Here is a 72,089-nt window from a genome sequence, read left to right on the forward strand (position 1 = left end):
GATCAGTTAAAGTGTGGATTGAGCACAGCACTGCAGATGCTGACATGAACCATCCTCTCTAGCTCCAACACCTCGTGTAACAGTGGCAATTTCAGATTGGATTATATCAGAATTCACAATCAGTGTGATGACTGAGATTCTATCTGATATTCCCATTAACTTAATTCAAATATGGGGTCACATATTTGAGTATAACCTTAAAGTGTTTGGGTCAAGAATGGATTAGAGAATGTTCTGATCTATATTTTGCTCTGACATTAACTTACTGGGGTTTATTACTGTTAAAATCATTCTGATAAAGAACTGCTGTGACCTTATGACAGCAGCTTTTTAACTTATGACCTTTTTCCTCAGCCTAAAGTGAAAAAAACTTGAAAATGCCTTCTTTCTTAGTTTTGAGGGTTTTGTATCACCCTGGTAGCAGGTGGTCTTTAACTACTGAGAAGGAAAGGAAAGTGATGGAAATGTGATTGACTGATATTTTCCTAAATTTTTTTTCCTCCCTCACAAAAATGAGCAGCTCCAAAGTGCTTGTCAGTGGCTTTGGTCAGCCTCTTTCATTGTGACGAAATTGCATGTTGCTTTTTAAGGAAGCTTAAGTACATTCATGAATCACTTTCGTGTATGTCACAGCCATGGGGTATAGAAACTTCTGGTTTTTGGTTCTTCTGCTAAAAAAGTAAAGACATAGGCATATATAATATTTAACATCCAAACCAATTCCCACTGCCAGTAAAGCATCCATTGTTATCAGGGAGATTTTGTACTTTCCTTTAGAAGGGCAAGTTGCCAGCTTAGGCCTGCTTGTGCCAAGAGTTACCAGATTCATGACTCCTCAGTGTTTGTTGCCAGAGGCGGGTGATCATGCTGAAATGCTGCATGACTTTCTTCTTCCACTTTGTTGATGAAAGTTATGTAGAAGATTGATGATCTCTGGGTATCCTTGACACCTGATGGTCTATGAAGGAACTGGGTCATGGAACAGAACTTAGAAATTGATAGAGCCTCACAAGGACCCAGCTAGTCAAACCTTAGTTGGTGACATAAAAGGAAAGAGAATACAGAGAAAATGAGACTCACAAGAATTCTATTTTCTCCTTGCTTGCTGTTGGCTGGCACACAGCAGGTTTCTGGGAGCCTTACTGATTGGTGTGCCCTCCAAAAGCTTTTCCTCTTTGTAACTGGCAAATAAGTGAGAAAGGATAGGACTAAAGACTGATTTTTTTTTTTTTTCTATTTTGTGGTAGGTAAAACAGTCCACAGTCATATGAATTGTGACTGTCCTTCTTGCCTGCTCTGCTAGCTGATCTAGAGAAAAAAGATTATGGCACAGAAGCCAACACTGAGAAGCCTGGAAGTGCAACGAGACCGTAGGAGCCTGCTGCACCAAGAAAGCACAATCATATAACAGAATGGTGTCTCTGGTGATTTACTCACTGTCTATCTTACAAGACAGGGAAGACTGAAGAAAGATCAAATGATGGGGGGAAGGAAAACAAACCAAGAAAAGGTAATATTTATTAGTCATTAGAATAATGATATTAGTTTCCTGTGATTTTATTTGCATTCTCCTGTGTGGGTTGTTGCAGTCATAACCTCTGAAATTTCTCTGAGATCTCACAGATTTTTTTTTTTTTAATTTAATGACAATCAGAATCACTCATTTCCCTGATCATGTGGACTACAGTTCCTTTGTACGAGAATAGATTTGATTGGTTAACATTTAGGCCCTGCAGTCCTGTATTTACCTAACAGCCCTCCTTTGTTAAAAGCAATGTGGGTTTTAGACCATCTTTGCTCAAGCTGGCTGGGCTGGTCACATGAATTTTTCAACATATGTAAACCCTTTGCAGAAAGTGAAGGCACATAAAGCACACAAAGACACAGAACATTTTTGTGAGGTGGACTTCCCTTTCACTCTAAGTATGCTACTCTGGTCCTCCTGTATTAAGCAAGCATGCCACAATTAAAGTAGAAAAGAATCTGAGCACATCTTGTTCCCATCTGGATGACCTTGGGTAGGTCTTTATTTATTGTGCATTAACATGTAACGCTTTGTGTCTCAGTTTACCCTTTCAAATAATGAGTACAGTGTGCTTTTTGCAGTTCACTGCTGCTTGATCTTGAAGTTACTTAATAGGTTATATTACGATCTTGCATGCAAGCTACTACACAACTGGAAAACACTGGAAGCCACAGAAGCAAACAGTAATTAGTGATATATCTTGCAATGCTATAGAAGCACAGACAATATTACAGATTGCCTGCTGATGAGTTTCCAAGTGAACTAGAATTGTTCTCTCTGATTCCAGGTGGGGGGCTAAATAGTTAATTTTCTTCCCTTAGTTCAGCAATTCCCCATACTCCATATAGTTTGAGAGTCTCAAATTACATAACTGCTCTGAGGCTATTGAAAAGCAGTGAGATCTGACCCATCCTCTCCTGTAGCATGCTGTTAGAGGAAAAACAACTCTTTAAATTCATAGTAATAGAGTTTTGGAGACACATCTGAAGATACCTAAGGCCAAATATTATGTATGTATCTCTCTGTATACTCCTATTCAAGTCCAGGATCTAAGTTAGAGACCAAATTGCCTTTCCCAATAAATATGACTTGCATAAGCTTTTTATGTACACAGAATGAAGATTTACTATATTCTAACAAGTTGGGGACATTGGTGCCACCTCCTGTATTTCTCTTTCAGCTTAGTAAAATGTGAAGCTCACTCTCACTGATCTTTTCTTTATTCATCCTTTCATCTCTTGGGTTCTCTTTTCTTCTATATTGATTTGGTCCCACAAATGTTATGATTAATAAGGTGCTTCTGCATAGCTAGAAAACCTTTATAAAAAATCCAATTGACACCATTTCACAGTTCTGATCTGCCAGTGCCAATATACCTCTTGCATCCTTTTGCAATCTCCATGTAGTGATTCTCCTTCCATGCATGCCCTAAAATAGGTCATTGGTGTTTACATCAGCAGCAGTTTTAGCCATCACAGGGTTGTGCTGCCAGTTCTGCTGATCACAGGATCATTCCTTCTGAACTAACAGTTCATTGTCCACCCTGTCATTATCCTATAAAATAAGATCCTCATTAGGACTTATTTCACCATCAGTGTCTCTTATTTTCCCACTTCTTTCTACAGATCTTTATCTTTCACTACAAATCTTCCCTGATTTCCAAGCATCATTTATCTCAATTTGTCATTTTCATTGTGTCAGGCCCTAATCTTTCCTCCAGTATTCCTAGACAGGTTAGTCATAACCTCAGTGTTGTTTAGCCCCCTGCCCCTCTCAGTTTCCTTATGATTATCAGCAGAATTTGGACTTTTCCAGAGAAAGATGCTTGGCTCCAATTATGAGATGCTTTCCTGCCCATATACAGCTCATACAGCTGAGAGATTCAAGCCTTCAATTTCTTATTTGCTTTATTCTCTCTGCTGCTCACAAGCAGGTGCTGTTTGGGAAATCAATGAGAGCTCCACACATGAAGCAGCTGCAGGACTGAGCCTTTAATGAGTCTTTCCCATTTCTAATTTTTATAAGCCAGTTCTAGCAGCAATCTAAAATAAACTGTACATATTGATAATGAAACTGATGTAAGTGAACATTACTAGCAAATGGAAGGATTTAGAAAAGGGAGAAAAAGACAAAGACAAGTATACCTTTTACAAAATAATTGTCTACATTATCATGCCGTAATAAATAACTTCTTCTCTGTAACTGACCCTTGACCAACATACCACTGGCATTTAAAAGACTTCCCAATTACATTTGATATGTGATTTACAGCATGATCACATCTGAATTGTGCCCAGAGATTTCCCCTGGCAGGCTCAGAAAATGTCTGGGGTTGATGGTTGACTTGGCCACACTCTGTTCCCATTGTGTGTTGACAGAAGATTATTTTAAGCTGGAGGAGTATAATTTAAAAATGAAATTACCTGACAAAAATAGATTGTTTCAGGATTCAGTACCTTTTTGAAGTTTCATGCTAGAGTTGTGCTCACTTATAATGGTGTAAATCAGCAGTAACTTCACTGCAGTACCAGAATAAGAGCAGTACTAGCTGTTTCACTAGAAACAGCTAATACTGCTCTCTCCTTTCCCAATAAATTTCCTTTATATATGGAGAAGAGTTATTTTCAAACTGCTAATATGCATTCAGGTGTGACTGCATGCCTCACCTGAGGGTTTTCTTTACCTTTTGTGCGATTTTTCAAGTGGAGCTATTCTTGACTCTGCCAAATTCTCCAAGTAGCACATAGCATAATGTATTTATGTAGAGTCTGTCTCCTGGGCAAGCTGAAGCGGTGGAAATTGCCCGGAGAAAACTGAAACCCTGATAATTGATTTTGCTAGCTCTTAAAGTTTCAAAAGACTTGAATCTTTCCAAGAATAAATCAAAAACTGTTCAGTAGCAGACCATGGGGATTCCCTCCAGATTCTTAGAGTGGTTTCCTTGCTACACTGCAGAAATTATATTCTTACTGATGTAGATTAAGAATTAAATTATTTGCTTAAAATAGTTAAGTCTGTTGCCTGTTGGGGTTTTCTGTGTCAGTTAATTTGGCTGCGTTATTAAGTGCCATTGGTAGTCAGGATCTTTAAGCTCTGGAAGAAAAAAACATGGCAAACATTAGGTATATGCCAAACTCTTAGGCTATAAAATCTTATTAGAAGGCAAATCACAACCTTCCAACCTTTTTGAGATTGATGTGGAGCTAGGAAATCTGTAGAAAATTGATACAGTGTGGAATGCAAATATATTATTCCCCCTCCCCTCCTTTTTTCACATTAACAGAGGACTAAACAGGAGAGAAATGATTCCCAAGAGACCACTATAGAAAATGCCCTATTGGTCCTGGTGTTCACAACGTTTCTATGCAAGTAAATTAAACCCAGTGGAGATTGGTCTTGGCAAACTTTTTATTGGAAAATCATAGGACTCTCTCTATACTGGTTTTGTTGTAGGTGCCAATGGCAGAAAAGACTGCCAGACTGAGCAGCCTTCTGACTTCCAGACCATTCTTCACATGTCACTGTGCTTCTGTGTCTCAAGAGCCATTATGAGGGCTCTTTCTAAATTCAAATTATATGTTTTATGTTTACAGGCATTTCTAAATTTTTCATCAACACTATACTTTCATTATGTATTTTACATACCTGCTTGTTACTGTATATTATCATGTTATAAGTGTATTAAATTATTATGTTATGACAAAAGTATATCATGGTCATATTTAAACAGAACAGATCATTGTTATTTCATAGAATCACAGAATCATAGAATGGTTCAGGTTGGAAGGGACCATCTAGTTCCAACCTCCCTGGCACAGGCAGGGACCCCTTCCACTATACTAAGTTGCTGGAAACTCCATCCAGACTGGCCTTGAACACTTCCAGGAATGGGGCATTTACAGCTTCTCTGGGCAACCTGTTCCAATGCCTCACCAACCTCACAGTAAAGAATTTCTTCCTCATATCTTATCTAGATCTACGATCTCTCAGTTTGAAGTAATTGCCCCTTGTCCTATCATTATCTGTCCATGTAAAAAGTCACTCTTTCTCATTTATAAGCTCCCTATAAGTACTGGAAGGTTGCTATAAAGTTTCCCCAGATCTTCCCTTCTCCAAGCTGAACAACCCCAATTCTCTTAATATTTTTTCATATGAGAGGTCCTCCTACTTTTTGTGGCCCTGCTCTGGATTGCTCCAACAGGTCCACACCTTTTTTGTGCTGAGCTGGGGAGGTGAGGTCTAACAAGGGCAGAATAGAGAAGAATCACCTTCCTTGACCTGCTGTCCACGCTGCTTTTGATGCAGCCCAGGATGTGTTTGGCCTTCTAATGATGTTTATAAAATAACTGACTGAAACAGTGGTATTACAGCAAGTGGTTCTGTCCCTGCACATTATAATTTGAAAAACCTGTATCTGTCAAAAAATAAACCAAAAACTGTTCAGGGGGAAAGCCATGAAAAACTCATTCAAATTCTTAGAGAAGCTCCTGCACAAGAATAAAAAATTATACTCTCACTGATACAGAACTGGCACTGAAGTTGCAGACCATGGCAGTCCACTGACATCTGCATCCCTGTGTGTGACCGGACTGGAAATGCTAGTCTCCAAATCTCCTTCCGCTGTTGGCTAATAGGGTCATGGAGGAGAGCAGCTAGAAGTTGCAGAAGGGGTGCAGACAGCCCTTTCCTTGCCAGTGCAGAAGGCAGGAGAACCTCTGCAGCCTCTTTGCCTTCTGCCAAAAGACTGGCCTGCAGGACAAATCAGTCTCTATGGCTTCCAGGGGATATTGGGGCTTCTGCAGAAACTAAGTGTTCGTTTAGGTGGTAGAACAACTAAGGCTTGCCATTGCTTGTGGTGAAAAATAAACCCTCAAAACTTTTTCAAGTAGTTTTATCCAACACAGTACTGCCTTCATTGTCGGCATTTTTTAAAGCCTTTGAGTATTTGAGAGAGAGACTCTAAACATGAACCATCAGTCTTTTCACCTAAACTATCCCATGGAACACAAAGCAATATTAACGCTGGATGGAGTGAGGAGAGGAGGGAGCTGGTGAGAGCTGAATGTTGAAGCTGTGGAAAATGGCCTAGGCAAAGAAGGGAATAGGTATGTCAGGAAGATAGGAAGGAAACTCAAAAGCTTCAATAACATTGACCTAATGATGAACTTGTCCTTCCATTTGGTGAGGCTGAACACGTTCTCTACTATATAGAGCAAATGACCAATACAGGTAGAAGTTTTTTTCCTCCCCTGGGAAATCTATCCTTCAATAGATTTATGCTGATGATGATTATGTTTAATCCAGAAATAGACAGTTCGTTTATGATTCCCTATGACCCTCGTGGAAATGCCAGTGTGCAACAAAGAGAGCCTAGGTTTATTGATATGCAATCCAGCTCATAGCTGAACACATCTGTAAAATAAACTCAATTTTGTTCCTGCAAATTCTCAAGGAGTCATCTAGCTTTAATGTGAGGAAGGTACATTTCTCCATTTTCTCATGTATTAGGGAATGATTTCTTTCTCTTCCCCAAAACAGGGACATGAAATGCCTAAAACATTGCAAAAGCTGAGACCTCAGACACTGTGCTTCACAGGTCCAAGCTAAAACCTCAGACACTGTGCAGGCTCCACAGAAAGCACTTTCGGTCCACTCTCTCCTGAGCTTGACAGATGTAACCATCCCAGCATGCAGAATCCAAGTGCCAGTCAGTTGGCTGTCCTCAGCATTTAAATTGCCTGCATGGCAGTTTCAACACACTCCTCTAATTTTTTTCTCTCTGAGTTTTCTTTTCCATTTCCAAGACAGTTATTTCAATTCACAACCCGGAATCCAGCAGATCCCTTTTAATCTTCTGAAGCTACACCCACATACTCCCCACAAACTTAGTAATACTGATTTTATCTGTGTTTTTCTATTTCCTGACTCTACCAGAGACTGCTTTATTTACTTGCATATTTAGGAACAACTCAGAATGTGTGGCTTCGTACTACTTGTAGCTGATTTTTATAATGATGACCCCAACTAATTTCCCGTTATCAGTGCATTCTGATGTCTCAGGGACACGATCAAGTTCCCAGGGCCCAGTGAATCCCATAATTTCATTTGAGCTGTTATAAGGGTTTCCATGCATGCAGTGAGACTCTTGCAAAAATATGTAATAGCTTTAACCCCAGTGGAAGAGAGCAAAGCTGAACCTGTCTTGCCTTGTGTTTGCCAAGGAGTGAGACTATGCCAGAGTGAGTTTCTACAGCTCAGCTGTTACTTAGCTCCTTGGTAGCTCAGTTGTGCATTTTGATCTCAGAGCTGATTTTATTTCAAAAGAAAAATGAATAGGGACTGGAACAGGAAAATTCTTCAGTCAAATCAGGAGGAGCACAAAGAGTCCATACAAACATTCTTATTTTCACTGGTATTCTGATCTCTCACACTGCCTGGTCACAAACATCCCCAGATTTTTATCTTCTCTCGAAATATATCCAGCCAGTTTCCAACCCTCTCCAAAATATTTTCTACAGAAGCCCCTGACCTTGCAAGCTCATGCCTTTTCTTTGCCCCTAAATCAGTGACTTCCTCAGGAATTCTACCAAGTCACCACCAGTGTCTGCAGAAAATTGGAAGAACTGATTTTCCCTGAAGCCACAATGCCCATGCATACCCAGATTGTAGGAGCTGCCTTTTCAAAGTAGAGAAATAAGACTAATGAGAAACCACCTCAAACATGAACTTTTTGCCCCACCATCTCCACAAACATAGCAAGACTTTAGTCCTCTCCAGTAAAAGTCTGAGATGCTGCTAACATACAGACTATTTCTGACCCGATAGTTCTTGATACTGAGCTGCCCAGTACTGCTTTCTCTGACATCCCCTGTAAATCAGGCACAAAGCATTTCTGGTTCTTCTGTTGCCATGGATCAGTCTGAAGCTTACTCCAAATCATTATAGTTTTGCCACCCTTTGTTCTGAGCCTCTTTGTTTTTAAGTGGAGACCAAGTCCCATATCTCTTCTCACAGTTCTGGCTGCCACTTCAGTACCAGCCTATCATTTCTCCATTGTTTGCATATCTGTGCATTAAACTGACCTACATCTCCTTGTAGGGAGTGGGTAGCAGATGGTGCTTAGGTGATATGGCATCTCAAGATGGTGCTTGAGTGGCTTGTGGGTCACAAAAGTGGGAAATGCTGGTTGCTGCATAAGCAGCATGCAGCTGAGTTCCCTGGTGAGCATTCTGCTTTGCTTGTATCAACAACTTTGGGCCAACGTGATCCAGCACAGTCACATGCAGAAAGTGGGTCAGGCAGGTTATCTTGGCTTCAATATTTATTTGGGAGCTGCTGGAACTGGGGGCAGCTACACCACTAACCTCTTTTAGCATCGCTGCCTTAATGGAAAAGTTGATCAATTCAACAGAGGAGCGCCATGGTGGCTGGCACTGGAGCACTTGTCCTGTCAGGAGAGGTTGGATGTTCAGCCTGGAAAAGGGACAGCTTTGGAGGAGATTATCAAGAAGATAGAGACAATCTTTGTAGGAGTGTATAGCAGGAAGACAAGAGGTAACAGGCACAACCCGGAACAAGGGAAGTTAAGGCTAGGTAGAAAGAGAAACTTTTTCAGTGCCATGACAGTCAAGCCAGATAACAGGCTTCCCAGGGAGGTCATGCAGTCTACATCCACGGAGGTTTTAAAGAGCAATTTAAAGCCCTGAGAGACCTCATCTGAGATCACAGCTGAACTTCCTTCAAGCAAGAGCTTAAACTAAAGACGTCCTGTGGTTTCTTCCAGCCAGTCAGTCCATGATTAAGAATCAGTCTGTTTTTAAAAAAAAAACTGCCCAAATCCCAGGCTGCAAAGGGCAGTCACAGCTGGGAGTTCACATTATGGAAATCCATCCCAGTCTTTGTGGTAGACACAGAAAAATTCAACCAAGTTCGATCAATCCATTGTCAATACAAATTTCACACAGCACAACGCCTCAAGTCATTGAGGGGTTAAGACTTAAATTTGAGGGGTAGCAGCTGTGTAAGTATCCTTCCTTTCTTTTTGGGCCCTCTTTCTGAGGGCCCAAGTCTCTAATCTCTCGTGCTATCTCTGTCAGAGCAGGGAATAGCCAACATAGCTGGCTCATGCTGCCAGCCAGCAGGCAGCTTCCCCTGCGCCTATCAGAGACAGTCCCTGCACAGTGCGCACTCAGTCCCTGCACTGTTTGCTCCTCCTGTGTCACTCTGTCCTTCCCGCCTCACTCCGGCTTCCTGTCTCTCTTTCCTCAGTGCCAGGAGTACAGAACCTGTTGCTGGAGTGCCCTTGTCTGAGTTTCTGCCTGGCTTTTTTCCTCTGCTCAGATCTTCTCTTTGCTGCGGTAAGTCTGATGAACAGCTCCCTTGCTGTCACTGCTTGGTGACATGGCACAAGGGCTTTAATATAAGTACTTCTCTTTGGGAGCGTCAACCTGCATTTTCTAGGAACAGCCCTAGGAAAGTCTGGGCACCATGTGACATCTGAGGAAAACAGGGAGGTATCCAAGGCTGCTAGTTAAAGAAGAAGTAAGAAATTCTTGTCTCAAGAGTGATCAGAGAAATTACTTTGAATTGATACTGGGGGGCCATGAGTGGTCTGCTACAACAGTGGTCAGGGTTCAGGTGCCACGTGAAAGGTGAGGCAGGAGGCTTCAGAAAGCCTCCAAATCTGGTTCTGAGCCTGTATGGAAAACTGCCACGATACCTCCAAACTTTTGTTCCGTTTTGTACTAGGAAATGGCACATAAACCATAAAGCTATTCAAATGCAGTGGGTAGCTGATAGAGCTGGTTTTATCTCTGCTTTCTAAAGTAACACATAGGGCACTGTCTGTCTGGACTGTGAAAAGGTACTTGTATTTTTCTGGAGGGTGATCAGAGCTACAGTAGCAGGGGCAATTCCAGAGTTTAATGTTTGCTGCTTTGAGGTGTCACTGCAGATCAATCTGGTGTTATATAAAGATAAAAAATCATAATTTATCAACATGTGTTGGCTGCTGCAAATATACGTAAAGCTTTGTTTTAGAGAAATGTGTGTGTATGTGAACTTTGAGCATAAAGTGCTAAATACCATCACCCATTTTAGAAGAGCTTAAAATAGCTCCTGGCTGCAGAGCAGGTGCCATGTGTCCTTCTGCTGAATATAGGGGGATGCAAAAGCTAAATATAGACCAGTCTGTAAACCCTCTAGAAGTTAAAGCTGCAAGAAGGAAATCAGGAAGCAAATCCCATAAGATGGAAGTGGAAGCACACTGTTTATAAAAGATAAACAAAACTCTGTGACAGTCTTCAAGGCAGCCTGTAAGACAAGCTAAGAAGAAGATATTTAATTTGTGTTTTGATCATGCCAGGAGGGTGCCTGGGCAGCAATGCCAGCTCCCAGCAGTAAGAGGTGGGCTGGCACACCCCAGCACAGGAGCAGTTTTCCCAGCAGTAGTGGGATGGCTATTGCAGCTCTGCTAAGTCAGTCCTTGGGCCTTGCCTACTGACCTTTTACTTTGGAAATACAAAGCACCATGAAGGCAAATTGTGCTGTAAATGTGAAATATTGAGGGATATAATTGCAGACAAACAAACTCAGCATGTAACCAGACTGATCTGAGGCATGCACCTCTTGCTGTTGCCTCTGGATGCAGCTGTGGCTAGGCTGTGTGGTCAGCTATGCTGAAAGCTCCATTTCTGTCCCGAGTCTTCCCAAGTTCTTAACAGATGAAGGAGAAGGGAGAAGAGTCTTCCTCACAGTGGGGAGGCAGCAGCACCCTCTGGCTCTTGGGGGTGTTCCCCACTGAAGGAGAGGAGAACCACAGTGACTATTTGTAGGCAGCGACCACAAGTGTCAAGTTTGCATCCAAAACACCAGAGCCAAGAAAGGTGCTGATCTCACAGCTGTGGAACAGGTCCAGGATTTGGGAATGCAGGAGACAAAGAGTAAACAAGATGCAATGCTCAGACTCAGTCAGAGTAGCCAGTCCTCCCCCTTTCCATAAAACAGGATAAGGCTGTGTTGGAAATCCAGTGCCTGGAGGCAACAGTAATGCTAGTAGGAGTTGAAAAACTAAAAAGTTGCCAGTCTAAAATTGGGCAAGTCTGAAAAACCAAGGAATTCCTCTTCTGGACTCTGTCACCTAATTTTTAGGCATTACGTGTTTAAGATAGAGTATAATGTAAACACTTTGGGTCTTGCTGAAATTGGCACCAAAAGTCTTTTATGGCCTGATAAGGGAGAATTCCTTGTGTACATCAAGGTTAAGAAGGCTGGGGTACAAGGGAGAACTGGGGCCAACTACAGTAAAAACTCCCAGCATCGAAGGCTGTAAGCAGGCAACTCCCTCAACATAAACTGCAGCACTGTGGAAGCTGTTGTGTAAAACAAGGTACAGAAGTCTTCACAGGCATTGCGTTTGTGCTGGAAAGCAGTTCTCAGCCCTCTGGTTTAGTCTGAGGAAGAACAAAATAAAACATTAGGATATTTATTGTGTGTGTAAATTCAACTGCTGGTACGACCCAGTGGGTGGGCACCTTTGGGTTAGAAGTTCATTGCTGTGTATTTCTGGGGTTCCTGCCTGCTCACCATTCTGGGCTGGTGGATGGAAACTCGGCAGTTGTGAATTGCCATGGTTTCAGACTGATTATAGCTAATCCCTTTCTAGCCAGGAATGTATGCTAGGGAAGATTTCCTGCAAAGCCAGCTTGTAAGCATCTTGTGTCCTTGATTCTAATAATCCAGTTTCTCTTTCATTCACCCATGTTTTTCTATTGTTACTGAGACACATCATGCACAGATCAATTGCCACAGTGTATTTAAAGCCTACCAGTCTTTGGAGACATGCTTTGTGATTCACATAAGAGGAAACCTTTAGCCAGAGAGTGCTACCACATGAGTGATGAAGTTGGGAGGCAGCCAAGGGGGAGAGTCAGAGTACAGAGAGAATATCGGCTTGAGCCTTCGTACAAAGAGGGGGAGATAGAAAAGAAATTAATATTTGGAAATGGAGCATTTTGCAGTCCTGCTCTCCCTCTGTGATGAACATATAACAAAAATAGCTGTTTTGAACTGGGATATATAAATATAACAAATATAATAAAAATTTCTGAGTTTTATTCTGCCTAAACAAGAGCTGGTAGTCCTGGGTTTTCTAGCTGATTGATTGCTAACTGCCAATTAGCTCAAATTAATGATTGCAACAGTAAACACTAGCCTGAACATGTCAGAGATAAACACGTATTTTGTGGAGTGTCTAGCTTAGCCTTTACAATACTCTTACTGACCTTGAATTAGTTGGTAGTCAATTAACTCTAGTTTAAAAAGATCACAAACAGGAGGCTAACATTTGTGCTATCTGGAATTATTTACTTAAATTGCGCATATAAGGTCTAGTTTTTCAATGCCAATTGAACTTGATATGACATCAAATCAGATCACTATAATTTTACAATCATTTTGCACTGATATAGCGACTATGGCACAAGGAGTGAGGAAAGAATGGGATATGACTGTGTGACAGATTTGTGAGACCAGGTCCAGATGCATTACTAAACCAATTCTGCTGGCAAGTTGTATCTGTGGGTGCACTGCAGGGGCACGGATTTATAGCTAACAGCTTTCAAGCACTTCCTGAGCCCACTCAAAGCTTTCAATTATTTGCTTGAGAGATGACAACTCATTTGACTATCTTATCTGCAAGCCTGGTCATATAGCTAGAAAATCAAATCTTCAAAAATGTTGCCTTAGTGATGGCCATCACTGCACTTCCAAACATCACTTTGACTGGGGAGAATTTAAGAACACTGAGTCATTTATTACAGTAAACGACATCTCTCTTACCATATAATGCCTCTGGTCATGTTATTTACAGTTTTGAAAGCTGTAGAAATTTAGACACTATAGAAAACATATGTTGCAGCCTGTTTGAGCAGGGAATAAAATGATTTCCAGTTAGCTCCATGTTTTCAAAATCTATTAAAAATAAGAAAGCAATGACTTCACATACTGGAAAGAACCAACCAAGTAAGCTTCTTCCCCTCTTCCCCACTGGCACCATTATAAATTTTATTATTAAGGAGAGGAACAAAAATCAGTCTGGAAAAGAGAGAGAAGGACTCATGGCTGGAAAGAGTCCAGAGTCTGCAGTCAAGAAGTAGTGGGGGCTAGTTGCACGTCAAGGTCCAGCTGTGCCCCACACCTCTGCATTACTTCATGAGAGCAACACAGAGGTGCCAGCAGCCTCTCCCTCTAAGGGGAAGGGGCCTTCACTACTCTGAGTTTTCCTTGTGCCCAGGATGCTCTCGCTGACAACCTCATTACCAGGTCCTGGGTAAGCCAGAGCAGGAGCACAGCTATGTTGGGGGCTCTGTATTTGCCTGGCTGAGTGCAGCTGCTCAAATACCTGAGAAAACAAAAGCTTCCCTTTGCAAACTGGGAACAAATTAGCTGAAATTCACTCCACAAAAGACCATGGACTATCCAGCTGTGTTATGTGTGGTTGGGTTTATTTCATTGTGATTTATTCTGCAGTTTGTACTTTGTCAAAGAAGCTGTCAGCAGCATGTAGCAAGTACAAGAGAAGGGTGGTTTATAGCTGTTAATCTTATTCTTTGCTGTTATTGTGACGGTACCAAACCATGTCTCTTGCAGATCAAGCACCATGCTGGGCTTTCCAAGGGCACAATGCAAATTTCAGTTGCACTGAAAATATAAATAGTAAAATATTAAAAATATTAAAACATTTTTGTGATTATTGACTCAAGATGTGTCAACAGGAGAGAAACAGGAAATGAAACTAATGCAGCTCTGAAGTGAAGCTGTCTATATCTGAACCCGTGTTGCAAGTAAACAGATCAAGAAAAGTAAACATGTGGCAAATATTTTATTCAAGGAGGAAAATGGTATAAGTGACTGGGGTGTCATTTCATGTGTCATTGCTGGCAGTGAGAATTTTTAAGTGTTAGATTTGGGTAGGCTTTTCTCTTGGAAAGTATATGATTTGCCTTTTTCCTTGCAGGCTAATTACCTTGGTTATTTATCTAAGTGTGACATATTTGTCACACCAGAGCCAATGGATGAGCTGCCATCCCAAATTTCACACAAAATCACTCACACGCTGCCCAAGCTTTGGGAACAGCTTGATGGCTAATTCTTTGTATGGCTGGTTCTATGCCTTTAAATTAACCCTCCATTTGTTTTTCTGTCAGGTGCTGCATTAAGCATGGAGAGTGACCAGTCTTCCACCTCACCTGGGCAGGACATGCAGGGGCAGAGTGGGGACAGAGCTGCCCCTGGCCTGCCATCCCCTGCTCCTGCCCCCATGGAGCAGCCAGGCAGCTGGCCCCAAGCAGCCGTGTGTGACATCTCGGAGGAGCTGAGCCGGCAGCTGGAGGACATCATCAAAACCTACGGGTCTGCCACCAGCCTGATGGAGAAGGAAAGCACTGCTGCAGGAACAGACAGGCCTGAGAAGGGAGAGCCAGGCAGCTTGGAGGATGCAGAGTATGAGGATGGAAATGAAGAGAGTGAGAAAGAGAAGCTGGCTCCTGGGGATGCCTCCAAAGCAAAGGAGCCCAGTGGCAACAAGGAGCAGAAGCTGGAGAAGAAAATCCTGAAGGGACTAGGTATTTATTTACATACTCCCATAGCCCTTCTGCAAACACCAGTGAGAAGTCCCTGGTCCTTGCTCTTTACCATGTTAAGTTTCTGGTATGGATGATAGAGACTTCCAGCTACCACTGAAAATAATAGCGACCATTACAACTTTTCCATAACTGATGATTCTTTTTGGCACTACCCAACATGTAGGCTATATCAGATATTAGTTCTTTAAAAAAAAAAGAGTTGTATCACACAGCACTGATGTACTTCTGAGCCACCCACATTGGTTAGCCAGAGCTGTCAGTCCAATGACACACTGCACAGAGTCACTTAGATGAAGGAAAACCTAGCCTCTCATCTGTACCTTGGTGCATGTTTTCTTCTCCTGTCTGCTTAGATATGGCTACTCACTGGTCGCAACAGTAATAATGGTGCTACTGTGTGGCATGGGGACCTGCAGAATAAATTTACTGTCATGCCCAGGTTGTTTTTCATTTAGTAAATGCCTTGACTAATCATATAATATAGATGAAATAAGCCAATACATTTGTTCTCTAACACCTCAGCCCTGGCAGAGCTGTCAGCTGAGCTAGAAAGAAGTCTTAGCAAGCTTTTGAATACATGTACTTTCAGCTGGGCAGCCACTAGAGAGCAATGTAGTTACATTCTAATCTAATATAGATGTAAATTATTTCCCTTCCTACATTTAATTCCAGCCAGTCTTCGAGCCTCTCCTTTGCATGAGAATCCAAACCCAAATGCACACTAAGCCTGTAAATTAATCACCATAGACATTCTCACAGACAAGGGACTAAGCATAGGACACAGCATGGATTTTTTCCCCTCAAAAATTCTTTGAACGTCCAGAAGAAAATTCCTCAGTTTCTACTGCCTTGGCTTTGGTGCTGTTACCGTACTTCATCAAGCTCAGTGAAAACCCTACCAACACACAGTGCTCCGTCTGCCCTTGTGACAGTTTACACCAGGATTTGATTTTAGCTCCATTTATTTATGCTGATGCTGTGGAGAGAGTTTAGCGTGAAATAAAGGATTTTCTCTAGAGACAGTACTCCTGGTCTGCACTAGAACTGAAAATGTAGAAAATGTCCAGCCCAAAGCAGATTTTGTCTAACAGTCTCAGGAAGGAGGAGCATTTGGAAAAGCATGTCCAAGACCCTGGGACCACAGGCAGTCTTATCTCCAGGGATGTCAGAGACACTTTGTACTTCATGAACAGCAGTGTTCAAGTCCCAGCTCATACCTGGGGCTGAAATTAAAACTGAGAGGTATCAGAGGAGAAGCAATACCTGAATGGCTGTGCAGTGATTTGGCTTTGCACACCCAGGGAGTTTAATTAGACTCCCTCTGGAATACAAACTTTCTCCACCAAGTCAGGGAACTGATTTACACAAGTATCACATAGCCCAGACCTGGCTGGCAGCACCTACCACCCTCTGATTGTTTACTTCCACACTATAGTCTCTATATCTAACTTAATATTCTTCATGTCTTGTGTGGGTCTATCAGCAAAGGAGCTGAATACACCAGACTTGATCCACTTTCACTTACAAAGAGAGCTGTTCCTGAGCCTTTGGGGTCCAGGCACTTCTGTCCTATTTCAGTCAAATGTGCCATGTGTCTGACCTAATCATCTTGCAAAGACATTGAAAGGAAATCGGATCACACAGGACAAAAGCATCTCACAGACAATGTTTTTGTTAGAAAAAAGCCCATTACTGAGGTGTGAAATGGAGGAAATTCCTAGCATGTTTGTTCTCATGGGGCAAAGAAAGACTCAGAAACTTACAGTAAAAATTGTTCCTTTCCTTCCAAAATTCCTCATTTCAGCCTGTGTTCTTACAGGCCCAACCAATTTCAAACAGCCAATTTCATAACAGGACATCAACTACAAACTATGCAGCATCAAATCTCTGCTTCCTCTTTTCCTAAGGAAAAGAAGCCACCCTACTGATGCAAAGTTTGAATAAGATGAATACTCCAGAAGAGAAGCTGGACCTGTTGTTTAAGAAGTATGCTGAGCTGGTGAGTACAGTGTTGGCTCTTTTCTGTACAAACTGCCTACACAAGAAGGTATAACAAATACATGACATGCAGCATGGTCAAACCTCACATACCAGCAGTGTCTCTACTCGTGAGTTCCCAATGCAGCTGTCATAGTCAGATAATTATGGGTAAAAAAAGAGGAAAAAAGTAAAAAGTGAGGAAAACAAGATTTGGGACAGAAAGTTGATGAGGCAGAATATTTGTACTTAAAAGCAAATCTACCAAACTGACCCACATTGGAGACTGGTGTCTAGGCTCCTGCCTTCACCTCCTGCAAGGAGTTTTGCATGTTTCTGTCCCAGGTATTGCTTTAAATTATGCATTGGTGATTTCATCCAAATGAAAATAATACAGGATTTAGAATAAAGCTTCCTGTATTAGGAAGCAGATAATAGACAACTGAGACTAATTGTAAGAGAACCCACAGCACAATCAAATGAAGAGTGAAAGCTCCTGCCACCATAATATCACTCCTGTAACAATGCCACCTACCTGACTGTTCTTTCCACACTTAAGATGGGTTATTTTCAGATGAAGGGATATTTTCCTTTGTAGTCAAAGGACTGTATGACCATAAGCTGTGGAAATCTTACAAGTGACAAGGCTGCAGCATTTTACGCTTTGTGGAGTGCTGAAAAACGTGTGAAGCAGAACATTGACTTTTTAATTGGTTTTATGCACAGATGTGTCCATGTCTCATAATAATGTGAAGTGAAATTTAGCTTTCCATTTTTCATGTAAAATCCTCTGATTTCATAAATTGGGTTCAGGCTGTTCATAGCCTATCTCATGCTTAAAAGGACTTCATGCTCTCAGATTAACTGAAATAGGTCTTCTTCCTCTACAAAGTACTCTCCACTGCATTCAAATGGCATTGCAGCACTGCATAAAACAGGGACTGGATTGCCAGCAGCCCATGCAGGAGAAAGGTGCTAAAACAAAAGTACTGAACACTTGTTTCTGACGTACTGTGCAATGTCACTGAAATAAATCATTCCTTAAACACAACAAAAACCTCGTTGGAGACAGGCTCACCCTGCTCACTTGAAGCGGCTGAGGGGCATGCGGTGATTAATGGCTTGTCAGCAGCTGGCTGTAGCTGTGACCGCTCTCCCTGCTCCCTCTTGTCCATCCCCATCACACACTTGGGATCATGTCTTGCTTTTGCTGAGCTGTTTTCCAGCCAGATCAGCTCCCTGGTCTGGTGAGCCGTGTGGTGACAAGCACTTGTTGCAGCACAGCTCCCAGGAAGGTGTAGGCATGTGACAGATGGAGCTGGGTGCTTGGCAGTGCTTCCCTCGCTCCAAGTAGCATTGGGGCTGGCTGTAGCTGGAGAGGCCACGCAGCAATGTTATGTCCCTGCCAGCCCATGCCCTGGCACAGTCTGTACGACTGTGGGCACACTGCAGGCTGGAACATGGGCTGGAGAAGGTAGAAGCCATGCCAGAGGGGATGGGGAAGCAGGACAGGCATTTGGGCACAAGCTCTGCCTCTACTCACCAACAGAGGACATCTCATTCACTAAATCCAGTGTGTTGGGTCAGCAAAGCAGACTGGGGTTTACAACAACTTTAGCTTACAAACAGCTGTCACAGAATTGTTTATAACTGGACTATTTTCAGAGGTCCTGCGAGTCTCACAAGTGCTAGGTGCAAGAACAATATGCTAAAAAATAAATACAACCTCCAACATTGTCTGCAGTTGGGATCAAGATAAAACGTTTCTTTCCTAAATTGACTGTTTCTCTAGGACAGCTTTCAAAAGTCAAAGTTACTTCTATTTGCAGTTAATTTAACTTCTATTTCATTAATTATTCATAAAAACTTAACTTTGGGGACCATTTTGGCATTCCTATTTACCAGTGAATTGCCTTTTTCATTGGAAAAGTAACACCATGTCTTAGATATTCCTGAGAACATGGAGATATAAGCTTCTAGTGCAAGTAATATTAATGGGGAGGGGGGAAAAGGCAAAAAAAAAAATACATGGAAGACTTCTCATATCAAGATTAATACCAACTTTATTCTGAGGCCCCTACCTCAAGCACAGTTTGAGTGAATCATGAAATTTGGATAAATCACTATTTACTGAGCACAGACTGTGCATACAAAACGTGAAGTAAAAAGAACGCTTTTTATGTTTTTCAGCAGAAAGGGGATGTTGTCATCTTATTGCAAAAGTTCCATACCTTGTCAGTGAGCTCTCATGGGCAACTCCTCACAGCACTGACTCCTTCTTCTTCACAGCACAGCCCACAAACTCCAGCTCTCTTCTCAGCACAACCAACAAACCACAACTCCCTTCTCACCCAAATAACCCACTCTTTTGTAGCACTTCTCTTCTTATTGGACACAGCTGTGGGCTGTTAAGGGCAGGCCTGCTCCTAATCTTTGGTGATTAGTGCAGCTGCAACTCCTCAGGTGTGAGCCTACCTTCTGCACTATCTTTATTTTCTTACATTCTATCCCTCCACAAAGGGAAGGGGACAAAAACAAACTTATGAAAGAAAAAATCTCAGCCTTAATTACAGAAAATAACTTTCTTTTCCTACAATACTAGAAAAATTATTTCAGTTAGTGCAGCTTGACTAGATGCAAAAGCCTGTATTGTGATCTACAGGAGCAAAAATAGACAATACACATGTTAAAAGTTGGACATAAACTGTAAATGTACTCCAAGCTGGTGAGAGCATAGTTTTGTGGTACAATTAGCTGTGATTTGATCAATAATACATAGAGCTCTCTACTGTAAGCATAAATTACTGAACATCTACAGAAAACACATGAAAGTGTAAAATATGATAATGTTGACTGTCTTGTTTGAGCTGCACATCATTCCCCAGTGCTCACAGACTTTCCCAGTCATACTGGGGCTAATTAGTACAAGTGATACCATATTATTAGATAATGTAGTCCTAACAGCAACTGTTATTAAGGTTTGCATGTTTAAGTTCATGTGCTACTGGTTTTCAATCAGAAAATATCTGGATTTCAGAAATACCTTGCAATGTATGCACATCTGTGATACAGTGAGGAGGGTTATTGTGTATTGGAACAGGAGATGAAATAATTAAAAGCTTCAGAGGTGAAAGACTTCTTTGACCTCACTGTTAGGGTGTTAATTTAGGGTACAGGAATTTTTTTCAAAACATCCAGTGATGGACACGCATCAAAAGAAATAACCAGACTGTGCAGGGGTTACTATTAGGAATTAGGTTGCTGGTCCTCTTTGCCCCCTCCAAATCCACCCTGCTCCCTACCAGCCTTCCAGGGAAGACAGGAATCATGCACCCAAGAACAGCAGTCTCCTAAGGGAACAGCAGGGACTGTCCCTGTTTCCTCCAGGAATTATACGGAGACAAAGAGCCCAAAAGAGGTTTGATGCGCCATGACCCACCCCCAGTGATGGCAGGACCTTCAGAAACACAACTGGCAGACACTCTCACGTGGTCCTGTGAGCCAGAGGAGCCTGGCAAGAGGAGGTGCCACATGTCATTTTGGGAAACTCTTCTCTGAAGAGAATTCTCTTCCATCAGCAACAAAGCCCCCACATGAACAACATTCTTGTGTTGTTTTGTCCAGCTCCTCTTTTGTTGTTTTATCCAGCAGGTTCCTGCATATTTAGGAAACTGCTTCTTTTTCAGGAAACTGAAAAATAAAATAGAATTAGCAACCACTGTATCACCTCATGATCTGGAGAAATCTCACCACATAAAGCACTGCTGACTGCTCTAGTTCCAAATGTTGAAACAAAAAAAAAAAAAAAAAACACAGATGTCCTTCAAAGAAATTCAAACCACCAAAGAAGGAAGAGCTAAAATGGTGTGACAAGAATGTTAAAATTATGTTCACCTACCTACAGTACAGCATACTTGGGACAGTAGCAGCAAGCAGGCTTGGGAATCTCCAGGTTCCTCTGTTCTATCACATTAGTGCTGGTAAATACAAAAGATTTCCTAAGAGGTTAAAAAAGTTAGAAGACTTTCCCCAGACCAAAAGAGCTTATTTTCTTTTCTGTACCTCTTTGTTTTATTTTAATCAATGTTTCTCTGTTTTGGTCCCCATTTTGCCCAGCTTGAAGAACATCGTGCTGAGCAGAAGAAGCTGAAGTATCTACAGAAGAGGCAGGCCCAGATCACCAAGGAGAAGGACCAGCTGCAGAGTGAGCACAGCCGAGCCATCCTCGCCCGCAGCAAGCTCGAGAGCCTGTGCCGGGAGCTCCAGAGGCACAACAAGAACCTCAAGGTGAGCGGGAGCCTGAGCACAGTACCCAGCAGGGAGGGAAAGATGATGGGGACACCTTGCCATCTCCCTCTAGTACCAAGTCAAAGGCACTTGTGCATCTGCACATGCAATAATAATAATTATATATACACCCTGATCTTGAGGTCCGTTTACACCAAGACCCCTTTGTTTCTCATTTGGAGATATCCCAGCACTTTTGAACATTGGGTTTGCCCACACTGGCTCTGAGACTTCCTTGCATTATTAGGGAGCTCAGTGCAGAGAAGAGCAGTGGGACTAACAGACCGTGTCCCTCAGAGTGCAGATGCAAATGCACGTGCATGGACAAAACCACAGGCACGCCAGCTTTGCTCCAGTGGACTCACAGGAGGCTGGAGGGTGTTTTCATGTAATTCAAGCACTTGGACTTTCTCAAGTGATTTGTGAGGATCAGTCAATCAATACATTTGTCTAAAGACACAAAACATCAAGACAGGAAGAATGCCAACATTATTTGTGGAAGTTGTTTGGATTATGAGAATCAGTTAAAAGAGAAAATTTTTAGGAATGTCAAAATGCTGGGATCCATACACCATGTCTGCCAATTGCTTGGTGCATCATGCCATTTAAATGTGAAATTTATAATATGATTATGCTCCTTGAAAAAAAAAAGTATGTTCAAGAAGAATATTTCTGTTGTGATCATCCTTTTTTTTCTGAGTGCATGTTAGTGATAGTGTTGGTATTAGCATACAAAAGGCCTCTGCTTTGATCTATTCAAGCCCTTTCTTTATGGGGATACAGTTATGTATAGAATTACACATAGGAGTTGTCAGCAGCAAGAATTCCATCTGATACAACCTCTATTACTGGTAATGCATTTTCATTCACTTCCACCTGCTCAGGAGTTGGCCTTCAGGGTCTTGCTCTGACTTTCATTGTGTGCTGGTAAGAGTACAACTGGGAGAGGGAATAGTCACTCATACACTCCAACCAGTGTGTGCCCTAGTAGAAAGATATAAGCAGTTTAACACATAGGGAAGCTAGAAGCAAATCTCTCTGTGCTCAGTTATACTAGCGCAGAACTGCTAGTGAAAATTAAATTTATGCCTGTCATTTGTATTAGACCTGAGCTATTCCTCAATATTGATCCACAGTGATTTACCAGGCCACCTGTGGGTAAAATCTTTCGAAAGAAATACGAGCTAGTTTTAAAGTGAATTAAGGATACAGTGCTTTGCATAGCCTTAACTGATGTTCCTAAGCAAATCGTATCAATGGAACAAATCAGTGAAGACTGGGGCACTTAGAAAAACTAATTCTATTTGGAAAACATATTTGGAACAAATTTTGTTGAATTCCTCATACAGTTTCACAGCTACTTTATGCTTATTAATCTTCCTACTAGAAAGCATGATTTTTCCATTCTCTTTGTATACAAATACTTCTTTGCACATTTCATCTTTACAATTAGGAAAGTCTCTTTTCAACATTTTTTTACCTGTTGGACTGCTTTACTTTGTGACTAGGTTCTCTAAATAAACCTAACAATTTCAGGCTCAGTTCTTATTTATATTGTGTATCTTTGCCAGGTGAGCCAGGGAATATGCCTGAGGTGATCTGGTATTAGGAAGAAGTGTTTGTATTTTCATCACTTCTTTCCAAGAATTTTGAGACCTTTTAAGAAACCCAGAATACTATCTTTCCTCAGGTTCCCATGCTATCAGTGTAGAAAAAAACCCCAAAATTAAATAAGACAGTAAGACAAAATACACTTGCAGAATGCATGAGAAGTAAAGTAATAAACAAAAACATTCATTGTCTTTATCCAGTTTTGTCTCTCTAAGAATTTTAGCATAGATCTTGGAATATTTGCTTTAGCTCCTAGATATCTGTGAATGTCCGTGAACTCATGTTCTATTTATTTAAATTAGTGCAATTTTCTTTCACTCATGACTGTACTGAGAGGGCTCAAAACCAGAAGATCCATCAAATTGTATTTTTAAAATCTTATGCTCAAATATTTTTATTTTGGTTTTGGCAGGACAGAGATTCATAATTTTTTAGTGCTTGGGATTAGCAGTTTGATTATGTTTCAAAACGTGGAAAATAGAAGCTAGGAGATCGTGTCATTTCAATAGCAAAGGAGAAAGCTGGCCTGCCCAGATCAGAAAGCCCCTCTGACTTGCCATGTGGTACATTATATGCACATCATGTCATGTAAATGTCATCTTCACTCATCTGGTGTGTGGAATTCCCATTAACTGCGCATCCGTGCAGCCAAGTGGTGATGAATATGTATTCAATGCAGAGCTGCATTGAAAATCCACAGGGCAGATCAGAGAAGGAAAATTTCTGCTTAGTATTGGACACCAGCCTCAAATTTTCACTTACATATAGTCCAGCTACTCTGATTATTTCCTTGCAGTTACACAGATGTTTAACTCTCCCTCCAAGAAAAGAAGAATAAAGGTTTGTGAAATAGCAGAATGTGTTCTCACTGCAATGAAGAGCAGCTCTGCTGAGAGCAACAGCAACTCATTTCTCTGCATGGAGTTCATGTTCTGCCAATTATCTGACAGTTTGGTAGCTACTTAGCATCTTGTAGTGACATGAACATCTTAGGTCCCTCGTCCTCCCTGCCACCAGGCATTAAGCAATGACTTTCATACAAATGTCACAAAAGTCAACAGCTTTAGCTATGGGCTCAGCTCCAAGCTGGCTCAGACCGTGGTGCCTGGGAAAGAAGAGCACAGTTCATTGAAAAAAGGATTCCTCACTCATATCATCTTGGCTGATACGGCTTCAGCAGACCAATAGTGCCCCAGAGAGGCACGAGAACAACTCCAGTATCAATCACACTCTTCTGTTCACAAATGATCTCACATTCCTGTGCTAAATCCCAAACTGCAAAATATCCTGTCTTAATTTTAACAAGGTTTTACATTCTTACATTCTTGGCAGCAAAACATGAGAGCAAAAGCAGTATTGCACTAGGACAAGAACATATGTTTGAAAGGGTAAACAGGGAGTGCAAAGGTTCAGAAAGGGCAGAGAAAAGAGAACAAGAGTTTCTGGCTGGTCTCTGCTCAGTGCTGTAGCCACGCTGCTGTCCTTCTGCTCAACCAGTTCCCCTTAATCTGTGACTGGGATCTCAAGGATTTGACAAATGAGGGCCTCTGAGGAGCTCCCCAGGACACACACCAGCCCCCATCCCCAAGCAAATATCCTTCTCAAGTATATTTTTCTCCAAAGCAGAACAGATACAGAGAAATCCTGCATCCTGCAAATAAATGCTTGCTGGCTCAGTGTCTTTAACCATGAATCTTTGTATTGTTTCTGTGCTATGTATTGTATCATTTTTCTACCTCAGAAGAGCAGGAAATAAGATCTTCTGAGTAACACATATGCAGAGGGTCGGGTTTTTTACATTTGCATGATTGGTAGTCTCAGGATGTCTCGTTTCACCTCGTAACAGAACTGTTTGGTGTGACATATGCACAATCCATCTTTTTTGGTTTATATTCATATGGACTTATTACTCTGGAGAGCTTTAAATCACAGCAGTGACATGTTATAAGGCTACCTGCACTAGAACAATAAAATGTTTTTGAGGAAGGATGTTTTGAAGCCACAGAGAGACAACTTCAGACATGCAAGTTCAATTTCTCACTCTGACTTCTGGAAGTGAAGCACCTGCACTCTTCTGCCTGCTCAGGGCTGCACCTATGTAATGGAGAACTAAGGGGCATGAGGAGTTTTTTAAACAGTTTATTGGAGATAAAATGGAATTCTAACTTAATTAAAACTACCTTGGAATTCAAGTCAAAATTGGAAAAAGTTTCAAATAAAAATAAAAAGGTTGACATTGTTTGTAAACATGCCCTTTCAAAAGAAAATTAGATGTTTCCTTTTGGGAATGCTAAATCAATAGATCTGAAACATCTTTTGAGCGGCATTTTTAACTCTGCTTTGGAAGGTCATTCTTCTGCTAAAAGGATTTAAACAAAAAATACCCACAAACAGCTCTATTGCTGGTTAAGCAAAATGTTTCAAAATCATTCTCACCAACTGAGAAAAAAAAAAAAAATTGGAGAGCTTCTCTTTCATCTCGATGCAAATTTACTGTATGTTTCATTTCCAAGCCAGGTACTGAACCAGGATCCAACCCCCAGGTCATTTGCCCAGTTCCACATGAAATTTTTCCTTCCTATTAGTAGAGAGAGTCCTTCTGGGTTCACACTTTGTATTACTCTTTATGAATACACACACAGTTCTTGTGTGAACTGCAGAGCGCAGCAGGGCTCCGTGCACCAGGGTATTATTAATTTCTGTGCACCAGGGTATCATTAATGGCTCTATTGCTTTCCTCCCATCATCCAAGGTGTTGGCATCCCTATTGCTCCCTGGACAGCAAAAGGACAAACATGCTCGACCTTGAACAGCAGCTGTCCTAGATCAAGCTCGTGCTGTGCATGCTAAGCAGAAATTGGGTCATTTGGTATTCACCTTACTTTATGAGCAGGGCCCAAATCAATGCCTGCTATGTCACATTCATGAAACAAATTATACCTTATTAGAGTCAGCCAAGGCTTTATTCAAATATATTTATAGAAAATATCCATATGCAGTGTTACCAGAGATTTTCATGCAAATTACTATGATAGTTGAAACCTTATTAGAGTATGCCATTTGCATTCTGTGGAGTGAGTTTTAGCATGGTCCTGGCCTGATTTGTAACTACAGCAGATATGGTCTAGCAATTCTATATCAGGATTACCTTCCCCAGAAGGGCAGACTGCCCTGGAAGAAAATGAGGAAGGAATAAAAATAGTCGGTATTACTGGATCCAAAGCAATGAATCCAGATTCTTTCTGCATTGCCTTTTATATAAACAAATCTAAAACAGAAGTTCAATAATAGGGAAACAAACTAAATCTGAATGTCTGCTTTAATTCCGTAGGAAACAACTTAAAAGCTTTCCTTGAATTCTCTAGCTAGTAAATTAGTGCAAATATCTATGTCAGTTAAAAAATAAGGGAAGGAAAATTGGGAGGGGATTGGAAGGGATTCTTCAGCAAGTGATGGATTTCTCTTAAAAATTTAAATCCCAAAGGCCATGACTTTGATATGAAGATTCCTTGTTAAATCGAGGCATTGTAAAAGGTGATTTTTTAATTCAGTCAAAGAGAATTTCGATAAAAGAACTTTCGACTGTTTCCACTAAATATCTTTTTCCAAAGAAGAAGGTGGGATGCAGTATCATGAATCAAGACATGCATGTATGTCCTGTCCTTCAGGCTTGCTTTGACCTGAAGCTCTGCTCACATCCATCTTTATAAATGCAAATTCTTAGTTCCCTAATTTTTTTCAAGGCCGCTGTGTAATTGGCTCTGTAAATTTAGAATCTTGCCTAATGCTGGAGCAGATGAAAGCAAGAAAATCTCCAAAGAGGAATGCAAACACGTATAATCCTTCAAAGGGAAGCCTTACGCTACTCTGAAACAGTATTTTTCTGGAACTGCTTATTATGCCTCTCACTTACTGTGTTCTCTCCCATTTAACAACAGGAGGAAACAATCCAGCGGGCACGGGAGGAAGATGAGAAGAGGAAAGAAATAACTAATCACTTCCAGGGCACGCTGAGTGAAATCCAGGCTCAGATCGAGCAGCAGAGTGAGAGGAACATGAAGCTCTGCCAGGAGAACACGGAGCTGGCCGAGAAGCTGAAGAGCATCATAGACCAGTACGAGCTGCGGGAAGAGGTGAGCGGTGTCCCGGCTGCTGCCGGGGATGGCAGCACGCTGTCCGGCTGTCCCGGGGGACCAGGAAGCACTGCCGGCAGCCTGGTCGTCGTTCGGCTGTCTCACGGGGTGGCCCCCATGTGCTTTGCCCTCCGAGCAGCGCCGGGCCGGCAGCAAGGCCTCTGCGGGGTGGGGCTGCGTGGGACAGGGTCCGCCCGTGGAGCCGCGGCCGCCTTGCTGTGAGGGAGAGGGCTGAGGCACCCGAGCAGCTAGGGGTGCCAGCTGTCTGCTGAGCTGCCCAGCCCCGCCACGGCTCCCCCAGACCCTGGGGACCTCCCCCAGCATCCCTTTCCTCCTCCCCACTAAGCTCCCTCTGGGTACACCCCAGCTCCCTTTCCTTTAGGCAGCCTGTTCTGCAGTGACAACAAAGATATTTTGTTCCATCCAGAAGCAGGTTGCTGAGAAGGGCTCTGATGTAAACTATTTGACCCTTTCCCAAAAGCAGAAAATTAGGATGACAGATAAAGGAGACCCTTTGAATTTAAATAGATTTTTTTTTTTTTAATTTTGACACCAGAAAAAAATCCTCCAGTAAAATCCCAAACTACCTCTTTTTAAAATATTTTATGACAAACATCAACAAATATCACAATGGGTCTTTTTATAGTTTCTAAATACATTTACTGTGAGCCTCAGTGCAATCAGACAACATTATCATACTGAATAAAACATAAGTTATCTATCTTTACAATCTGGAATGACTGATACAATACCTGCTTTTCTAAATCTGTTGAATCATGTATGAATTTCTATACTGAATGAAGAAAATGTACACTCCTCTCTTGTGGTGTCTATGAGAAGAAAATGTAAACCAGAGGGACACACGCAGAATAATTGCTCCTATGAATTTTATCTGAGTGAATGAAGAGTGAAGAAGGCTATCAGCAACATTTATCTCCTGAAAGTCACCATGGAGGCAGACAATTTACAGGCTGGAGGAGGCCTCTGGTTTGTTTGGTCTTATCTCCAGATCCCCACTCATGTCCTGTCACCCAGGCCCTCCATTGTGCAGGTGTGTGCAGACCAAAGGGGATGTGCTGGGCTTGTATTTACTCAGAGGCTGTCATGGGCTGTGCACGTGCTCCCAGTACTGCAGGTGCAAGGTGTCTACACCATCATCCACACTGTGGCCATTTAACAGCTAAAAAATGTGTCCTCAGCACTTTTATTATTGGTGAGCAATTATTTGATCTTCAGTCATACTAGATTGGACTGATCACTGCATATGTAGATCATAGAACTGGCAAAGATGCTAAGGCTTTTTTTTTTTCATATAATAAATCAAAATTGATAATGTACACCAGCTTCCCTTCCCATGTTAATTCTGGCACAGTTTATTCTTATCACAGCTGTAACGTTTCAGTAATTGCAATAGGAGTGTCTTCTTGTTTTGCAATGATTTTGTCTTTTAAGTGTTCCAGTAAATAGCTGTACATGTACAAGCATGAAGGTCTGTGTAGATAATTAAACCTGCACATTCAGCAGATTATTTTTTTTTTTTCAGCACCTTGACAAAATATTTAAGCACAGAGAACTTCAACAGAAACTGGTGGATGCCAAGTTGGAACAGTCTCAGGAAATGATGAAGGAAGCCGAGGAGCGACACCAGAAAGAGAAGGAATATGTATGTGCCTATCCTTCTAATTTGTCTGTCTTTCATCTAGCTTTAGGCCAAAACAAGCCCTGCATGCTATTTCACGAATATATTCAGGTCCAATCTGGGGTACAGTAGCAAAGAAGTTTTTATAGCTACCATCAGTGCTCAATGCAAAGCAACAGCCTCTGAAAGGCTGCTTTCATTGTCATTTACAGTTTTAGAGCTAAACCATCAGAGAGGAGACCAAGAACGCGGGATTGAAGTGAAATGGCTGAAGGCTGCTATTCCCCCAGGTTCCAGACTCCCCAGGCATGCTGCCATGGATCCACTTGTGCCATGGAGGAATCCACAGGAGCCACTTGCTCTTACAAAGCCTCCCCTTCACTGCTTCCCTCCTTATACTGGTTTGCCTCTGTCAGGCAGGCAGGGTCTGGATCCATTTAGCAGCTTTGTCTGCTCTTTCTTCTTTTCTGGAGGCAAGGACATCTCTAGCAGGGGGACAGGGAAAAGTAGGAGACATGTCCTCTGCAGGCACAGCTGGGATGGCAGGAGGACATCCTCCATCTGTAGTCTGACACATTTTGTGACTCAATCTGACTAAAATTAATTTTCTCAGACTGCCTGGTATTTTCACAGCAATCCTCACATCCACAAAGGATCGGAGTTCAACGCAGGCACGTGGTCCCTCTTCTCAGTGGAGGCAGCAGCTCTCAGAGGGAGTGACAGGCTCTCATCAGCTGCAAGAAAGCTTTAGTTTTCACCAGTTCTCCACCTAACTCAGGAGCAGTGTGAGAGAGGACATTTATCCCTTCCCCATATCTGGAAACAGATATATTAGCACAAGCATGGCTTTAATGAGTATCTTAAAATACTCAAAATAGATGAAAATATGGGGCTCTAAGACTTGTTGTTAGAGCCCAAAGGAAACACAGCATACACCTCTTACCAAAAACAGCCCATAAGAGCATTTATCCTCTTTCTCTGCACTTATCTCTCAGCTGGAACACCCACTCCTGCTCAGCTTTACTCCCTGCTAAAGAGTGAGGGTGAAAACGAGTTGGGGCTTCTCTGTGCAAATCTGCATATCACTGCATGACAATCTGTAGTCCAGCTGACTTATTCTCCTTCACTCTGAAACCCACATAAAGCCAAACCCCACAATTTCATTCATGACCATTGATTCTTGGCAGATTTAAACTCCAAAAATCTCCAGATGTCCAAGAAATCATTTACAATGGCAAAGCAAATATGGGCTTACTTTAATGATGTCACTGGGAGTTCTGCTAATGAGTACCAGATTTCAAATACTGAGGAGGAAAAAATCCTCAGAACAGGAGATATAAAAGACCAAGCATTGGCTCTGTGGAAACCTGGCATATACAGACTTGTGTCAAAGACCTTTCATGCTGCACCTCTCATAACATGAATTTTGGGGCTACTTGTCATCTGTGACTGTCCCTGTTTTAGCCAAAACTTCTTTGCATGTATTATCCAGAACTGGTATGCACAGATTTGGTATTTTCATTTCTTTTAAAGCACTGAAAGTCATCACTGTCTACAATTGGGAGTGGAAGATTTTCTTTTGGGCTTTGCTGTTTGCAAAAATTAACAGGTTTGAAAACAAGCTCCAAAACTTTTACGCAGTGGGTGTATAATGGTATGCACAGTGTACAAAGAATATTTTTCCCATTGTCCAAATGAATTCTTAAAAATCCTGTCCCTGAGGTAGGCTGGTGGTGTGGGGCTAACATCACCTCCAAGCAAGGTAGATTTAGCTGCAGAAATGAAGGCCAAAAGCCATGCAATGAGTAAAGGCATAATTAAGCATGTCACGATGCATCATGGGCAGCCCTGCCCCCCATGTAGGCCCAGAGAGCTGGCCTACACTTGGCTCCCACCTCCATCCTATTGTTGTGCTCATAGTCCCTCCCACCCAGCCATTGTGCTAGTGTCTGTGGGAGTAATGTATATACATGTATGTGTGAAATCAAGGTGCTTTTGATGGAGTTCTCTTACTTAGCTGTAACTCTCTCCAGCTCAGTAATGTGCAAAGTTAGAACAGCTTTCAGAATCTTTCTCTCCATAGCATTTTCTCATCCCTGTGCATGACCTTTGCTGCAGGATTTTGCAAGAGTTCTTAAATGAAAATTATTGTATGCTTTTATCTATCTGATTACTCTTTGAAGGCTCACTTTGATGCCTTCCCATGCACTTCTTCCATATGGGAATCTTTGCCCCTATGCAAAACTTCTTTACCTCAGACAATGAGAGGTGTTGCCTCTTGCAGAGCGTGTGCACCTCAGAAGGTCATCTCATTGCTTGCACAGTTCACTCTGCACATTCACCAAAGAATGCAATTCCCTGTTGAAGCAGCAGTGATTCCTAATGTGTGGTTTCCACAAAGGGACAGCTTTACCTAAGGATGCTATTTTATCACCATCCCACAACTGGTCAGCACCACATAATTGGAATTTACAGAGTCTGACAGCAAAAAGAGAAGTTTAATTTTCACTAAGCCAGCCCCTGTGACTGTCTGGGCCTCCAGCAGCTACCATAGCTCTAATAATAGAGTGTAGCATCACCACCCTTCACTAAAGTGCTGCTCTGTAAACACCACATGCAATATTTATTCGTTTCTTCATACTTCAGCCTCCTTGTTACCACTTCATAGTCTATTAATAAATGTATCAGTTCTGATTCATTTTCTCCCAGCCTGGTGTTTGAAGATGACCTCAGGCTGCATAAGAACATGTGCTAATTTGAGCAAGCCTCTCTGTGGCTTGCTTCCATTACAGAAGAGTCTATTAACTCTTGGATTTTTGTTGACTGCAGAAGTTATGTGGGTCAATAAGAAAGAGGGATTTCATTAAGAGGCAAAAGAAGCAACTTTTCTTTGCCTTCTCTGTCCATCTGTTGTGCTGTGGCTGAAGACATGGTGCAGGAGGTGGGACCTTTTCATTATTCCAGTCACATTGGGTATGGAAGTAACACCAGCTGAGATTGAAGCAATTCAAATAAAATTCCAGTCCTTGAAAGTAATGACTGGCCTAGGGACTGGGTAGCTCTGAAGGTTTTGAAGCACATTTCATTAAATCATTCAAACCCTATAAATTCTAAAAGACACTCTAAAAAATTAGATATCAAAGAAAGGTGAAATTTAAAAATCCAAATTTCATCCAGACTTTTAAAAAATTTATTTAATTTTGTGTACATGAAAAGCATACTCTCTTCTGAGAAAATGAATGCACAAACTGTTGCTCATTTAACTCATGCCAACTCTTTTTACTGGCCATGGCATATCCTATTTGAAAGTTTAATCAACAAGACCTGAATTAAAGGACTTGATTTATCTCCATGGAATCAAATTAAATTCTCAAAATAAATATTGAGGCAGATATAAGTACAACACATAATTTCTTCATAATTGAGCTGTAAAACATTCTTGTCTAGGAAGCTTTAGATGTTAAAAATTCAGTGGGTTCAAATTAAAGGGCTGAATTGATGAAATATTTTTCTAGATCCAATATACAAATGTTTATGTATGCAGCAAATCTAATTCAGATAGTCTCTGTGCCACAAACAACTGGAGACCATCAGCATTTTAGGATTCATCCTCAGCTCTTTTACCAGGTGGTTTTTGCATAGTTTACATGTCTTATTTCCAATAAAATGGCTAGAATAAAAGTTTTTACTGGGGATCAAATACATTTTTGGCATGTGCTTCTACTTGCCTTCCACTTCCAATATAAGATCCCCTGACATACACAGTCCTTTTAATTATCAAAATATTTTTAGAGCCCAGCTGTGCTGTTTTAAATACAATTTACAGTACAATTTAACTTCAATTTATTCCAACAGAGCAAAATCTGTGGTAAAATAACTTCTTTATGTCTCATTTCTCAAGCTATCATTAGCATTCATTTTCTAAAATATATTTGGCCTGACTAATAAAACACTTTATAAATGTTTGGTAGACGACAGGGACATTTCTTTAACACCCTGGTAAATGTTTCCTGCTTTTAGATTAAACCAATTGCTGAAATATTACTGTGTACTTTGGAAGTGCTGACTCAGAACTGTAGCCAGGAAAGGTCTCTGCAAACCTCATTCTATGGTTCATTCAGCCTTGACCAATCCTCCCCCTGTTTTATCTGCAGCCTGCAGATCAGAATGTGATTTTGCCGAACGCCTTGGAGCAGGGAAGCACACCTTCCCAGGAGAAGCCAGGGAAGAAACTGCAGTCAAGCTCCTCCTGGGCTGCCTACTTAACCTGAGACATTTATCACCCTGAGCTGGAATTCTCCACTTGCCAGGGCAAACAGAGCCCAAAGATAACAGACAGCAGTAAATGTATGACATTTGCTATGCACTGGCTTTCTGAAAGCTCCCAGATTTTTTGATGCAGGTCTGACTGTGACCATCCCCACATGCTAACTCATGGTCATTAATGTGAAAGAAGTTTGCCATTCACTGGAGAGCAGGAATTTGGCTGGAGCTGTGCTGAAATGAATGTGCCAGAAAGTATCAGAACCATTCTCTAGAAGTCTGGTGAAGATGTGGTTAAGTACTGCACTTTTTATAGCCCACTGTACTGCACACTTAATTCCACATAGGTTTTGAACTCCTATTCAAATATGCCCATGGAATGCAAATAGCCTGTCCCATGTCTCAGGATAACACTAAATAGTCTGCCTTACCTAACTGCTCTAACTGTATTCACCTGAAAGTTAGGCCACTCCTTATCAGAGTAACATGAGGAGCTGGAGCATGAGGATTTCCAGCTGATAATCTAGGGACCTAACAATTTTTTCTCTGTTGCCCAAAACACAGCTCCTGAACCAAGCTGCAGAATGGAAGCTCCAGGCCAAAATGTTAAAGGAGCAAGAGACTGTCCTGCAGGCACAGGTGACGTAGGAGAGGTGATTGCATGGTGTGCCTTTGTTTGCCAGTTTTTAACCCATGAGGCACATCCCAGGTAAAGTATCCAAACGGCTTTCTGTGTATTCCTTCTAGCCTCATTCTACATCTCATAGACTATTGCAAAGGAAGCAGGTTATTTTTGAGCCAACTATAAGGTAATGCCCATACTGCAAATCATACTCTGACATGTGGGTGTGTAGTCTAAAGAAGAGAAGAAAAGAGGCTCTTTTTGCAAATTTTTGAGATAAAAGAGGTTTACAAAGATGAAGAGGGATTTTTTGCCAGGGAATGTGATAGGACAAAAGGTAACAGTTTTAAAGTGAAAGAGGAGAGACTTCTTTTACATATGAGGGATAAATGCTTTGCTGTGGGATAGTGAGACACTGGAAAAGGTTGCCCAGAGAAGCTGTGGATACCCTGTGCCTGGTAGTCTTCAAGACTGGCTGGATGGGGTTTGAAGTAACCTGGTCAGTGGGAAGTGTCCCTGCCTGAGGCAGAAGGAACCTTTAAAGGTTCCTTCTGACTCTAATCATTCTAAAGTGACGATTAATGAGTATTTACAATGCTCAACCACAGAACAATGTGTGTGCCTTGATTATTCACCATAACTACCCTTCAGGCCGGTCTCTTTTACAGCAAAGCACCGGAGTACATACATATCAGGAAAAAAGTTCACCAAACTGGAGCTGCTGTGCCCATATGCTTTTCTGAACTGGGGTGCAAAGGCAGCATTTTCATTAACTAACAGGAATTCTGTCTACTAAGGGCTTATAGAGAGGGGTCTCTAGGATTTCAGTGCTTAACTGTAATTTGAAACTTTCAGTAAAATAAAATTACTTGCCAAAATTATGCCAGGAGTCAAGCTGGAGTGAAAGGCAGTAAAACCAAGCCATAGGCAGAATATACTACACTTTGGGAGCAATGCAATAATCACCTTGAATATTCAAGTGAGACCTTGAATCAATGAGTGAGAGCACTAGATGACATCAGAAAGAGAGAGTATCAGTAAATTTTTCTAGATTTAAGAAACAATTATGTAGATTCTTTGACCTGTCTGTGAGAAAGATTCCCCCCAAGCAGAACCTTGAGGGGGGTGGTGTCAGTCTGTCAGCCCCTCTTGCAGCTGCCCATCTCCTCTTCCACCAGGAAGTGCCTCCCAGATCTTGCTCACAGTTAATCATAGAGGTAAGTTGTCCCAGCTTTTTCCTTGCAGATGGTCTAATTGCTGCCTCTTGAGCCATCAAGAAATTTCAGTGTTAAACTGATAACCTGGACACCTGCTAAGAGGGGTTTAGTTTTTAGTGGGTTTTTTCAGAGGCTGAGATAAGCCAGTGGCACACCGAAGAACATCGTGTAAACTGCTGCTGACAATAGTTTGACAGGTTCTGCAATGAAACCTCCAAGACCTCCAACTGAGTCTGTCCTGACTGCAAACCTGCTCCTAATTTTCTCAGAGTGGTTTTAACTAAACTTTTATGATCAACCAGAAGAATAAAATTGTGCAGGCAGACCTTGGTAGCCATCTCTAATGAAGCTGGAGTTATTGATAAAAAAATAGAATACTTGAAAGAGAAAAGGTGTTTTTAGAAAACACCAGTCAAGTCTGTAAAAGCATTGAGAATACATGTGCTCCTCTGCTCCTCCCAGGCTTGTGCAGACAAAAATTTGATTTGCTTCCTGAAATGAAATATGCAGTTAAGTGTGTTGCGCAAGTGTGAGAGCTCTGTCACTTACATACCAGCCTTCATTTGGAATTACCAGGAATAAAAACATTTTTAATATTATTTTTTTTTTTTAATTATTTCCAGTATGGTAGTGCCAAAGGACCTCCCTCATGGGCCAGATGCTGTAATGCAAGGTGTTGTGCAAGTGCAGAACAGAAAGAGCATGAAGAGCTCTTTGACACAAACAATACAAAGCAATAAGTAGATATTATGTCCCATCCCTGGAAGTATTCCAGGATAGGTTGGATGGACTTAGAGCAGCCAGGTCTAGTGTCCCTGCCAGTCTTTGGGGTCCCTTCTAACACAAGTCTTTCTATGATTCTGTGATTAACAAAGGAACACCTGCATGGAAATTTATTAGAAGATGTTGGGTCAGTGAGATAGGGAGAAGCTATAATATAACCTTCACAGTGAGATATCACTCTGCTTCAGAGGAGGTGATGAACACCCACTTCTTCCTTGAGCTGGAAGGAGCTGGGGACATCATATTCATGCCAGCCGGTCTCTGGGTGGCCAATGTGCCAGAGACAGCCAAATCCGGCACTCCAGATGGTGACAGGGGTCTGGCACGGGCTGAGGAGGCACACCCAAACTGTGGTGGTGCTTCCCAGGATGCTCCATGCTCTCCCCAGCAGATGCTTAGGCAGACTATTTTAGCTTCATGCATTGAAACCAAATAAAAAGATAGAAGCTGGCCAAGATCTTTAATGTTTGGTAGCCAGCACAGGGCAACCACTAAACCATGGCAACCAAGACGAACACAACAAGGCCAAAGGGGTGTCCCCACAGTAGCACCCTCTTGCCCTGGCAGTGCTGAGGAGCCTCCACTTCCCAAAGCCTTGCACTCACAGCAGTGCTGCCTCTGCCCTCCCTTCCCACACAGTCCTGCTGGATGCAGCAAGGCAATCCTCATCTCCCTGATCTTGGAGCACAAGTGCATGCTCCCAGTGAGTGACATCTCTCACAGCCTGTTCCCAGCCACTGTGAAAACATTCATTTATTATTCAGTTTAAATTGCAGATGCTATTCTTAGCGCTGTGGTGCTCCTCAGGGACTCAGCTGAGGTCAGAGCTTGCCCTGTTCAAATGTGAAGTGGTTTTGACCTAATTAAACAATATGCAAAAATTGGAAGGGAAAGCAGAGACAGAATTGAGGTGAGCTTTTTAAAAACAGATCAGGGCTAGGAGCCTCAGTTCTCTGTCTCCCACCTCTGCTCCATCACCTGGGTTTGGGAAGCTCAGGCATTTCTCCTTAGAGCTGTGACGTCTCTTCCAAATATCAACATTCCACTACTACACCAGGTAGCAGTGTCCCACCTAGGCTGTGGAACTTGGGCTGCTAAAACAAATCCCTCTGAGTTTTTGTTTGTGCCTAGGTCACAGCTCTGGCTACAGCCTTTTATGAACACAAACATGCACGCTTCATGTCAGCTAGCTGTGACACTGGCACCACGGAGTGCTCTGTATGGGTTAACATCCTGCATCTTCAGCCAGCTCCATGGGGAAGGGCTGCAGCCTGTGCCCTCCTCTCAGCCTCCCAGGCCATTCCAGCCCAGGTTATACCTGCCTGGAACCCTGCATTGGTGGCTGTGGCAAGGGGCACCATAACATAACAACCAGCTTGAACAAGCATGATACATAACATAACTGTACTTGACGTCAAAATCAGAATGAAACCCACCCCGCTATTAGCAATGTTTTCTAAATCTTCTTTCCCTCAGTGACTTCACAGTAGTATCAAGGGTGCGTTGGCTACATCCCCTCTACACTAAAGAAAATTTCCTAGGTAATCTTTTTTCCAGCTCCCTGCTGGTGTGGAGAAAGAAGGCAACCAGCTTCCACCCACACACTGGAATACTGCAGGCTGCTCTTGACCCTCCCAGAGCTCTGCAGCCACCCTGCCTCAGCCACCACATGTGACACCATGTGACACTTTTTCTAAGAGCTGCCAGGCTGGACAGATGAAATGTCTGACAACCTAAATATTTCTAGGGATGTTCTGGCACCAGAAGGAATGGAACAAGCTGGAGCTGGTCTTCTTTTCCAAAGGGAAAAAAAAACAGCAAACAAACAAATAAACAAACAAACAAACAAAAACCAACCAAAAAATTACAACAAAAACCAAACCGTGCAGGAAAAGCCGAAAACGAGAAAATCTTACAGAAACACTAACCTCAGATCTTTAGAACATTTGTTCCCCCAAAACCATCTGATTATTTTAGATACAAAAAATTGTAATAATGAAAAAATACAGCCACAGATAAACTTTCACATGGCTGCCAGGTATAAATTGACAGCAAAATATGGAGCCCTGGTAGTCTGAAATGCTGGCACACTGCAAGAGAATTTTATTCTGCTCTGCTTCTTAGAGTGAAGTGAAATTGGCAAAAGAGGCTGGCTGGGGATGGCTTGCTCTGTCTTTGCTGGCCTGGCCTACAGCTGCAGTCCAAAACAGAGCTGACACGGTTCCCTCTCAGCTTGCTCAAGCTGTGGTGCAGGGATGCATCCTGAAGGAATGCTGTGCAGATTCACAGCAGTGTGAAAGTGAAGGGTGGGCTTTGTTTACATGCCAGGTAACACAGAAAGTGAGCAGTGACACTCCTCTCTAACAGGGGAGTGCAGTGAAGCACATCAAGCACTGCCTGTGCAGCTCCTGGCCAAGCCTGAGCCACCAGGTGGAAAGATGGAAGAAGGGAAACCACAACTGCAGCGTGGTGCGGGGATGCCTTTCCCCCAGCTCACTTGGACATCAAAAGCATCCTAGCCAGGGTGGCACCCAGGTCCCTGCCTGGCTGGAAGAGTGCTCAGAGAAATCCCCAGGGCAGGTGAACAGCCAGGCAGCCACACAGTATTGACCTCCTCTGCCAGGGCTGAAACCCCCAGGTTAGAGCTGGGGTTTGGTGACATCTGCATGGTGAAGCAATGCTTGGAGCTCAGGCACAGCTCTGCTCGTGCTGGCCCTCACCTTGAGTTAATCACACTGAATGGTCCTGCACAGCATCAGTGCTTGGACCAGCTCAGGTTAGTCCTTGCCTGTGCTGGGCCAGGGATCAAAGCAAGGGGAATGTTTTCACAAGTCTTTTATCTACAGAATTACTTTTCTTCTGGGCACTCTGTATAGGGATACCACAGCTGCAACATTCAGGAGAGGAGGGCATCCATAACTCTCAGGTCTTTTTAAAATCACTTGCCTGACTCTTTCTATTCTTACTCATCTTTCTGCAATGGAGGAATCATAATAGTTTGCAACCATAAAAAGTTGCAAAGAGTTTCTGTGCTTTCATGGTCTCCAAACAGAAACGAAATTCCATGCCCAAACATAATATTTATTTTATTATCTTCTACCAAAGTAGAAGTTTGCCATCCTGGATGTACTGAAATTAGTGAGGTTTTTTTCTCTCTCTGTTAATACAGATCACTCTGTACTCTGAAAGATTTGAAGAATTTCAGAAAACCTTGGCCAAAAGCAATGAAGTGTTTGCCACATTCAAACAGGAGATGGAAAAAGTGAGTAGGAGCTCATGCCTGAACTCTGTAATTGATACGTTCCTTTTAGATTTTGATATTTCTCACTCTAATAATTCTACCTGAGATGGGACCACCTCTGCACATTTTGAAGAATAATTTCATCAACATTCAAATAAGATTTAGGACACACTCAGCCACAACTGACAGCAGGTTGGATTTCAGCTTTGCAAGCTGAACAGCAGAAAGGAGAGTAGAAAGTTCTCCATTTCAGCTAAAACTGAAAGTGCCTGGAAGAACAAATATTTTACTTAAAATATATTGTGGTGGTTAGGTACAGATCCCTGAAACATCCCAGAGGGGGAGTCTGGAGCCACATTTATCACCCATGTTCCCAGGAGTGCCCAGAACCTTCTGGGTGACTGACACTGGTACAGAGAGTTTGACATAGGCTACATACCTTTTACTAGAGTGTGTAGGCAGAGCTGAAGCCCACCAACCCCTTTACACCATATGGAAACCATCCAAGAGACTGTTTCCTTGCAGCTGGGGTTCTTATTTCCTGTAATGAATGGGAGTTAAAAACCAAACACATCTACATTTTGTACATACTTGTAATAAACAATGTTCTGCTCTGCCACCAAGGCTCAAAATCTTCATGCCCTGATCCAGGCAGCACCTAATAATTCTTCACAGAGAGTCCTGCCTATAGAAAATCATCAGGAAAAATGGGGCTATTTAGCTAGTGGTGTGTTCTGGAGGTAGTATAGAGGGGTGAGTCATCCAGGGGGAATTTCCCTGGCCTTGAGGGCTCAGAAGAGCCCCTCTTTAACTTCCCAGCAGTGTAACACTGTAGTCTGGTAAAGAGACAAACAGAATCCACCAAATTCTTTGCCTTTTGTTTTTGTGGTAGTTTGTATGCTGGAAATTGGCGATAATCAACTGGTCCTACTGTTGGGACTACAGACTAGAGGCTGAAAGTGATATAGCAGCTACTTCAAATGAAATCCATCCCTTAACATAAATTATTACTTAGCACAGACACTACAGCTGCTGGTAGCAGAGCTCTGAGCAGGACCAAAGACTTGAATAAAGGGGCTGCCCTAATTTCATCTTTAGCCTGGAATTTCTGTTGAGATGCAGCTTTTCTTCCTGATTCTGTAGATGACAAAGAAAATGAAGAAGTTAGAAAAGGATACTGCTACATGGAAATCCAGGTTTGAGAACTGTAACAGAGCATTACTGGACATGATTGAAGAGGTGAGCAGTCTTTCCCATCTCAACTTGCATCCTTTTCCCCACATAAAACTTTAACTAGGAGATGAGATAATCCCAGAAATCAGTGAAAAAATTCTTCTTGAATCTAAGGGTCTTTCTTTCAAACTACCTTGATAATTGGATGTCTTTAGAGAAGACATCCCAGAAGACAATCCCAGCTGGTAGTGCTTTTAGATTGTGCAGGCATCCACTACATCCATGAGAAACTGAATTATGTAACTCTGAATTTTAAGTGCTCTAAAAATGGGTGATTCTCAATGCTCTCCCATACAAGCAAATTGGCATTAATTCACTTCATGCTACTTTCTGCATAAGAGCATCCACCCGGGGAATTAATGTGTTCTAGCTAATGAACTTTAAAATCATGCCTTTCATTAACTTCCTGTGTAGTCAGACTCTAAGAGTCAAAAGCAAGTACTGTGTCTCTCCATACTTTTAAATGTGCTGTCCCAGGGGCATTGCAAAGGAAGTTCATAAGCACATTGGAACTCATTCAAAGAAGATAAGAGGCTGCCTGAAGTTTCACCCCAAACATAAGCTGAACCGGGACCAGATCTTTCTGGTTAGCTTTGTAGCTCTGTGCTATTGCTATTTCTATTTTTATGGATTTCTGTATCTCTTGTTTCCTCACTGGGTGTAGAAAATGTTCCAATTCAGGATGCTCTTACAGAGCCCAGAAGCAAGATAAACAAAGAAAAAAAAATGCAGCTCATTTGCTTCCAAATTCACACCCACACCAACCAAAAGTCTAAGCAGGCTTTGGGTTGCTTGTCTGCATGGACATCCACTATGCTTTTCCATTTCTCCAGAGCATCAGCAGGTACTCCTGCAAATATATTTGAGTGAAATTGATCAGAATATGTATCCAGAATGTTAATACATTGTAGTTACAGGGATGAATTTCCTCTTAAATCTTTGGTCCAAAACACCATAGTTATTGAAGAGCAGTTGGTGAAAGTCAGCCACCTGGCAGCATCCTCTGAAGGCTGCTCAAATCATTTCCTAATTGCCAGTTCCACTAATGAATTGTATGCACCCAAACTGAGCCTGTACCTTTGCCTGATGTCTTTGACTACAGAAAGCCATGAGGTCCAAGGAATATGAGTGCTTTGTGCTGAAAATCCAGAGACTAGAGAACCTCTGCCGTGCTCTGCAGGAAGAGAGAAATGAATTGTACAAAAAAATAAAGCAAGCACAGTTCCCAGAAGAGGTGAATGGAAACGGCATCTTAGAAGAAGAAGAAGAAGAAGATGATGAAGAAGGTGATACTAAAACAACGCCTTCCCCCTCTGAGCAGGAGAGCATTGAGCTGCATGAGAGTGACAAGAGGATGCTGAAGCAGCTGGCTGAAGCTTTCAGGGTGTCCCACAGGGCAGAGGAGTCCCTCCCAAGCAACAGCAGCAATCCAGAGCCCTGTGACACTCAAACATGTAATGCCATCCTGGTGCCAGAACCTCCTGCTCCTCTCACTCTACATTCAGAGGCTGGGAAAACCTGTGAGCAGCCCAGCATGAGCACAGCAGCACCCACTGAACACACAGCAGCACCCACTGAAAGTATGACAGTGCCCACTGAGAACGGGTCAAAGCCCACCAAAAGCACGCCCTCACTTCCAGACAGGGTGCCAACACCCACAGAAAGTGTGCCAGTGCCTCCTGAGAGTGTGCTTGTCCCCACTGGGAACATGCCAATGCCCACTGAAAGCATGCCAGCAACCCCTGAAAACGTGCCAACCCGCACACAAAGCACACCCATCTCCCTTGGGAATATACCAGTACCCATTCAGGGCCCACCAAAAGCTGCAGAATGTGTGGATGGCCCAGCAGATAGATCTGTCCAGGGGCAGTCTGGGAAGCAAACAGGGGACACAGACATGGAAGCAGTGGATTGAAGACACCATGTGCCCAGGCTTGTCTTCTGCAAACCAGAGCTCTGCTTTGTCCTCTAAATGGATACCTTTTTTTTTTTTTTTTAAGAAACAAAAATTGTTTCCTAAAACACACTCATGTATTTGTATGCAAATGTAACGCACTTCTCTTTGCTACCACTATCCAGTAATAATGGGTCTGCAAATTTTGCAGTCCTTCATCTGCTTGAAGTATAATACTTTCTTAATGACATGGAAATACAATGAAATCACAGGATCTCTTTTTCCCAGGCATGATGAGTCATCTCATTCAGGAAAATAATTTTAGTGTTGCACTTCCATGTTTCAAAAAACGATGCAATTCTCATGCATATATTTAAAGACTCATAATTAATTCTATCTATTTATTTTGATATTGCATAAAAGGTGGCCTACTTGGACACACTATGATTTTAATAAATGAGGTGAAAGGAATCTGTAATTACAAAGTAAAATACTGAAACTATAAATGTGGTCAGCCGTATCCAAGGAGTGGTGCAACAGCCAGAGGTAAATTTTTGGGCAAGGAAATCGCCACTCAGCACTGTAACCTAAACACCCACAAGCTTTCAGCCTTAACTTCCATTGATCTTTTCTGCTCAGTCTCCTAGAATAGGTTTTGTTTTCAACAGAACTACAGGGAAAGGGAAAAGATCTTTTCTAGATTCACATAAAATAATTGAAAACAGCAATTTCCAAACTGATGGCAATTTCCAAGGTAGGGGGTCACAATTCTCTTTCTACATCCGACAGAAAACTGCTACATTATCATACTACTTGGAATCACAAGGATCATGCCTGTTTCCAGCACACAGACGAGGTGAGAAGATGAGAAGCAGTTTGCAGATCCCAGTTTCTAGGCAAGGAGCAGAAAGCAGAGTGGAAGGTACCAGGATGTATTCCAGAAGAATACAGATGAATAATCCTGAGATCATGCTTCTGGATGGTGCTGTCACTCCCAGTTACAGCCACATGAACCACAGCTTCCTCCTGGCACTGCTGCATGGGCCAATGCTCCCAGGAGAAGGATGAGGACTCACCTGTCACCCCATTCTGGAAGCAGAGCACAAGTCAATAAGCCAGAAGCAAAGAGGAACCAGGAAAGCAGGAATCCCTCTCACAGACACCTCCAGGGGCTGGCTACATCCCCATCCCTTTCTTGTCTAACCGGCTCTTCCCACCTGCCTGCCAACAGCTGTTGCTTAACAATGCAGCCACCTTGTCTGAAACTGGTTTGTTCTGGTGCCAAGAACAGCCGTGAAGGAAGGAGCCAAGGGAGGATACCTACCCAGACAGCTCTACAGTCTCAAGCAAGGAGACTAAGTAGGCTTTTTAGAAGGTTGAAATGTCCCCCCAGGAATGTCCCCCGGGATTATTTTAACCATCTTTAAGCCTACTTAGGCTTAAAGAAGGTTAAAATAATCCTGGGGGATATTCCTTGCTTCTCATCTCTTTCCTCTGAATTCCACCCAGGTCCTTCAGAGTCTTAGCTGGACAGCTTAAGAATTTGAAAAGGGCAATTAAGCAAGATGTTTAGAGGTTGGAAAGGGAAATCTTACAACCAAAGAAACCCATGTTTATAGAAAAATCCCGAGAAGACCCCAAAGACAAAGCGACTTGTTCAAGCCAAAGTTGAAGTCCAGGTGAACCAAGAGGAAAGATGTCACTTTTGACACACTGTGGGAAACAGAGTCCTTCCAGCATGCCACCCTCCAAAAATGGGGTTTGAATCTCTGCTTACTGCCAACATGGCCCATACCCTGGTTAAATATGTCTGTGAACTGCTTGGTTACAGAGCTGACCCTGGGAGTTTACAGAGCATAAACTGCAAATGTGTCTTTGGATATGGCCTGTAGCTATCATGACTATGCCTTATGTTAGATAACAAGACCTACAGGATTTATCTCATGTCTTTAATCATGTGAAAGTAGATAATTTGAGTCTTAGTTATCTTAAGCTCCTTTTATAAACAGTGGAGAAGGAAAAGCATCTTTTGAGGACAAGTTATCCCATGATAAGACTGGCATCCAAGTCAGAAGGAATTACTTTCTCTCTGAAGATGATCTTTCTCTTCAGATGCTAGAGCCAGCCTAAGACAACTAATTTAAATTTAATACGTCTATTGTTAGGTATCTAAATTAGGCAACATGAATTCCATCAAATATTCAGATTCAAAGCCCTAAGCGAATGGCCATCTCTGAAAACCAAGCCAGTTATGTGCCTGTGAAAACATTAATGTATAACAAATCTGTATCCTAAGACAAACAGTTATACTCACCTGATACACTTATTTTTAGTTTCCATTGACTTAAGTTGGTAGAAATATAGTTTCTGTTACAAGTTTTGTTTGTTATCAGGGTGACTTTTACAATTAATGCAATTTAGATACTTGTTAATGTGTTGGGGGTTTTAATTCTTGATCTTGTTTGATTCTGTTGCCATTTTAGTAACCACCTGCATGAAACAAACTCCTTTTTCTTTAAAGATGCCCTTATTTTTCTTCAAATAGCCTTCAGTTGTTGATGTTTTCTTATACATTCAAATATTTATGCAATAATAATGGCCTTACAACTTTAGGTTGGTTCCATTTTACATAATCATTATGGTCACATCTTTAATTATGTAATTCATGTCTCATACCTTCCAGCTTCAGCAAGCAGGGAGACAAGGATCCTGCAGATAAAAACTTCCTACATAGTTATGATTTATTCTTACAGCATCATTCCTCATGAATAAATACACAGCCTTCTAGGAAAATTACTCCCACTCTCTTCCACCTTCCTCATTTTTGTCCTTGAAATTCTAACACTGCAAAATTCTAACATTCAAATACTTGCAGCTCCTATTACTATGAGTTTCTCTCACATACCTGTTGCTTCTCTTCTTTTCTCATGTACCAACTGTATTTTATCCCAGCAGTTTCCTCCTCATTTTCAGTATGTATGCACACATACAATACTGAAAGCACAGAAGAGTGACCTCCATAGCTTTTAGTTTCAGGATTTGGCTTCATGTATTTACAGGAGATGAGAATTGCAGGGGAAATTCTGCCTGATCCCAGGCTCCATAGAGTATTTAGTCAAACTATGGAGATGGTTTGTGTAATCTCATGGCCTGTAGAGCTATGGAAAGCTGGAGTACCCTCACTAGAAGTGGAAAATCTGTAAAATTTAACCAAGCACGTCTTTATCATCCACTGCATCAGACCAGAAGATTAAATCACCATCACAGATTTCTGTGTGCTAACCTGGATTCTCTCACTCTTCTTCAACATTAATTCCTGGCCTCCCTTGCTCTTTTCTTCCACTGGTACCCAATATAAAACTGACTATGCACAGCATCCTAGTGAAAAGCCTTTGGGATGGCAGTCTGCCCAACAGCTCTGCCGCTCTTCCTCAGGTGCCTCTGCACTCAAGGCACAGAAACCCACACTTCTGTGGGTTTCACACTCATTTGGAGGCAGCAAGTGGCAGTGTCCATTGTTATCATCATTATTCTAACCTGGCAGTGTCATCAGTCCTGGTGTGCTCTGTGGTTGCCTCCCTCAGTCTTGCTTTTATTTCACAGAGTTATTCCCTTATCTCCAGGCACAGATTTGGGGGTGAGGAGAGGTGGTGATGGCAGCTATTTCTTCCTTACTAAGAAGCAACAGCTTTTTTAAAATCAGCATCTGCTGACATTCATTTGGTTTCTGGAATTTCTGTTTTCTCAGGTTAGGTGGTCCAGGTGCCCTATGGCTGACGCTGGAAAGCTTCAGCCTGCACACTGCCAGCTAGTTCAGGTGCTGAAAAACAAAGTTGCAAGCTGAACACACCTCCAGTGTCACAGCCAAGTGTCAAGTGCTGCTAGTCATTATGCTATCTCTTCCTATGTGTTTCACACCAGTTTCCAGAGAAATAAAAATAAAATGCCATCTCTGGCAGAAATTTGAGTTACATCTTGTCCCCCATGCCCCCATTCAAGGCATCACTCCCACTCAGATGTTGCTCCCGCTGCCCTCACCAGCGTGCATGGCTGCATTCGAATTGGGTCACTCAAACAATTCAGGTTAAAAATACACCACCACAATCACCAAGAAGAGCTAATTTTAACTCAGATCATTGCAGTGATCCCACTGGGTTTTTGTTCTGATGGTATCTAGGGAAACATGACCTCAATTATGGTCACCATAATTGCTAATTGAACTCCACCCATCCTTTGCTCATAAAGGAATCCACACTTTTGGATGTTAACTCTGGAGGATCATGTTGTTCTCAGAGTTAATGGTAGCCTTTCCATCGACCATTTTAACAGACATCTCCAGGAGCAAATACAGAATTTGGAAAATTGCATTTTAAATCTCAGTCTGACCCCCACACAAAAGACAGGGAAGAACAATGTCCAACGCACATCGGTAACAACCAGCTGCAGTCTTTGGAACTGTGTGTTACATCTTCTGCACACAAAGAAAGCTCTCACACTCCCATACAGACACCCTGGGTTCTCAAACAGGAGAACAGGTCAAGTGCCAGCAGCAGGGTGATCACTCAAACTTCAAGGATCATGTCTCGGGTCCCAGTTGCTGTGGTAGAGGCTAATTGGCAAAATGACTCAGCAATACGCATGCACTGAGTTTCTCTTCTCTTCTCTTCTCTTCTCTTCTCTTCTCTTCTCTTCTCTTCTCTTCTCTTCTCTTCTCTTCTCTTCTCTTCTCTTCTCTTCTCTTCTCTTCTCTTCTCTTCTCTTCTCTTCTCTTCTCTTCTCTTCTCTTCCTTCCTTCTCTTCCTTCCTTCCTTCCCTTCCCTTCTTCCTTCCCTTCCCTTCCCTTCCCTTCCCTCCTTCCCTTCCCTTCCCTTCCCTTCCCTTCCCTTCCCTCTCCCTTCCCTTCCTTCCCTTCCCTTCCCTCCCTCCCCCTCCCCCTCCCCTCCCTCCCCCTCCCTCCCCTCCCCCTCCTCCCTCTCCTCTCCTCTCCTCTCCCTCTCCTCTCCTCTCCTCTCCTCTCCTCTCCTCTCCTCTCCCTCTCCTCTCCTCTCCTCTCCTCTCCTCTCCTCTCCTCTCCTCTCCTCTCCTCTCCTCTCCTCTCCTCTCTTCTTATTTTCTTACAAAATGTTATTAAATCAAAGTTTATAGACCACAGCATCCCAGACCACAAGACTCTGCTTCTGTTACACTGGAGGCTGAATGTAATGTCAAAAAAGAGGCATTTTTCACAGAAAGAAGAGAAACAGTGAAGAAGTCCATGTCATTTTTACTAGAAGCAGTCTCTATTTGTGGGTTGGTAATGCAGTGTTACCTCCTGAAATCCAAGGTCATATTTGAATTACATCAACTGAAGACAGTTTTGATTTTAAGTTTGTGCTTCTAGACCATGGCTAGACTGCCAGACCATTGCACAAACCCACGCCTTTAACTGGTGCTGTTCTGCACAGATAGAGAGTCTGTTCAGAAAAGTCTTGATGGCAGAAATTGCAGCTTGACACAGTCAGAAAGAGATGGACCTGCCACCATGAGAGATGTCTTAGCAGCAGGTCTCTCACCTGCCTTGGTCAACCCATTTATCTCCCCTGGCATTTCCTGCATCATTAAATACACCCATAACACTTTAGATGAAAATAACTGCAGTTTACCAGCATGGTTCACAACAGCATGGCATGTTCAGCTGGCTCCTCAGAAAGGTGTCATGGTTTAGCCCCAGCTGGCAATTAAACACCATGTAACACCCCCTTCACTACCCTCATCCCCACAGTGGGATGGAGAGGAAAATCAGAAAAGGTAAAACCCATGGGCTGAGATAAGAACAGTTTAACAACTGAGATAGATTAAAATACAACAACAATAATAACAATAAAAATAATAATTATAAAAGTGATGAAACAGGAGATAACAAAGAATGAGAGAGAGAGGAATAAAACGGAAGAAAGATGAGTGATGCCAAATTCAGTTGCTCACCATCCACTGACTGATGCCCAGCCTGTCCCTGAGCAGCAATCAGCAGCTCCTGGCCAGCTCCCCACAGTTCATATACTGCACATTTCACTCTGTGGTGTGAAATAACCCTTTGGTCAGTTCGTGTCAGCTGTCCTGGCCATGGTCCCTCCAGGCTTCTTGTGCACCTGCTTGCTGACAGAGCATGGAAAACTGAGAATTCCTTGACTTAGAATAAGAACTAGAGAGCAAAACTAAAGCTTCGTTGTATTATCAACATTATTTTCATACTGAATCCAAAACACAGCACTGTACCAGCTACTAGGGAGAAAATTAACCCTGTTCCAGACAAAGCTAGGACAAAAGAAGATTGAACTTCTGTAAAATATCACAGTGACCTTGTGCCTGCAGAATAGCAGCTGACAACCCACCCACCCCATCTTTAGTTTATTAAGTTTGCTGTTATCTATTTCTATGTCTCTGTTACACAGATAACAATAAAGAATCTTAATGAAGCCCAACTTAAGCCACAGTTACTGGTGAATTGACAGATACCATACCGACATCCTAATCATGTATTAATGTAACATATTGAATGGTGCAGGTGTTTTGTTACAGACCTGCAGAGCTGTAGTAAGACATTTCAGTGGTGTAAGCCTTGCAACACCACAGCTGCAGGGACACTGCTGCTCTGCTTGGTGCCCCTCTGCTCCAGAGAGGCCTTGGGTTTCTTGCTGCACCCTGCAGAACCCCACAGGTACCAGTGGATAGCAGGGGGTAGAATGCAGACACCAGGTGGTGGTGGTACACCTGGAACTCCTGCAAATTTTGCACTATGATCTCTGTTCTTGAGACCCTGTGTCTCACACAAATTAATGACTTTCCTGCCTCATGTTGCTGCTTGTAAAATGTGGGTAGTGAATGTAGTTGTGAATTATTTTGAGTGCAAGTAACATTTACTCCTCAGTAAGACTAATTGCTTTCATCTAATTTAAGATGCCACTAAAAATTATAATCATGTTGTATCTTATATTGGTAGGGAACTTTAGAGATCACCTCCCCTTCCTAAGAGAAGCAGGATCAATATTGAAACTCCATCAGGTTGCTCAGGTCCTGTCAGTTCTGAGTATTTCCAAGGAAAGAGACTGCATGTCTCTGCATACTTGTTCCCATGTTTGATTTTTCTTCACAGAGAATTTTTTTTCTTTCTATGTAATCTTCCTTGATGCAGCCCATGTCCTTGGCCTCTATCCTTGCCATTATGCATCACTGTCTTCTCTATAGCCTCCCATCATTAGTTTAAGATTCCCTCTGAGCCTTCTCCAGGCTGGACAAAACCAGCCCTTGAGATGATATGGGAAATTCTCATTTCATAGCAAGAGAACCCACGTGCATGTTTAACTGCAGCAGTGTGTTCCCTGCCTGTTCACACTGCTGCTATCCAAGTAAAGCAGCAACCACTTCCCATTCATCCACCAGTCTTCCCAGTACCTCACCACCACAGTGGAAACCCTCACCTATTTTTCCAGCATGGCAGCTCACATGATCATTTTCTAACCCAACCTGCTGAAAATGCCTCAGGCAGCTTTAGATTGTTATGGAAATGCTCGAGCAAACCAAATAATTTTGAGTTGGGTTTGCTCAGTGGATGACTTTGCAGGCAGCTGTGCCAGATGAGCAGAGAAAAAACTGTTGGCCAACAGGTGGGTTCATCCAGATCCATTGGGAATGCAAAATCCTCATCCCCCTGTGGCTGCAGCTCCCACAGGATGAGTGGCACAGCAACAGCTACTTGAGCACTAATTCCCACAGGCTCAGGCTCCTGTGCTTGATAGAGTTTTTCTCCTGAGGTTTTGTCAAAACTTTCCGAGTCCTCAGCAGAGCAGTAATTGTTAACAATAACATTTACACAGGTGTATGAACTTTCCACACGTACTGTTCCTGCTTGCCAAGCAAAATGTTACAAGGATCAAGAAGAAGAAAAATGCAGCAGCACAAGAACTTAGTTAAAGCACACCCACACGTGCTATGTTCAAAATGAGAAAGCAAAATAAGCAAAAGTCTCTCCTAATCCTTAAAGGTTAAGAAGCTTAAGTCAGTTTTGTAAAGACATTTTGTCTTGTCACACCAGCCTATTACTGAGAAGCCACTTTAGACTAGAGTAGCACGGAATAGAACAGTTCAGTTGGAAGGGACCTACAATGATCATCCAGCCTAACTGCCTGACCACTTCAGGGATGACCAAAAATTGAAGCACTTTGTTAACAGCACTGTCCAAATGCCTCTTAGATACTGACAGTCTTGTGCCACCAAGCACTCCTCTAGGAAGTTTGTTCCAGAGTTTGACCACCCTCTTGCTAAATAAAACCCAAACCTTTCTAATACCCAGTCCCTGCCGCATTTTTGAACCATTCCTATGCATCCTGTCACTGGATTTCAGTGAGGAGAGATCAGCACCTCCCTCTCCATGTCCCCTCCTCAGGCAGCTACAGAGAGCAACAAGGTCAAAATTCAGCCTTTTTCTCCAAACTAGACAAGCCCAAAGCCCTCCTCCACTCCTCCCAGGACATGCCTTCCAGCCCTTCCACCGGCTTTGTTGCCCTCTTCTGGATGCACTCAAGGACCTTCACATCCTCCTTAAATTGTGGGTCCCAGAACTGCTCACAGTGCTCAGGATGAGCCCGGTGATGCCGTGTCTGATGCACCCCAGGATACAGTTTGCCCTCCTGGCTATCTGGGCACACAGCGCTCACCCACACTGAGCTGCTGCCCGCCAACACCCCCAGATCCCTCGGCACAGCTGTTCTCCAGACTCTCCTCTCCCAATTTACACTTGTACCTGATGTTACTCTGTCCCAGGTGCAGAATCTGGCATTTGGATTTATTGAATTTCATCCCATGAATCATTGCCCAGTACTCCAATCTATCTAGATCCCTGTGCAAGGCCTCTCCTCCCTCAGAGTCATCAGCACCTCCCAGTTGAGTGCTATCAGCAAACCTGCCAACAGGACATCAACTGCTGCATCCAGATCATTTTAAGTGCATTAAACAGAAACATACCCTACAGGGCAACTCCCAGAAGTTCTCCAACCACCAAAGTCTGAACAATGTATGTGTGATAACCCTTTTGAAGCCTGTTGGATGTCTACTTTTGTTTTGAAAACTGCTGAAACAATTTAGCTAACAGTCATGGCTGGTGAACTGCGTAACTGCAAGGACTTGTGAGGCATCAGCTTGGTCCCAAAAGACAGGGGCAAGTTAAAGTCAATATGATGAAGCTCTCACATGGCCTGTGCCCTAGCACTACTGACTCCAGGACTGAAAGAAGCCTGTCTGAAATACCATCCCCTGTGCTGCTGCAGTGTGCGCCTGCAGCAGTCAGAGGGAGCAACAGTACTGCAGAGGAAAGTCAGGCTTATTTTGGGGACCTCACTGCCACACTACAGGTTCCCAAAGGTGTGATACTGACATTTCTGGGTCCTGTACATTTTCAAATTGACACAGTCAAGCCAGTGTAAGCTCCCACATGCCCATTCATCGTGCCTTGGCAGCCATCAAAATAATCAGAAGAAAATGAAAGTTCACAGTTACACAGTATTTTTTCTGAAGATTATACACATGTAGTTTAAAATTTGGCTTACTCTCTCTGGCTTACCTCATAAAATTACATTTCCACTAGTCAGCAGCTGAGCACAGAGGGAAGAGAGGATTCAGCAGTAATCTGAACAAGAAAGTCCAGCTGCTTTACGTGTAGGTGTGTGTTTGTGCCGAGGCGGCAGCTGAGTGGTCATGGGACAACAGGGCAGCTTTGCTCTCAACCCAGGAGCAGAGCAGGGCTGGGCCCTCCAGCACTCCTCTCCTGCCAGCACATTCTCATCAGAGGCCAGACATGAAGCACATCAAAATCTACGCAAATAACAGAACTCCAGTAAGGCAAACACTGCAGAGGCAAGAGCCAGTGTGCAGACACCATCCTCATGAGCAAAAGCTGACTGCAACCCACAAACCCCCATCCCACGGTGTCTTTGCATTAGGCTGTGACCACTGCTATGGGTGGTGACTGCCCCCAGCTCTAGTGACCTTAATGACAAGATAGACCCTTTGTATTTGAACGAGGTTTCTCACCAGCTAAACTTTATATTGCAAATAAACTAAATGAGTCATCAAACAGCTTGAGTGAAGCTCTCTTATTCCTCACCAAAGTGCGAATTCCACCTCTCCCGCAGTTTGTTGAGTCAGAATGTCTCTCCCTCCAGCCCTGCTCTGCTGTACACAATCCAGAGAGGAACTGCAGTGTTAATTCTCCCACCACCTCTTTCATGCCTTCAGCCAGATGTCCTCACCTTACCGTCAGATTTCTGATTCGTTTCTTCCTGTGAAAGGGATTGAGCAGATAAACCCTCATTAGTACTATAATTCTTATTAAGAATTCCTTGCTAATGAGAGATCTGCCAAACACATGACTAGGCTAATTTGTACAGTGCTTGTTCTCAGCAATACCTGCACTCTGAAGTTCTGGTGTCCATCAATTATCCAAAGCACTAGTACAAATCTGGCATAAACAGGCACAACCCCATTTTCACGGACTCCAGGAGACAGGAAAACTACATGCCAAAATCCTGTCTTGCTTCCTAGATCTGCTGCAAGCTACTAATTTCTCACTTTTTCCAGGCACAAACAGGCAGCTGCTGAAACCTTCTATTAGGATCTTCCCACAGAGCAGAAAGGTGGGTGGGCAATCCTGCTCCACCTGCTGCGGAGCTGGGCTGCCCCCTGTCCATGAGCACTAAGCAGTCACACACACCATGGTAGGGACAGCCATGTGCTCCCACCAATCTTCCAGTGCACAACTAACAAGCAAGGACCCTCTCCAGACCCTCTCCACCTACATGGTACAGGGAACTTGACCAGGCTCATGATGCTTTAGGTTCTCTGCATAACAGGTCTCACATCAGTGATGTGTAGCAACAGGAATGGCTAAGTGCTGCAGGAAAGTGCTGCTGCTTTTTGCCTTGCTTTTCCATGACAGACTCTTAGATAAAATAGTTGTCAGAAGTTCACAAGCATATCAGAGATGCTGGAGGCAGAATGCAGAAGCAAAACAACTCAGCTCAGCCATGTCCATGCTGGCTCTCTCCAAGGCTTCCAACTCTCTGCAAAGCACTAAGGTGCACAGAGCCAGGTCAGTGGGACTGCAGGGAGCCAGGTCCATGATCCCCCCCAGCTGTGAGCATCCCTTCACCTCCAGCAGAGGTAAGGAACAGGGGCTCTTCCAGGCAGAGGCAGAGGAAGTTAAATTCAACAAGGCACAAGCATTGCCAATTTTTACGTGAGGAACTGAATACAAAATCAACAGGAAGAATTGCCATGAAACGTATGTGTGGAAATGGCCCTTACTCTGCATTTTTACTCCAACCAACCTGGCTGCTGCACTGCCTCAAGCAGTGGATTACACTTTGTGTGTTATTGTGCTCCCAACCATTCAGTTTCCCTGTTCCACCTGGCTGTATGCTGAGGTGTGCAGCCTCACCCCCTTTTGCCATCAACCTGACAGCCAAAACAGCCATGACTGCACCAAATGCAGAGGCTGACCAATGGCAAGTAAAGACTTCCACACAGTTCAATATATTCTCTGGCAGAAAACAGATTTAAAAGCAGGCTAAATTCAATTATTTGTATAACTGGAATATCCTTGTTAAAGGGCTTGTAAACATAGCAGTCACTTAAAGTTTTAAAGAAAATATTCACTCGTTATTAAAATATTGATTTTAGATTCTGATTCAGTTTCTCAATCTTCCTCATTTTTGACCTCAGAGGTGCTGTCTGCCTCCAGGTCTTATAAAATACATGGAAAAGGAAGAGCTTGGCTCAGAGACACCAAATATCCTCAGCTAGTACCTGTGTCTTGTGCCAACAGAATGATGCTTCCTAAATATACAAATACAAAAGGATCAGGTTGTCATGTGGGGATTGGGAGGTTTGCAAACATTATAAAAGTAACTAGCTAGCAGGGATGTTTCTCAGAAAAAGTCTCAGGCAATTAAACTGAGCCTACATCAATCACATTGCAAACACAAAGTATTACTTCAGTTGGAGCCAGACACTGAAAAAAAAAAAAAAGAAAGAAAATTAGAGGGAAAAGGCTGAAGTATTTGGCAATTGGCAATATACATTAAGGTCCCTTGATATTATGGCTGGATTAACCTCTACCTCCACAGACTCCATTCCTCAGTTATGACTCCTGTATTAGTAAGAGTCATGCAGGCATCACACAAAGGCAGCATTGATTTGTTATTCTGTAACTCTATCTGGACAACCAGGGAGAATTTGTTTTGACAATATTCAGCCATAGCCTTTTCCTTCTTTCAGCTGCCTGTTAAATGAGTATGTAGCCAGGAAAATGGGACACAGAAACTGTAAGATGGATGTGATTTGCACACACGTTTTTCTCACAAGAAAACAAGTACAGTGCATGTTTAACAAAAGGAAGTAGCTCCAGGGTTACATTCTATAATGGAGCTGAATGCAAACTCCTGAATATACAGCACCTCAGGGAGGTGCATTAGGAAAGGTACAAGAAGGAAAGTATTTTCTTCGTGCAAGGAAGGAGAAAATATCTTCTTGAATCATGACTGGAGAGTCCCTCTGGATGCCACCACAGCTGCTTTGGCTCTGCAAACTAGCCCATGTGAGTTTCAGATCAGGCGGCCTGTGGATTAAGGAGCTACACCAGCTGCTTTAGCTTCTCTCCACATCCCACTGATCTTGGTTGGACATCACTGAATGAAAAGCAAACGTGCAGGAAGCCCAGTGACTAACAGATGTATTTAAGGCCAAAAAATATTCATGTACCTGAAATACTGCAGCAGCAGCTGTTTTGTTTTAAATGGTCAGGTTCAGAACAAACAGAAATTGCTTCATAGAATACTGTCAGAATAGAAATCAAATACAAATGTATCTGTGTGAAACCTGGGCATGTATTTTTAGGTGCACACACCCACACACATATGCAGCCTGAATAGTTCAATCCCCTCCTCTGACACAGTCAGGGATGCCTTCAAGAGGAAAATGAGCCCAGGCATGCTCCTATCCCAATCTGCCTGCACCACCCCTATTTTAACTACATACAGTATCATGTACTGGCTTGAAAGTCTTTTTATTACCCTGACTTTCTCCTTCTTCTACATTCTCACAGTGCTACTCAGTTTCTCTTAGCAATGCAGTAACACAGCAGATCAAACCTGAAATTCTGCAGTTTAGTGCTCAGTACCAAAAACTGCAGTAATTATGCTAGGGGAACAGTCTCTACAAAACATTAGCTCTCATTTAGTTTTCCCACACTGGCTTAAGGTTTAAACCATAACCTAAGACTCTTCAGCAAAATATCAATTGCAGTCACTTGCAATTAGCTGATGGCAGCTTATTTACATTCCCATCCCATGACAGATACTCGTATTTTAAGCAGCAGTCCTCCAGAAGGCTTTTCACAATTAACATACAGGTTGTCAGTTTCAAGGTTATTCAAACCAGCCACAGTATCTGCTTCCAAAATTAAACTTGCACAACTACAGTGGGCTCTTTAGAGAGTGTGTCCAAATCTCCAAATCCCACCTCAAGCCTCCTAAACTATGGCACTCCTTCCCTCCCAGAAATATTTGCTTTACCTTTTGTATGTTTAGATAGCCTTGATCACTTGCATCCTTCCTGAACTTCACGGTGGTAATATATAAAGGTTGAAAAATCATGCTAAAAGCACATGGTGCAAGGTTTGCTAAAATGGATGATTTCATGATTAGGCAGACTGCTGAGAAACCTTAGACAGGAAGCAAACATTTGCAGCCGGGTTTCAGAGATGAAGTCTCCTGTCATAACGTGGGAAACCCTTTTGCCCCAGGTGCTACCCTGTTGTGTTCTCCCCTCCAGAAGCTCTTCTGATATTTCACAGGCCTCAGAGGGTACTTTCCATTAACAGACTCCTGCACCAGGAGTGAAGGACTCAGCACTGTGTCCTGCATTCAGCCCCACAGGCAGCAGCTGGCACAGCACACCGGCAATCCTGAAACTGCTCCTGCAGGACTGACTGCGCTACAGAAGGAGCATTTCTGACATCAACAAAGTGAACAGGAGCTCGGTTTGGCAAGGTGACACATCACACACAGCCCACCGTGACCCCTGTAGAACAACAATCTTCAAAACAACAGCAATGAAGCTCCATTGTAACTGAGACCAAAAACCTGGCTTTACCGTGCCCTTTAAACTGAAGGCAACTGGAGTAATTCTATAAAGAGCAGTTGTAAGAAACTGCTCCAGGGAACAGGGAAAGAAGAACCCACACCATTAGCTGTCTGGTATTTATTACTTTTTAATACAGAGAACTCACAACAAAATATTCTCTAACAACACACATAAATGATATCATAACCAATTATTTTAATTTCATCAACATTCATTTGCTATGTACATATTCTTCCATCTGCAAAAGTGCAATCCGAGAATGTCTCAACAAGAAACCTTTATGGACAAGTATATTTTTGAGGGGTTTTCTCATCAGTGGCCTTACAACGTGTTTGTCCTTGGTTACTTGGTACAGCAAAATGAGGAACACATGGGAAGGGGAAAAAAAAGGAAAAAAGAAAAATATTGGGGTAGATGCCTCCCTTGTAGGAATATTCCTTATTTTTCCAATTAAACTCATTATGAATACACTGCTCATTACTGGAGATGTTAATGTAAATAGACTATAGGATAGTCTATGGTCTGGCTACAAAACACTGTAGTTTTAATGACTGCAGCTTTAGAACAACAATTTCAGGCTGTTCATGTTGGTAGGTGTCAAATTACACATCAGTGTGCAAAAGATGTCAATTTCGTTAGTTATGGTTATCAAAATTTATTTGTAGACATGTTACTGATGGATGGATGAATTCAGTTTTACACATCCAAAATATGAAGCCTACCTAAATGCAAGTCTCTCCTATGGAAAGGAGAGTTAACTACTGGAAAGAAAAGCATTTGCACATGCAACTCCTATTACTATCACAAGGAGTATCGTGCACTGAAGAGTAGAATGAACCTCCAAATCCAGAGGACTGCATTCTCATTTACAAAACATATTGCAGGCAAATTTAATCTGACCATGGGCCAGCTTAAAAAGAACACACAGCACCAGAGAAAGGAAAGGTAACGAAGAATAAACTAGCCTAGAATAAACTAAACAAAGCAAGCAGCTCCCTAGCTTGGGAGGCAATTTCCCTTATGATGCATTTGTAAGCTCATGACTACTTCCAGTACTTGTCAAGACAGGGAGCAGAGCAACTGTGGTCTAGTTTAAGCTCCAAAGTAGCCAGTAGGTCCCAAAGAAGTTGCATTTGCACTTCTACTTTGGCAAAGCCCAGGAAACTCTCCTGGCCAAAGGTGAGGGCTGACTGCTTGACTGGAATCTGCAGGTTAGAGAAAATCGTGCATTTTCCAGTGACCCATGAGCAGCTTTCAGTACCAACAAGAAGCAGGGAAAGCCTTTACAAATTAGGGATAATTTACTTTGGAGTGAAAGTGCAGAAGAACCTTTCTGTAGCTCAGCTGGTTTCCACTGAGGATCATTTTTACAGTGCTATGTATGCTGCTAGCCTCCAGTTGAGAGATGTGTTCTACAAGAAAATAGGCATTCCTCAAGCAGTAGGTATGACTAAACATCAGAATTAAAAGGAAAAGCTGGCAAAGAACTAAGCTGCTTTCTTAGATAGATTTGTATGTAATTCCTTGTCAGTGTTAAGACTTTAAATGTGCTTTTCCCTTCCCATTTTCTCAGTCTGCTCCATTCCTGGTTTTGACTTGGATATATAACACTATCTCTCAAATACTTATTTTTAAAGCTGATCATATCTCCTTTATTCCATGTCTACTCATTTTTGATTATCACACATACAGGTCTTGAGAGGCATCCAAGAACTTAAAGGGCAGAATTACAAATTAAGCTACTCTAAGGGAAGCAAGTGAACAAGTATCTAGGACAACTCCAGATCCCACTTCTCCCCTACCATGTGCATTGCACAGTGACACCCTCCCAACACTGCACAAAAAACAGCACACAATGCCATGTATCCTATATGGGAACTGACACCCCAGACTCATGATGTGTGACTGGCACCGAAGACTGAACCTACAGTAAGAGATGTATGCTTTAATTGCTCTCTTTAATTGCTTCATTACAGGAGCTTTGTCCTCGCTGTGATTTCAGGCCACTGCTTTCTGTCTGGTCTGGTTCTCATGGTCCTGCCAGGAAACACAACTCCAATTTTGTCAGCCACCCCAGCTCCAGCAAATTGCTCAACACACCATCAAAGCTGAAGGGCTCATCCTTCTGGAGGAGTTAATCCAAATTATAATTCCATTGTTCTTCACAAGGGAAGTCTACACTGCACAGCTAATTAGGTTTTATCTCTAGAAACCTTCCTGCCCAGGAATGCCCAAGGCCAGGCCTTGCTCCTATGGACAATGGGTGCAGTGCTGGTCCCACTGCAGCTGGGCTGGGTGTAACTTTGTGGTAACCATGAAAGGACAGTGTTAGAAGGCTCTCAAAGCCTTTCCCACAATTCTCCCAGAAGAAGAAACAGGTTTTCCCAGAACTGATGCAAAGAGGACAATGGCACAAAACTCCAAGAACGTGCCCAGACCCAAAACCAAGCCCAGGAACTGGTACAGAAGGAGCACCAGTGGTGAAGCTACCAGAGCCTGCTAACACAGCTGCACCACATGAGCTGGGGGACCCCAAGGACATTGCCACTCCAACCATGACAACACTGTGCAGCTTGGGTACTACCTGAAGGGTAGCTAATGCTAAAAGGAGCTAATTCTGCAGTGGAGACAGCCAGGAAATAAAACTCTGAACTTGGCATTTTTACACACAAAGAAACATGGATATTCAGCTTGACTTTTATGTGCATGATAATTTCTTAATTCAGCAGAAAGTGTGACTCTCAGTCCAACACAGGGAAAAACACTATTTTGGCTTCTGACTTTGTTTTCTTTCCCAGGGTGGCAGACTATTAGGGCCATTTTCAAGACTGTGATTTCAACAGATACACTCTAAAAAGATTCTAATTTGGAAAAACAAAAGATTTCAGAAGAAACAAAAAATAATCCCACCATGTAAATAGAAAAAAACCCCACACTTCTCCAGTGGACAAACACTTCATAAATACACTATCAAGGAAAACAAAAAAACCAAATGTCCCTTAAATCTCAACTGATTTGAGAAACCAAGCAAAAGATTAATGACCTATTTTGAAAAATTTATTTAAGGAAGGGAGAAATGGGAGTCAAGAAACAACAACTGCAGAGTCTACAGGGCCAAGCTCTCTGATACAAATTCACTGCTTAATGCAGTCTATTATGTACTGCACAGAGGCATGTAGAAAGTAAATATGCTAAATTTGCTTTCTTAAAACATCTCCTTGTTTTTAGATCCTAGACTGAACACAATTTTGAAAGACAAAGGTGCAGCAATTAATTGTTTTAAAAAGTGATGACATGTTTTGCACTCAGTACCTCTCAGCCCATGCAGGTCTGAGGGCCCAGAGCCCAACTCACGGCTCTCCTTCCACACCAGCCACACAAGCCTGCAGCAGACAGCAAAGCCTCAGTCCCAGCAGGCACACACAACCACATCCCCACTCAGCTCAGCCAGTTCCTTCCCTAAAATGTCTGTGAAGAAACACCTTTAAATAAAGCATTTTAAGATCTCCAGCTTGTTTTGGTATGAGCAGATGACCCAGCTGGGCACATGACAGCCCTGTTGGAAGCAGCACTATTGCCTGCACTATAACTCAGTGAGGGCACATCAAACACACATAGCAGGAAGACACAATGCCAAAAGAATTAATTCAAGATTGCATTTGCTGGCACACATTTACATTCACTTGTCATGATACCTCAGTTTACCCTGGCCATGGGAAACCTGAAAGAAAGCCTGCTGAGGGGACTGGCAGCAGAGGGCCAGCTCCTACAGCCCTGGGAACCAACGCAGAAGGCTGAATGAATTCAACAGGAACAGAAACATTTCTTTCCAAGGATTTCCCATTTCCACCAAGCTGGAGGAACAACCCTATGCAATTACCCATTTTCCAACTGGACATATTTCTCTGTCTGTCTCCCCACACCCTTCCTATAAACTGTATTACAACTGTACAAAAAATAAACCCAACTCATTTTTAGCTGAACTTTACCCCACACATGGGATATATCGAAAGGCCATTAAATTGGCTTGCCTCCAACCTTCACAGAGATCTTGTCAGGAGGATTCTGGTTTTAACAACATGTATATATACATATTAATATGTACACTGACAAAGAAGCTGCTCTTTCAGTTAGAAAAGAAATTAGATTTCATCACAGAATGAATCCTATAAAAAGATATGTAATAAAGTTGAAATACCCATAAAATAGCTATTACTAAAGCAAAGCTTTCGTCAATAAGCCTCCAAAACTTTAAATGAAGAAAATGGCTTCACAAAGTGGTAGTCTAGATTTCCACAGTGAGGACATTGCTGGACGTTGCTGTATTCAGAGAAATACTGCATGCCAATCCGCACATCTATTACTGGCTTCCCACAGTGCTTACAGTTCAGCCGAGCCTGCAACAAACAAAGAAACAAACAAAAAAAAGTATTGAAATAACCACACTCCCTTCAGCTTCTCACCTCTGGAAAACAAGGTGCCAGAGGGAGCCCCCTGTCCCCCCAGCAGGAGAAGGGGTCAGTCAGGAAAGTGGCAGCAGTGGGATGTGCTGGTAGGGACATTCCTCACCTGGACTGGGAACCCACACACACACACCATGCCTTTCACATTAAAGACCACCCCCAAATTCTGGGGAGTGGGTCACCTCCCACTCTGACTGATGGAAGGTAGAGAATATCAAGGTTTATTTTGTGCTGCTAAAACTCTGAATTAATTCCTCATTTCCTAGCACAAGACGTGGTGTCTCAATAAATCATTAATGAAGCATCAAAGCTAAGAGAGAAATTTCATATTTGTGCCACAGTAATTCAACTATTTAGGTTTACCTTTGAACATCATCTGTCTATGAAATACATCAGCATTTTAATCTTTTGGCTTAACAAATGTATAACTTGATCTACTTTATCAGCATAACATGTATTGTGTCACTTTAAGTGTCTATTTAAACATTTATAGTACATATCAGGTTATACAAACTAAACATCACTTCAACACACAAACTATTCTGCAAAATCCAACTGAGAAAGAAGCAACATTAACTGAGTGGATATGAGAAATAATTCAAGGTCATAGGTGAGGACGGACAGAGCTATTAATATTCAGCTGTTGCAAAGAAGTGAGACTTCAGAAGAAATCTAGCTGAGAAACACAGCCCATCTGATACAAAGAAAACAACAGGCAGCATGAAAGCTCAGCAAGCCCTTTGGAATAATCAAGAGAAGCAGAAGGATTTGAGACTGTAAAGAAGTTAAAGAGTAAAAATGGCAAATGAGCAGCAAGGGTCTGAGCTGCACCATAGTTTAACCTCACAGCCCAGTACACTAATGAAAGCTTCAGCTCTCCACTGAAAAGAACAAAAAGTATTGTCTAGGCCACCTCAATTTAAGGGATTTTCCTGGACGAGGAGAGGAGGAAATAATTAAAGTACTATCCCTGTTGAGACCAGACTCAAAAAGAAACAAATCAACAGCTTCACTGCTCTGCTTGAAAAGCAGAAATTTTAAGAAATACGGTCTACTAGTTATGAATTTTTATGGAACTCTTAACCAAAGGGTTTTCTCCTTCACTACAGGTCCAGCACATCAGCTAAGAGTAATCTGACAATGATTGCAGTTTGTTATTTTACATGCAAATTTGTGATGCAGAATTAAATATTTTGAAGAAAGGCACGAAATTATTCATAATAAATCCAGAAAGCCAATTTGGAATTCTATTATATACCATATTTAAATGTCATTCTTCTGCATGCACAGAATCATCTGTAACAATCATGGTGAAACAATAATGCTTATTATCTTGCAATCACAGTCACTGCAGCTAATGCTTTTATAGCGAGTTCTTAGACCATGTACTGTCACACTGTCCATTAATCATGTAATTAAGGCTCTTGTATAATGAGCTCTTAAATCTTTTCTTTCAACAGAAACAATTCAGATTTGAAGCTGCTGACTTTTACAAAGGTAGCAAGTTAGTATCAGTGCTTTCCTTACCTTTAAAAGTTCCTATTTAAAAAAAAAAGGTACAGTCTCAAGAGACACTAAATTTGGAGGTAATGTGTCAGTCTGTATTTATAATTGCTACCAATGTCACCTTAACCAGCAGCAGCAATACCACTTATCTTTTGAGCAACACATTTTGTTAAATATGTTAAATTTAAAATAAACTGTCATTTTGCATATCGACAAACCAGTATTTCAGATGGCTTTGAAGTATGCACATTACCATGAAGTGCTCCCAGTCTGAATGGGTGTATCTGTGCAAGGCTTCTGTCCTGACCTACTACCACCATCTGTGTGTCTGACTGAACATCGGCAGCAGAGCACTGAGTCATTCCCAGACAGATGTTTTTTCCACAGCTGCCTACCCCTACCTGCACGGCAGAAGTGCTCTGTCTATCACATGGACAATTAATTCTCTGCAATGCAAACAATCCTGCTGTCTCAGACATACTCTGGAGTAGCCCCAAGCCTTGGATCTTCCTCTCTCAAGGCACAGATGAGGTGAGTGTTTAATGAACTCCAAGTTACTTCAGACTGCTTCAGGTGGGTGAGTGCCATCACCAGGGTCGGCCACAACAAAGATTAAGGAGAGATGAGTAATCTCCAAGCACAAAGACACTTTGGACCTTTCTGTTCCCTTGGCAGTTTTTTGCTGCAGTTAAGATAAAACACAATTTATGAACTAAAAAATCCTGGAAACATGAAACGTCTGCTCAAAAGGTGGAACTATACCTGGCACTCGTGATGCTAGTGACAAAGCATCAGATTTAATCCCCAATGCATTTACAGGAGGCTTTATTTAAAAACATTAAGTGTATTAACCAGTGAGCTCTGCAATGACTTTAGTCTGGCTAAAGGCCATTGTATCTCTGAAAACAAAGGGACACAGACCCATCAGCCCTCTTGTATTGCACTCACAGGCACAGGCTGGAAAAGAAGGATGGGAGAGGAAAGGGAGAAAAGACACACAACCTTGACTTTATCTAATCAGTTGGAATTTCACCTTATGAGTGTTACTTATGTATGGTACTGACCTGACAACAGGGAGATGCTGCCAGAATATCATAGGTGTACATAGTTCCCAGCTGATGCCAGCTTCCATCCCATCGGGACTTGCACTTTATGCAGATAATTTTGTGAACCCCTTCTAAGCAGTCTACACAAACAGCATAGAGGTGCATAAGCCTTCCTGTGGATAGAAAAGACACATCTTAAGGAGCCAAAAAGAGAAGATTAAAACAGACATTTTCTGCAATATGGTATCTGACCTTTAGTGATACAAATCACTTTTTTTCATTATAAAGGGTGAATAACAAAGTAAAACGTACTTCTCTACATGAAATACACAGGCTTGACTGAAACTATACAGAACTCAGGAATTAGTCATCACCCTGCCCACTCTCCCTTACATCATCTGCTGGTAGATCTTAGCAGAATATTTTATAAAAGGAGTTGCTAAACCTCCAAGAAGAGATGCCAGGTTAAGCTGTAAGATCAGCTGCTGTGTTTCCAAAACCAGAATACTGCCCTAGCTTCATTCCCACTTGAATAAGAAGTGGAGAAGTGCTGAAGCTTATTAGTAAACTTGGTACAGATTCATTTAACAACTTGCTGGTATCTTCCAGCAAAGAGGGAACCAACAACCTAATAGTCCCCATGGAAAAAAAGCAACAGTCAGAAGAGTAAACTTTTCATGTACTTTCTTCTGACTGTTCATTAACAACAAGTATATTTACATTATATATTTCACATACAAAGACTTCAAAATGCCATTCACAACTAAGAATATAATGAGCTCTATCATCACCTTAGGCTCTGTATGCACGATGACTTTCAAAACCTGAGTTACATTTATGTCCATAAAAAGCAAGTGGCTCAGACTTGGAAATCAAATATTTTCACTACACACTTGTGACTGAACTAACCAATGCAAAATCTGAGACCGACTTTCACAAAAAAAATAAATTCCTACATGAATTATAAAGATCTAGCACCTAGATTATGCCTGACTTTTAGTGACTAAATTGATTTGCAATTTAATAGTTGGCAATTAGAAGAGGCCTGACACCAAGTACTAATCCTGTAACACATCAGATTTTGCACTGCAATGTAAAACAGAGCTCAGCAGTACTGACATTACAGATCAGCCACAAAACAGGACTGTGTTCAACATGTGTTCACCTTGGATGGCAATTTGTGCTCTTTAGCATCAAAGCACTGAACACATCACCAACTGTAATTCAACAGACACACATCTTGTAATTCTTCTACAAAAATGGGACCAAGATATTAATAATTTATGATTAGTCTGTACCAGACACTTACAAAATTAATAGTCTGTGGTTTTACTTGTTTTGGTTTTTAAGCCAACTATTTTAGAAAAACATGAAAAAACAGACTCTTCTTAAAATATACATACAAAATAGATTTACTAGTTTGAGCTGATAAAAAAATTGAGTTATTCTACACTGTCATGTTCAGCTCTAGAAAACATGATGGGATGAAACTAAAATGTATATAATATACATGTAACATAATAACTCTGTTCCTGAAGTGAACACTCAAGATTGGTGATGTTCAAACAACTCCATGCACAGCAGTTGGGCAGGAAGATAAATATCTTTGCCCATCTGAAGTTCTGCACCATTGCTGCACTTTAAAATACTACATTCCCCCACCATTTAATTTTCAGGATACTTTTTGTATTGGAAATATGGCACCTGGTATCTTAAACATGCCTGAAGTAACATAAATTATTTTCTATACTGAAAAGAAAATAACAGCCTGGAATAGCACCTCACAGCTTAATTTCATTTCAGAGAATACTTCTGGTAAGAAACCATCTTACCCAGGACAAGGAAGCAAAAATTTTAACAATGAATTATTCACAGCAACTTGTCTGAACAAGTTTTTCAGATATATCGTCCAACAGTTAAGAAATAATTAAGGTTAAAAAAAATAATTTCACAGTTTCATTCTTAGAGGCAAATGTTAACAAACAGTGAGTTTCGCTATTTTACTAAACCAGCTTTTTGTACTGATAAAATCACAAGCACATTTTGTGATTCCCCATCACAGCAAATAAGCACAGTTATCTCACACAGGTATATTCTGTTTATCCTAGAACTTTTCTAGCTTGTATATTTGCCTATTGCTTTTTCTCCTTATAGTACATTAGGCAAGACAGAAACAATAATGTTAGCGCGAATACAGTTTAGTGACTTAGTGCATAGTGATTTAAGGAAAGAAAAAAATAAAATACAAAGTTTACTGAGCAAAGGTATGTTACATACCACATATTATGGCCATGCATGGGATACAATGCATTTTATTGAAAGGTGAGAAACTTTGATGTTAAAATACCTCTGGTTAATCCCTTACCAATGCACATTTCAACACATAACTCTGTGCTTTTGATCACCAGACGAGGAATACCTTCTCTGACTTATTTTAGCCACACTGCCTGCTAGCAGGCTGCAGGACAGGCACATCCAGCCATGTACCAACCTGATCACTTAAGTTCAGGCCACAGCTTTCAGGAAGAGCTGAAGCTGATGCTGGCTACATTAATTTGTTTCTCTAAGAGGGAAAAAAGAAACAGGTGCTATGGTCTCAACTCATTTGAGAGCTAGGACATAATCAATAGCATGTGCAAGTTTGGAAATAAGTATAAAACCTTCACTGCTACACTGCTGCTTTAACACACCATATTAAAAGCTTACTCTGACTACATCCAACTTCTCCAGGCCTGTGTTAACACAGGCCAGACTTTCTGTATTTAAGAAATAACACTTTGCTATAAAACAAAACTGATACTCTGTAGTCTGAAAGCAGATGAGAGGTACCTCATCTGCTTTGTACCCCATCAGTGGTACAAATACAACTTTCAGCCAGGCTGCAGCACAGCATGCTTAAATTGAAAAGGTGGTGTGCATCTTGGAGTAATGATCCCAAGAGATCAACGAGCATGCATAAGCTCCAGAACACATTGGCTGGAAAACCTTCCCATGGTCTACCTAGAAATCGGATCAGAACTTGTTTAGTTGTAAGCCCAAACACAAGGCATGGATCTTTCTATACAGCATCTTTTTTAATTCCCTCTAAGTGTTTCAATTTGATCCACATGAGTATTTTGGACATTACTTCAAGCTTTACAGAACTGCTTAAAAATGCGGAACCGGGATGACAATCTGTAATGGCAGGGACAGGGCACAGAAGGCAGTTCCATCATTTAATGAAACCTAGCATGACTGACAGACAACCTGTACCTTGAAGGTGACAGGGAACATCATATTCAATCTCATCGTGTCGCGATGGGCTAAGGAACAGGGTCCCGTCCACCAGTGGAAACTGTTCAAACACTGGCAGCGCCCTGTGGCACAGAGCACAGTTTACAACGTTCCTGTGGCTGGCACTGAGAGCAGCAAGGATGAACTTCCGCAGGTCCTCCCCTTGGCCCACCTGGGCGTCGTCTTCCATCCGCACATGGAAAGTATTCAATTTGTGCCTGGGGATGTGAGTGAGCAGCTCAGACAGATCGAGCCTTCTCAGGAACTGCACTGGGGTATCGAAGTGTCCCGATCTATGTGCTTGCAAGCCAGCCGCCCCGTAATCAAAATGTGCATTCCTGTACATGCCCCCCCCAGCCATGCTCTTCTTGTGGGGCTCCAGGTGAATGGCATTCTTCAGGAACTCCCCCAGGTACCGCGAGGAACGAGGGCCGCTGAAGTGCGTGGGCGCGAGGATGGAGTATCCGGTGGGAGGGGACTGGCCAGGGGAGACACAAGGCGAGCGAACGGCGTAGCTGCCCCCCATGACTCCCTTCTCCTGGGAGTTCTGCCTGTCCATGGAGTGCCTTCGCTGGAGGTCGTTACTCAAGCCCTTCTGCGGCTTGTTGGCCGGCCTGCCCTTTTTGGCCTCCTCTGCTGACTCCGTCACGGACCTTCCCGTACTCTTCTCCAACACGGATTTCTTCTTCTTGTCATCCTGCATTCGCTTCACCTGGTACCAGTCCGTGTCCTTCTTCAAGTGACCCTGCCCACAGCGACAGGAGCAAAACCGAAAAGCCAGGTCGTATCCCTTCTTGGTCCACATGTTTTGGCGACACTGCTTTTCGTTCCAGCTCCTGGCTCTGCCGATGCAGTTGAACTGGACGAGGATGCTGCTTTCCCACTCGTAGAAGCACTGAAGGTGCATCCAAGTGCTGTAGGGACAGTGCTCGTTGTTGCATATAACCTTCTGGTAGTCATCCTTCTCCAGGTCCACAGGCCTCCCAAAGCTACAGATCAGTGGAGTAGCACAAGGGGCTTCTGTGGAAGGCAAAACAGATACATCAATAACTTAATGGCCCATTTATTGCAGTACTTTCTTCAAACACTGTGACAAACACACACAAGCTCTTACTAACAACCTGTATTACTAAAGAGCCACAAGCACCAGCTCTGGGTCAGTGCAAAAATGCACTGATTATTTACCAAAAAGAGGTAAGCATACGAAAGGAGATAAGGAAATGCACAAATAAAGAAACAAGATGACACTACAGTCTGTGTAATATTCAAAACCAAAGCACCTCAGAAGCATTAGCTCAAGTATTTGTGGATTCCATTGCAAGGCATTAAGAAGCAAGGAGAAAGCGTTGTGAATGTTTCTGGAGAGCTGCTTTGAAGCCTGAGAGGCAACATGGGGAGAACACACAGAGATGCCTGTTTGAAAAGCAAGTAAGCAATACAAGTAAATAAGTAAGTACACCCAGCTTTGCAATCATGGAGTCGCAGGAACTGATCTTTTCTGAGGGAAAAGAAATTTCTTTTTTGGGGACTGAGCAAGAGACAACAGTAGGGAGAGAAGGAGTGAGCAGAGAACTTTGAAAAGCACAACAAAGAGCTTACATTACTCGTACAGAAAGGAGGGCCGTCATTACATGGCTTAGGAAAATACAGACTATATCACCACCACTGACCTTCTGGATAGCTAAATTTCACAAACCAAACAGTTCTGCAGCACAGACAGGTGAAAAAATCCAAACACAACATGGTATTTTATCAGCAAAGTAGCAGCTTTGCTATATCCTTGAGCAAAGAGCAGTTTACTTCAATTATTTCACAGCAACAATATCAGCTTCTTCACAAAAAAATGTTCTAAAAAAGAATTTTCTGCATTTATGAACCAACAACGTTTCCCAGTTCCTCACTAAAGTACCACACACTACATATGATTCCCATTGCTGGCTGCTCTGTTGTAGCTGGGAGGCTCAAAAGGGATTGGAAATTTTCTACTAGAATTCTTGTAAGAACTTTTTAGATGCTGTAGCAGGTTGACCCCCACCACAGATGCTTACTCAAGCATGACAAATACTTCTTCTCTGTATTTCTGTCTTCCTTATTCTTTGGCTTCTTCAGAAAGTACTGCTCCAACAGGGCAGTCAGGCTGCCTTTTAACCTCTGTGTTCCTGCTTTCAACTATTAGCAGGCTTCTTCCAGGTCTTCCGTGGTCAAGTGCTGCCTCACCCTATCTAAAACACAGCAATCAGCTTCCTGAAGTTCCACTCAAGTCTCATCCAGAGCCCCAGGACTTATGACAGAGCCTTGAGGAGAGAGACTGCCATGACTGAAATTTTTTCCCCTTAGGACTTTAAATTTCTATCTGATGAGCAGGTTAAAAAACCACCATTCTGTTGCATTGTTTTTAATCCCATTTTTATCACTGCTTGCACAAATAACACTACATAATTTGCAGAAGAATGAGAGGTTTTATGCTCCTAGACGTACTTTGACTCCAACTCTCAGTATGAGACACACTACCCATCATCACCTGTCCTACAGCAGTAATACACAAATCAGATACTCTGCAACAACAGATCTTGGCTGTGCCAGTGGTCCCGTTCCCAGTAAGTTTTTGGAAAAGGCTATAAACAAACAAAATGGTCAAAGCTACCTTCAGTAAAGTCAAGATTACTGAAGTTCTTAAAACTTACTTACATGAAAGGAAGAGGTACAAATTGCACAGAAAAACTTTCCTGAGCCATTCCCTGGAAGATGCCACATCCTTCACTTAATTTCTATCTCTGTTTCTAACGCTAAAAGTGGCAAACTTGCACGAAGAGCTCTTCTGCAATACCTTTCCTTCAGAGAGTGGCCTATAAATTGCAAGCAAAACAAATTCCCAAAAGCTTTCCTTCAAAGAAGAAAAAGGAAAAGAAAAATTCATTTCAAAACATGGACTTTTCAGTCATTAAAAACAAATTACTAAATTGTAGAGAAGAGAGACAAGAGAGGCTTTCCCTAGAGACTCTTTGGAAGTTCCTTCTATAATGTGACAAATATTTTGTTATTGGTTGTCTCACGTCTCTGAAAAGCCCGCTAAGAACCTGCAAGTTTGGAGAGGTCTTTGAGAAGCAACAATTTTATTGGCTACCAGTGACTAATTTTTCTCCACTCTTTTACTGAGTGTTATTAAGTATAATGTTGTTATTATTTACTATAATATTGTTGGCCAAGAGCAGAAGTGAGCGATAACTTACCTGCTCTGAAACAAAATCTGTCAGTTTACCAGTTCAGTGAATTTTTCCATCCATCCCCCCAGACTTTGATTCAAATCACACATCCCTGCAAAGCTTTTCTTCGTTGTCAGTCTTTCCTTCATCATATTTAAGGTTTCAAACTAGAGTTCACAATTATAGCATCCTTATGCAACTGACCTCAGGCCAGTTAAACTGAACCCATGAAAGGCAAATTGTCAGAAGTCATGTGAGGCAAGGTACCAGAGGCACCAGTATGAACAGCTCTCACTTATACATTTCCTTTACTCATCTGTTTTGGTAGATATTCCTTCCCACCATTACAAGAAGGTAGCAAAAGAAAAAGAACATGCCAAAAATCCACTTATGCTCTCACAGTGTTTCACAGAGTAAATGTTCTAACAGTTGCAGGTATAATTATAGCTGACAGCAGAGAAAGTACTACACAGACAGGTCTAGAATTGAATACAGACACTACACTTGTTCATCCATACTGGCAGAGTTACCTGACTAAAAAAGGAAAGTATCCTTGATCCCCCTTTGAACACGTTTCTGAGTTTGTATGCAAAAACGAATGATCTCTAGTTCCCTGAGAAGTTTACAGAGTCTTCCTCACTATGTGGACAAAAAATGAAATTAATAAAATAAGTGACTGAAATACAAAAACCATCACCACAGACTATGTCTGCAATTACTTAATAATGATCATGTCCTGGGTGTCTAGAGGCTAAAATAAAGGTGACTTTCAACAGATTTTTTCCTCCTTTACCTAGTCAGTCAATGGAAATACTGGAAATAGTGGAATAAGATCTTCTCCAGTTTCTCCTTAAGAATTTACAGACACCAGATTATCTGAGGAACTTCCCACACAGCAGAACTATGGGCAAGAAAAGGCAAAGCTTCGAGTTCTGGACAGCGATGTCTTCTTCAACATTTAACTAGATGATTGCAAAGTTTTCACACATTCCCTCATCCGATCTGCTATCTACACAGTGTGAATTGGCTTGTCACATAATCACCACAGCAAAAGCAGGCCTAGAGCAGCTGAAAGACAGCAACAGCATTAACAAAATCCTTCCATCATGCAAAAGACCCCAATAAACTGTTAAATGGTGGCACTCAGATTGCTTTGGAAAACGTCATTGCTAAGAGGAGAAGCTGGTGTCTACTCACCTCCTCTGGGGACACATCTGACATTTCACTACTGCCACTGTAGCTGCATAGGAAACAATCCAGAAAGCTAACAGGTCTCTCTGCCCTGTTGCCATGCTCCACAGCACAGGTTATGCCATGCTAGTCAAAGCACCTGCTTTCACTGATGAAGACTGCCTTTCATCAAGTCTGCTGGTTTGGAGAAGGCCTTGATTAAACTGCTGCAGGATTTCCACAACAGAAACTGAGAAGCCCAGCATGGCTAATTTAAGTTGTCTCAGCAGAAAGTTCTGTTGTTTTCTGTAGTTTTCCTGTATTTAAGAAAGCAGAAAATTCCACTACCTGAAAAGCATAAAAAAACCTCAAGCCAACATTTGGTTTTGCCACACATTTCAAATTATCTGTACAAAACAGACTGTGCAGGACCAAATATCCCTTGCAGACTTCTCTGTACCCATGTCTCCTGCCAAACATAACCATGCCACATGTTCCTCCATAAAGAATAAATGAGAAACAGAAAACAGCAATTTTTATGCAATTTTCCCATTTCATGGCAACAGATATGCCTTAGAAGCAAAAAGAGACAGCATTCAGAGCAGTATGGGAGCCTCCTTTTAGGTAATGTGAAGAGCTCTTCCCACCAATTCACACCCTTGAAAGTGATCTGGGTTGTTTAATCACCATTTTATACATGAGACAGAACACTTTTTTTCAGTATTACGAGACTTGAAAAATTCTTGTTGTCAAGCCCTTGTACATTCCATAATTAGAAATAAATTTTAAGATAGTCTTCAGAAGGTGAGAGCTAGAATCATTGTCCTAATGTTTTATGATGACAGTGTTAATGATTACTGTCAAGAGAGATTATGATGGGAAGTAAATAGAAATTACATGGCCAAACTGCCCATCCATACCTACAGCCCCAAGCTGGTTTGTCACCTACATATATTTGCTTGCAAGTAGCTAACAGCCCAACAAGATTCTGGTTTACAAAGCTGTGAAACTGAAATTCAGAGAAAATGAAAGATTACACGGTATCAGAGCAACATCTAATCTCCCAGCAGCTCCTTTCAAAAGAATGCCAAAATAATGATAAAAGAATTTCTGTTTAACTCTCAGTTTCAAGATGGGTTTCACAGCCTAAGAGAACAAAACAAGACAGCGTGCAGTTTTGTGGAG

General features: G+C 42.2%; 2 protein-coding genes across 2 annotated transcripts in view; one reads left to right on the forward strand and one right to left on the reverse strand.

Annotated features, from left to right (window-relative positions):
* The first annotated feature begins 9,822 nt into the window (after nt 1-9,822).
* Nucleotides 9,823-42,426, forward strand: TXLNB (taxilin beta). Its single transcript, XM_064708294.1, has 10 exons — nt 9,823-9,882; nt 14,731-15,147; nt 17,076-17,167; nt 21,262-21,432; nt 26,982-27,176; nt 28,720-28,839; nt 33,643-33,717; nt 38,870-38,962; nt 40,085-40,180; nt 41,277-42,426. The coding sequence occupies exons 2-10, from the start codon at nt 14,745-14,747 to the stop codon at nt 42,087-42,089; spliced, it is 2,058 nt and encodes a 685-aa protein (XP_064564364.1). The 5' UTR covers nt 9,823-9,882; nt 14,731-14,744; the 3' UTR covers nt 42,090-42,426.
* A 13,919-nt stretch (nt 42,427-56,345) lies between these two features.
* HECA (hdc homolog, cell cycle regulator) overlaps nt 56,346-72,089 on the reverse strand; it is a 25,798-nt gene continuing 10,054 nt past the window's right edge. The window contains exons 2-4 of the mRNA XM_064708296.1: nt 66,511-67,551; nt 63,277-63,431; nt 56,346-60,640 (exon numbers count right to left, since the gene is read on the reverse strand). Coding sequence (XP_064564366.1) covers nt 60,476-60,640; nt 63,277-63,431; nt 66,511-67,551 — 1,361 coding nt within the window. The 3' untranslated portion in view covers nt 56,346-60,475. The remainder of the gene's footprint in view (nt 60,641-63,276; nt 63,432-66,510; nt 67,552-72,089) is intronic.

Source organism: Zonotrichia leucophrys, chromosome 3, assembly GCF_028769735.1.
Source record: "Zonotrichia leucophrys gambelii isolate GWCS_2022_RI chromosome 3, RI_Zleu_2.0, whole genome shotgun sequence".
In the NCBI taxonomy this organism is placed as follows: domain Eukaryota; kingdom Metazoa; phylum Chordata; class Aves; order Passeriformes; family Passerellidae; genus Zonotrichia; species Zonotrichia leucophrys.

What these genes read in the sequence shown, in the direction of transcription:
- TXLNB (XM_064708294.1), top strand. Translation starts at nt 14,745, where the DNA reads ATGGAGAGTGACCAGTCTTCCACCTCACCTGGGCAGGACATGCAGGGG. An exon ending in ACCAGAAAGAGAAGGAATAT is followed by an intron (nt 28,840 to 33,642) that starts GTATGTGCCTAT and finishes CCCAAAACACAG; the next exon opens with CTCCTGAACCAAGCTGCAGA. An exon ending in AGACTGTCCTGCAGGCACAG is followed by an intron (nt 33,718 to 38,869) that starts GTGACGTAGGAG and finishes CTGTTAATACAG; the next exon opens with ATCACTCTGTACTCTGAAAG.